The sequence below is a fragment of the Rousettus aegyptiacus genome, unplaced genomic scaffold (assembly GCF_014176215.1).
Source record: "Rousettus aegyptiacus isolate mRouAeg1 unplaced genomic scaffold, mRouAeg1.p scaffold_m13_p_10, whole genome shotgun sequence".
NCBI lineage: Eukaryota > Metazoa > Chordata > Mammalia > Chiroptera > Pteropodidae > Rousettus > Rousettus aegyptiacus.
This window is the reverse complement of record NW_023416285.1, coordinates 4,823,445-4,884,392: the sequence shown is the minus strand read 5'-3', so window position 1 is coordinate 4,884,392 and position 60,948 is coordinate 4,823,445. Positions and strand designations below refer to the sequence as shown.

At 40.4% G+C, this 60,948-nt stretch overlaps 1 long non-coding RNA gene and 1 pseudogene across 1 annotated transcript; both read right to left on the bottom strand.

The window, feature by feature from the left end:
* Positions 1-8,470: 8,470 nt before the first annotated feature.
* LOC118609232 lies at positions 8,471-8,586 on the bottom strand (annotated as a pseudogene).
* Positions 8,587-10,456: 1,870 nt separating this feature from the next.
* Positions 10,457-17,418, bottom strand: LOC107514847. The gene is made up of 3 exons (XR_001597892.2): positions 17,170-17,418; positions 16,585-16,720; positions 10,457-12,485 (listed from the first exon to the last, which is right to left on the bottom strand). It is a non-coding gene; the product is annotated as an uncharacterized LOC107514847 (long non-coding RNA).
* Between the last annotated feature and the right edge of the window lie 43,530 nt (positions 17,419-60,948).

Here is a 60,948-nt window from a genome sequence, read left to right as displayed (position 1 = left end):
GAAAAATTCCAGCACAACATCTCAACTCGAAGCAAAACACTGTTGAAACATTTTCATATTTTACATTTTTTTAGGTGATGATAAAATACCGAAGAGGATAGGGGCATTTTAGACAAATGTAAATTTACAAAGATGTATTTGAGATGGCTGGGTTGAAAGAAGATCTCGTTTGTTTTCGCCTTTCTTTTTTTAATTTTGGAAATAAAAAAATGAATACCAAACACAAAGAAGACTGATAACCAAAATATATACGAGGCTTTTCAAACAGTTATTCTCGGCTCCGAGAGAGCTTGCCCACAAGAAGACGCTCAAACAGCAATGACACAGTGTTTGAACTGAGAGTGTCCCAAGCCCCAGGAGTCTCTCACTCTGTTGGCCCTCGGTTGAGACACAATGAAGGTTCACTTCACGCTGCCGAGTGGACACACAGCGTGAAAACAGAAAAGCGGAAGGACAGCATTTGGACGAGCCTGCCAGTCGAAATTGCATTTTCTCACACAGGGTGTATAACAGCCATGGGAAATGTCTTCATCCACACTCTTGTACAAATAACAGATGACACCTCTCTTTCAGAGGTACAACCCTCTTGAAAGAATCATTTAATTATTATATAGGATTTTTTTAGTTTTTTTTTTTTTTTTAAGTGGAAGATATGGTTTCAAGATGTCTTTCGGAGAAAGGGGATCAGAACCTGTCAGTAACTAGAAGGCATTCAGAGAATTTCTTGGCAAATGTAACACTGTGACATCATGAATTGCATTTATGGGGAGAACTTAGAAGGGCCTCATCAGGCTCTTAAAGAGAACCACCCCCCCCCCACACACACACATGACTTATTTCTTATTTTGTGCCTTTTGTTGGGGGACTGACAGGGATGCCTGCTGTGTTTAGTAGCCACAGGGGCCCCACAGCCTTTGATGGGGGAGGGGGTCTATTCCTTTGTCTTAGTTGACCTGGAATTACTTCTGATACAGTTGAAAAGTTTGCAGGGGATGAGACGTGGGAGGCAGAAGAGCTTCGAGTCAACTCCACAATTCTGCAGGGAGGACAAACCTGTGGCTTAGAAAAGCTCAACGATGGATATTTGGTGTGGAAAGAAATTCTTCAGGCTAAGACCCAGATGGCCATGGCTTAAGATAAGAACTTGATTGCTTTGCATAAAAGCACAGGCTTTCTACAAGGGGTCAAGGAAGGAAGCAGTAAGGATTCTCAGAAATAAAGAGACACAAGAGTTTGTGGTAGACAGAAACGGTCAAGTTCAAGATAAGGGGCAGGGGCTCTGGAAGAATAAGGCATCCAAAAGATCAATCTTTGAGTGGGATTCTTTGAAGCTACCTGGTATTTAATTATTAGAAATTATTTGTTGATTATCTCTTTGCTGTTGTCTGGTTGACATCAATCCCCAAATTCAGCTAAATTCAATTTGAGACAAAGACCTCATCAATTTCCTTGGAAAGAAAAATAACAAATTTTTTAAAAATATTTTCATCACTATACAGTACATGAAAGAGGAGGATGGTAACGAGATGAGAGAAATATTAAGAATTGAGTAGAGGCAGAATATTAAATTAAGAAGGGGTTGCAAGAAATGCAAGCTCCTATAGGAATGTCCCAAAATATTGGGAAGTTGGTGAATAATACAGGTTGTTCACAATTTTGTATATGAAAATTGGATTCACTTTCAAATATCGTCATTCAGTAAATACACAAAATTTTGAAGGCTCGGGGACATCAAGATGCTGACACTTGAACGGCAATCTCAATATTTCAGTCTGGATTTAGCGCAGTGTTTCATTCAATTAGCTGTACTTCTTTGGATGTGGCGTACATCTGCAGAGGCTTCACATAAAATCCAGACTTCTAAGTGTGATATTTAAGGCCCGTGGCCCAACCTATTCCTCACTAACTTGTGCTTTGCCCTGTAAGAGTTTTTCAATAGACATATTTGCAGGAGAAAACTTGTCCCTAACTTGATCTGGGGGAGAAACGACTTATGAGAATAAGTTATGACATAGGTTATGCAGAAAAAGACCCACATCTTGATAATGAGAAATAATTTTTTGACTGCTGTAGTTCACAGCACCCCTTCTTCTGAGGAAAAATTACTATTCCTGACAAAATACCCAGCGATTTTCCGCTGAACTTTAACAGGATTCAGCCTTATTCTGGGACCTTCACCCACCCATTTGACTCAGCTAATTGTCAGTCAAGAATCCAATAACCTTTAAGGAGATTTTTTTTTTCTCTATGTATCTTACATAACTATCCGTATTTAATAGATAACCCAACAAGGTTACCTATTCTATCTCTTGTCCTATAAGATACTTGACAGTAAATCCTTGAATTGGTCCATTCATTAGGCATTATTTTTCATCTCTTATAGAAGATTGTAATAAAACTTTGACTCATCATTATAACCAAATTATGTGAAAAGTTCTTTTTAATACAAAAAGAATATTTTGATTGCCTTAAAGCAACCAAATATGGTGGCCCACATGGTGCTGGCAACTAGGATTATATTAGAACAAACAAATAACACAAAACATATATACAGATACACACATATGTACTTATATGTATAGATATAAAGGTAATACATGTAGTTTGGATAAATATATGTTAGAATTCCTTGTTGAAGTAAATTATAGATCTATGCTGCCAAATATGGTAGCTCTTTGGTATGTGTGGATGTTGAGCCCTTAAAATGTCACTTGTTCAAACTGAGATGTGTTGCAAGTATAAAATACACATTTGATGCTAAAGACTGTAAAAAAAAATGCAGAGTATCTAAAAATATTCATATTGATTATGATGTTGAAATAATATTTTAAATTAAGTTAAATATGTTAGTAAAATTTATTTTTTCTGGTTCTCTTTATTTCTTCTTTAATGTGATGTCAGGAAAACTTAATGATACACATACAGCTTGTATTGGTGGCACATATTTTATGGTCATGGGCCACATCGCGACGTTTTGGTCTGAACAGTGAACCATGTACATGATGGTGGTCCCATAATCTAACTTCAGAACCAGCTCAAAATTAGCTTAGGACCAGCTCCAAATGGTCCTGTTATGTTTGACAAGATACCGAGCTGCTTCTCAGAGAGAACAGAGCAAAACCAACAGTCACGCAGCAGAGCATGAGTAGAGGAGAGAACTTTGACCTCCAGCTGCTCCTGGAACCTACACCTCACCATCCCCCCACCCCCAACAGAATCAGAGGGCCGGACAAAACCTGAACTTGAACATGGGAGCTCTTTCAGAGGCCAATTCTGTGTCCAGAAGGATCTGGACACGCACACTTTGCCGTAAATGGCCAAGTTCCAACATCCTCCAATTAAAACTTGCCCGCCAACATTTCCACATACTTGCTCCCCCTAAACATTTCAAAACCCACCCCGAACCCAGGGTTGAGGTCGTTTGGGCTTTTCAGCATTGGCTTCCTCTTCTTCTGTGTGGTGCCATTTATAATAAAATAATCAGTCTTTCCCCACTGCAGTTCTAAGTGTTGAGTGTTTGGCTCTGCCAGCCCCTGGTGAATGAACTCTTTCTGTTCTGTAACATAAGATTATAATAGAGCTGATTTCCCTAGAAGAAATGGAAAGTATATGCTTCAGGATGATTTTTTTTTTTTTTTTTTTTTTGGTCACCGATGGAAGCGATATCTGTGGCACCTGGCCATCGGTTCCCTGTCGCTCACAGCACCTCAACTTTTGAGTGCACAGTTGACACCCCGATCGGTGGGCACTGACCTGCTCAGCACAGGGGAGCCTGTCCCCACAGCGCTACATATTCGGAGGGTGCTGCAGCCCCCAGACCTAGCTTGGTGGTCCTCACATCACCATGAGTTCTTTGTGAAGGGCCCAGAACCCTGCACAAGGACACAGGTCACAGGGGCCACATCAGCAAGCAGTAAGTGCCACTGCCACGTTAGCAAAAGCTTCCCGTGGTGGCGAGGGGCTGGCCGGTCCCTTCGCTGTGGAAATGTTCTCAGGTCGTAGCGATGGAAAGCACAGATGAGTTCCATTTCCTCCATCAGTTTGATGGCAGAGAGAGCCCTTTGTGCCTATAGAGTCAATGGAACCAAAACCAAATTTCCAAACTCGAAATATTAAGCCCTCAGGTCTACACTCTCTGTGTGGTCAACACTCTCCTGCTAACGATTACCAGAAAGTTCCTTCATCCAACAATGCTCCAACACCTGAAGGTTAAAACCACGCTGCCATGACAACGTTCAAGGCTACATTGGGTCCAGAGCTTTATGCTGGCTAAAAGTTCTGAATGTGTATCATTATTCTAAAAATGTGTTTTGTATTTTTTAACTACAGTTAACATACAACATCGTATTAGTTTCAGGTGTACAACATAGTGATTAGACATTCATAACAAAGTGATCATTCTGATCACCATACATAGTTATTTCTATATTGTCTACTATATTCCTTACACTACAAATTGGTAGTTACAAAAGAGTCATCGGGATGTAAACTGAATGTTTATTATGACATTAACCTAACCCGAAGTTATTTGATTATTCACCCGGAGTGGGTTTTTAATGCTGCAAAATGGTAGAAGGCTGGACTATTATCTAAGAGTCAGCAGCAAAGCTATAGGATATTTCTGAAATTTCAAACATAAATAGGAAGAGCATCATCCAGGGAGTAAATTTGAAGGAACAGTGGGAGGAAGAATAAAGCTAGGTTTTTGTTTACTTTTTCAAGCCCAGCTTGGACAATAAAACCAATTTCACACATCTTGTCATGCATACGCTTCTCACATTTGGACTCATTCCGATCTTAATTTTTTATCTTCTTGTCTTAAAAACTTAGTTCAATGTTGGATGCATACTGCTCACATGATACATTTTTAATAAATAAATAAATGCTTCTAGTGCGTGTGTGTGTGGTGTATGTAATCTAGTGCTTTGTGGGGAAAGTTGCTTAAAAAAATACACTGCCTGAGCCTGGAACAAGATAAACATATGAACTTACCAGCTGGGAAGTCGACAAGGTGATTTCTCACAGCTTAGCAGCGCTGATGAAGAGCTGACCCCAGGTAGAGTTCAGAGGTCTGAGCGAATGAAATCTCTTACACTTTATCAACACTGGCGAGAGGATATTTAACAGCCACACTGATCACAAAAGGTTTACATCATCAGAATTAATGAGGTATTAAACACTTGACTGAATCCAGGAAAATTTGTCAAAGCCGTCTGCCATGGGCTATGGATCCCTCAGCAGCTCATTAAGCACCTGGAGCAAACACCGGCGGCACAGGTGGGGCGGCCGATGAGAACTGCAGGAAAGGTCTCGGCCATCAGGCGTCGTCATGCCGTCCCTCCTTGCCCACCACGCCCCCACCCCAAGCTTCTTGTCGCACTTTTTCATTATTTCCTAGTCCTTCCTATCTCCTCAGAAGGTCCCCTAGTGATGGATGAAGTCTAATAAACAGAAGAGGTTTAGAAACTGTGTAACATGATGGCTTCTTTTCCTCTAAAGCTGTATTTGATCAGGGATCAAACTGTGCTTTCTATAAACCAGGCACTTATTATTTTTCTAGTTTGTCAATCTGAACCTCACACACCCCTATCTTCTAAAGCCAGGGTACATCATGACACATAAGGAAACTCACTCACAGTCACCCCGCCTCATAGCCATATAGCAAACAGTTGCTAACTGCACAATGCACGGCTTCTTTAAAATACCTAGAAATATGAAAGGAAGGAGAAAGTGAAATTTAAGCAAGATAGAACCTAAGTGTCATTTTAAAAGTTGATAAAATAAATCAAAATTGTTTAGTAATTTAAATAAATATGAAATACCTGGTTGACATCAAATTTTCTCGTTAAATAATGGTCATCGAAAAGTGCATGGAGGATTAGATAGATGATAAATGGTAGACAGGTAGATAAATAAATAGGTTTACATTTAAGTTAACTTTCTCCCTTTCTCCCAGATCATTCACCTATTTAACAATTTGTGTTTATCTCCACCCACGCCGTCAGGAAGGATGCCATGTAATTGAGGAAAGAAGACCAGTAGGAGACTGAGAGATCACCATCTTCGAGTGAACACGGAGTCACAACAGGTGAACCAAGCTTTGAGAGGGGTCCCCATTGCTCGCCAGGAATCTCAGTAGGAGCGACTTCTGTATATTGAAATCCTACCCACCAGTACATCAGGTGACTATCTTTGGAGACAGGGTCTTTATAGAGAGAATCAAGTTAAAATGAGTTCGATAGAGTGTTACATAACCCAATATGACTGGTGTCCTTATAGAAAGAGGAGATTAGGGCACCAAAACATGCAGAGGGAAGGATGATCACGTGAGAACATGGGAGAAGACGGCCATCTACACGCCAAGGAGCGGGGCCTTGAAGAGACCAATCTTGATGGCACTTGAGTTTGGACTTCGAGCTTCCATCTCTGTTGTTTGAACCCCCCACCCCCCACCCCGCCGCACCTCCCCATTTGTTTGTCACAGCAGCCCTAGCTGTGACGCAGAACCAACACGGAGGGGGCGTGCCATCGAAGGGTTGCCTACAGCTATGAGATTATCAAGGGAGACAGATTAGGGGAGAAAAAAAGTGCTTCGAGTACAGAGAATGGTCCATAAAACATCAGGGCAATTAGACGGGTGAGGGCTTTCAAGAATCTCTGGGCGTATCTCACTAGAGGATCAAAGGGGAGCAGAGGTGTGAGGATGAATCTGGGGCTCTAAGCAGGGCTCAGGTCTCGGCAGGTAGCAAGTGATTGGTTAATAAGACCCATTGACTTTGAAGCAAGAGAAGAAAGGGTCCTACACTGTTGAGGACAAGATGCTGTCAAAGTTGAATTTTACCCTCTCTGCTTCGTCCTTAGCCATTGTGATCATTCTCTGCTTTGTGACTCATCACTATTTTCTTTTGTAACAGGGAGTGCCACCTGACAGAACCCAGGAGGGAAGCTACCTTTACAGAAGGATATTCATTTATTGGCAGAGATTCCTAGGGAAGCGAGAATCGATTGATTACAACAGATGGAGATAAGGCATTTGAGGGAGTGAACAGCTGCATGGGTCTATGTTTTTTTCCCCATGATTTCAAATTTATAACAAAACAGATACAACTCATCACCACAGATTGAGCGCATTTCAAAAGCAATGAGCAACCACATGAGTGAAACATTTTACTATATATTTTTATATGTATAGTATAATTAACATATATAGTAAAATACTTATATAATTATAAATAGTAAAATGTTGTATATCTGTAGCTATATATATATATAACATATATACCTATAGAAACAAAGGTATTATTTAAAAAAAGAAACGTTCTTAAAACCACGGGGTCAGTGATTAGATAAGTCAATAGAATTCAGTCATTGACTAATATTATTCGATAGTACAATTGAAATTGTCGTGTTTTGTAAAGCAAGATTAGATCATATTAAGGAAGAAAGCCTAAGTCATATTTGAAAGAGGAAGCATTAAATAGGATTAAATGCATGGTTTACAGAACCATACTTCCTTGCTTGAAATCCTATCGATTAGCTGTTTAAACTTGGGGAAGTCACACAACCTCTCTGTGCCTCAGTTTCTTGGCGTCAAAATCACATTAAGAATAATGACAGCTTCTATTATGGGATGTGCCATCCACTATAACAAGTGCTTTATGTATATTGCCTTATTTAATAATCCTCAGAATAACTTTATTATGTAAGTATTACCGTTAACCCCATTTTGCTGAGGAAGAAACTGAGGCAGAGTCATTAAGTAACTAGCCCAAGGTCACAGAGCTAGTAAGTGATGCAGCTGAGATGTGAACCCAGGCCATCTTTATGTTGTCAGAAATATTGGACGCGCAAGCAACAGATGGCAAGGTGTACACGAGCATTAAGTTTTCTTACGTAAAACCTGCAGAAGCATCTAACCACCTACTAAGTGGATTTCCTTCATAAATTGATATCTCACCCCTTTAACTCCGTAACCTTCCACATGCCCCCTCATGCTTTATACTCCAATAGCAGATTACTTACTCTTCCCCCAAAAGCAACCACGTGTCTCTGCCTTTACGTAGTGTGTCCCTTACTCCTAGAATTCCCACCCATTCATTTCCCTACCTGGAAAGGTCCTGCTACACTGTATGAATCCAGCTTGAATAAAAACCTCTCCCCTAGCCTCCTCTGGGAACCCAGCCCCACAAGCCCCATCACAGCAGAACAGATGTCCCTTGTGTGCAACCACCGTGCCTTGAAAATACACCTAGTGGTTTGATTGTCCTGAGAAATTTACACTTTTATAATGACATTGTCACAGTTCTAGGTCTCACCTAGATTCTGAGTTCTTAGCCCATTCACTGAGTGCTGTTATGGCTAGCATAAACTCTTACTTATTGACAATCCGAGCTTTGAACATTTGAATGGACACAGGAGATGTGAATAACAATAAGAAAGAACATTTTATTGTTATTATTATTATTATTTATGCCTATAGCACCTGGTCTTCTTAGGTGGCCTCCCATCCAAGTACTAACCAGGTCGAACCCTGCTTAGCTTCTGAGATCAGACATCAGGCTTGTTCAAGGTGGCATGGCCATAGACCATAGACCTTAGCTCTACTGGGGCATGAACCCAGGACCTTCTGTGTGTAAAACAGACGTGCTAACTGCTACTCTATGGAACGTTTTCTTAAAGTACTCTCTGCTGAATCGCTACCAGAGATCACAGATAGAGAGGTCTTTCTATATTTTCATGTATTGGAGGCAAAGTTACTCAATTAGCAATTTTGTACCTTGAGTAATATTACGTAATAAGTACATATTTGAGGTTCATATAATTGGCGTCAATGTTCCCTCTGTAAAGCATGAATAACACCCTGAGTTTCCTTCTCCAGCACGCTGCAGCCACGTGCAGGCAGCAGTGAGGAGCAGGAAGAACGTGTGCTTCAGACCCGCGCTGCTCTGTGGCTGGATGAGCTCGGGGCAGCCATCTCCTCCCTCTGGGGCAGGTTTTCTCCACTTTTATATAAGTGGAGTTAATAACCTCGATTTGCAAGACTTTGTAAAAAAAAAAAAAAAAGGAGAATAGTCTGCATTAATGTGCAGAATAAAATAAGTACTAAATAAATAGAAAATATCACTATTATTGTGATTAGTTATTACTAAATATGAGAATAATATTGTAATACATGTAGTATATGGGGAGAGAGGGAGAGAGAGAGAGAGAGAGCGAGAGAGAGAGAGAGAGAGCGAGAGAGACTAGATACCAGATGGAAGACTAGGAGGAAATTTTTTACTTGAGGATGGATGATGTTTGTTAGATAGCGAATCAGTTAAATTAGAAAACTTAGTAAAACCAGATCAATGGACATTTATAAGAAACAGAGAAAATAAGGAGCAGGGGTTGCTCACTTTTCACTTCCATTCATGGGAAATAATATAGTTGAAGTGTAATAAAATAGTCCAACCGAGTCTTGGCCAAAGCTCATTGTCCTCATGATAATGTAAAATAACAATGCATCACAAGTAAATTTGGAAATAAACTAAGCAGAAATGAATTGCATACAGTCTACTTCTACCTTAAACAGAAACCTGGGAAGGAGCAAAGGAAAGATTTGTACAATAAACCGAGAATTCACTCTTTGTATTTGGGATTTTTTAAGTGCTTTGCGTGAGCAGGAAAGACTTCTTCCCTATTGCTTCTTTCCTTTTTGAGGGAGTTCAAATATTATCGCACCGTGGCCTCTTTCTGCCTCTTTAGCGGAGCACTGAGTGTAGTCGTCCCCTTCACGCCTTAACCTGTACTGAGTCTGCCTCCACGTAGGGTGGCCTATGGCTGGATCAGTGAGTGTGGCTAATTCGGATTCTAGTGCAAGTCCGACTGCCCACATATGCAAGCCTTGACCTCCACCTATTCTTTATCCTAAAGAGGGAATACTGTGGCTCCTACTCGTTATTGATTTCTCAGTTAGTTCATGACCCAGGTCACAGCAAAGAGAACTGTGGTTTATTTAGCCGCTTTCAAGTCACTCTGATGTGTGAGCTGTGGACCTTGAGCAATGAGCAAGGTGTGAAATTTTGTAGAACAAACTGTGCCTGGAATGGTCTGGGCTTTGGGCGTGGTGTGAAAGATGGCAGTGAGCTTCGGTGGCGATTTCCTGAGCATAGACCATTTGGTGTGTTTTTTTTTGTTGTTTTTTTTTGTTTGTTTTTAATTTTTGTGACTTATAGCCTGCATTGCACAATGCAACTAATTTTTCAGCTGTAGAATTGGCTTTATGACTATGTGGCTTGGGCAAGAGGCTCTGAACCTTTGCTACAGTTTGCCATTAGCTGGTTGCTGCTTATGTGGTGACAACGACTAGATCTCTGTGATGGTTTATCTGAAAGAATTCCACAGTAAAGTTTCTGGAATCTTCTCAAACCCCAACAAATGTGTGGCCTGCCATGGGGGGCAGGCTGCAGCACCTCGGTCTTGCCCTAGACTTAGTTTATGTGTATGAAGAGCAGAAACCATGGGTAGAAGATGCTGCCCTCATCCTCAGAGGCGTTGGAAAAAGAGGAAACAAAAAATTTTCAGACTCTGGTTTGCCAACTACAGAACTTTTGGGCATCAGCAGCTAAAGAATACGCGCTGTGTTTGACCCTAAGGAGAGTGAAATATGAATGGGTTACAGGGCACGACGAGAGTTCTAGATTTAAACTCTCACCCTGAGCCCTAGGTAGGAGCCTGGATGGGCCGCTTCCAATTTCAATGAGGATTCAAGGCCAAGGACGAAAATTTCAGGGCTAGAACTAGTAGTGGCTTTGCCACGGGGTCAAGCATCAAGCCACTCACCTGCGCCTCTTCCCACCGTCCGGTGTCAGGTTGGTTCTGTATTGCCTAATTACTTATAAAGAAGGAAATCCTCTCTAAGATTTCTTTTTTAAGTTTTAAGAATATTAAAGATACATAAAAGGGGAACAGTCTTCGTGTAGCAGGACTAAAAATGCCTTCTCATACAAGAGCGTGCTGGATTCCACGCTGCTTTGCAGAGATCCTGTTCAATTAAGCACTTTTGCCTGAACCATGAGGCTCGGTGAAGGGGTGGGGGAGCAAGAAAAACACTATTCTGGCCCATCAGGGAGTTTTCATAACTGGATGTTATGGGCGTAGTAAATAGTGTCAAAATTAACCTCTTGTTGAGAGGTTTCCAACAAGGTTTAAATAGCAAGCCTTAAACATCAGCATATTGGGACACTGTTATGCGTCCCCAGCAATGGCTCAACCAAGACAGCCGCCTTCTCGAAGGACTGTAATAATTCCCTGCTGCGGTCTTTGGTGACGCGAGGGCTGGGCTGGGAAGTAATTTCGTCTGAGTTAACTCTTTGAGCAGCAGGAATTGCTTTCGTCCGCTAGTTCTAGGGCTTTGATGCCGGCGCCATAATAATCTCGTCTTTCGTAGGAACAAGTGAGAAATGTAAAATAGTGAGGAATCTTAAAAGTAATGAGGAACGTCAGAAACTCGGTGTTAAACACTCTTCTGAGGCTGTGAAGGGAGAAATCTATTCCTTCCAATGAGAAAGGGTTTGAACTTCAAATGCTGAAAGAACATGGTCTCCACCCACGTGGTGAGAGTCCCGCCCAGGGAGCCTGACCCTACTAAAGAAAATTAAAAGTGGGGAGTACTTTATAGTCTCTGGAATTTTAACGCAAAAGCATAAGAAAAATGCTTGATTTGGGACCTAATTTTGTGGAAATTGAGTATATTTGGACTTCAATTTGCAAAAGAATTTAATCTCCCTATTTCAATAATCCCTCAGCAATGTTACAGTGGCACAGTGTTTATATTCTAATTCGGGCCAGCTCTCTATTGACATTTTGTTATTGGAATATAATTAGGTTATCAATCAAGCTCAAAACAGATTTCATAACAGGCTGTTTTGAGCTATGGTTGGGGGGAAAAATGTAGACTGGAAAATCAACTAGAGATTAAATTCTCAACCTTGGAGTCAATTCAACTAATGTGCTCTTCTGACCAGTTTCAGGGCTTTGCGGATGGGGGTGGTGTCGGGGAGGTCAGGGCTGCTCACCGGGGCCTCCCGAAGGGTCCTCCAAGAAGCAGTGTCAGCAGTGGGGGAGAGGCCCCCTGTGAGTAGGGAGAGGGCAGGCTTGTGAAAGGTTCTTCCCCCACCCCATGGGGAGCACACAACACAAGGAGGACATCATGTGGAGGGAGGGGGAAGGGAAGGGCTCCCTGCCTGTTCTTCCAGTACCCCCCATCCCTCTCCCACCCCCCGTGAAGCGAGGTCAGTTAGGGAAACACTCCCAGCTCCTCCATGTTCCAGAACTCACCACATCGTGGAGAAGTTAGTGACTAACCCCGGAGTAATTCGGGAGATAACGAATGGTACATACTTGGCACAACTCTAGAACAATCTGAGTTCTCTTCTGTTTCTGTATGTTATCCGTGGTGTAGTTTTCACTTCCGGGGGCAGAGGTTTGCAGGGGCCTGAAGATACCTACCGATGAAAGAGTAACTCTTTCTAATAGGAGGAGGGGTGTACCAGAGAGCCCGCCCTCCCGGACAAAGGGACTACATCCTCCCATCTGTGATCGGTCATTAATAAAGGTGGTATTTTGCTTCCATCTCATAATTACCTAGTTTATTTTTGAGAATTATTATTTTTTGCAGCAGTCTGCATAGATAAAGGGTGAAGAAATTTCAGTTCCTTTCGGGGAAGAAAAAGGGCAAAAAACGAGTGAGTCTCGTCATCGGGAATGGATGTCCCTTATTATAGGACCGCGAGGAGAGAGACCGGAGTGGGACCAGGCCGGGATTGCGTGGGATGCGCTCTTTCCGTCTGGAAATAGCTCCGAGTCAGCATCGGTTGTGCCTGTGTGTCAGGCTCAATTAACACAATGCTGGGAATGAAACTGAATTAATTTCATTTTTATGTGTGACATCACCTCAAGCTGCCTTTCAGTGAGAAGAAAATCCTGAGTCCATGTCATTGATATTCCCTATCCTTACATGCATGTCACTGTTGACCAGGCTCTGAGGGAAGCAGAGCAGGTCCCCACGAGCCAGTTCCTGGTAAGGTGTCCTCGTGACTGTATGACCTCATACATGCTTAGGAAAAAAACAGAAGTGCCCGAGCCATCTTCGTCAGTCAATGCCTTTCCGCCCACGTTCAAACTCACTCAAAGAAAGGACAAGCTTTTTCTACCTTTGAACACGTGAACTTCAGGGCCCAGGTGATATATTTTGAGAGTGAGACAAACAGAACCAAACCCGCCACCTCTCTCTACTGGTCCAGCCAGTGTGAAAGGAAGCCATGCTATCACCTTTTGATCTCTTGCAGTGTGAACATATTTCTCTGAATTCAGTCAAGCGTATCCCCCAAACCTCCTTGTATATCACAACACTGATCCACCCACTGTGTGCATGTAGCAGAAGGAGCATTGGGCCTGAAGGCTTCTGGAGTCTGGTGAAGGCTTAAACATACTATAGTATCTTCCTAGTATCTTTAAGCCTTGATTTTTTTTTTTTGTTTTGTTTTTCACATATAAGAAGCATCATTTTAGCCTCATCTTTGTTGTTGCAAGAGGTTAGACTATAGACTCTAAAGCCATACTAGTTGGGCTCAAAGCCTGGCTCTGCCTCTGATTAGCTCTGAGTCCTCATCCCAATTAAATAATGACTCCATGCCTCAGCGTTCTCATCAGTAAAATGAATATGACAAATGCATCTCTACATCGTAAGGTCGTTCCAATAATTAATAAACAGTGAATAAATGTAAAGTTCTTAAAATAGCGCCTGGCGTATGATTCGTGTCAAAAAAAGTGTAGTTATTAGTAATGACAAGATAAAATCCAAGCCTCTGTGTCTGTCACTGAAGACTCTTCACAATAATTAGTCTGCCTCTCGATGTCCGCCACACATCAACCCTGGGACCATGACCTTCTCTGGACATCATGAGAGCAGAGCCCTGTGTAATCCCTGTTCTACGTCATGGTATCTATGTACCATATATAGAGAGTTAGTGAACTAATTCAGCCCATACACACTCCGCCTTGTTCTCTGTCCTTGTCAGAGACATCCAGATTCTGTGTTTTTCACATTCATGAATAGTACTCTCTGGTGGGTCCTCTCTCCGTTATTTTCCAAGATTAATTTTACCTTTTTCTCAAAGTCTGTTTGAAAGGCTATCTGTTTCATGTAGTTGATAAGGTAACAAAATACTGTAGTCAGAATTGGCATCGTCGTTCTGATGTGAGAAAGATATGAGGATCGGAAATGTAGCAACTTTTTCCAGAAGTTTTGTTGAGGCGGAGCCTAGAAATTTAGAAAAGTAGCTACGGGGAGATGTGGGGTCTGTGGAGGAGGGAGGCTATGGAGTTTTTGCCATACCTTCAACTCTCCTTGAGCCCAGTTGGGAACTTTCTTTGACGTACTCCTGCTTTGATAGGAAGAACTGACAACTTCTTAATTATGAGTAGAGTTTGCAGAGAAACGTTTAGAATTCTTGCCTTTATTTTTATCTCTAACTCCCACTCTAAGTTATAACAATGTGCCTGATATGCAAATAGAGCTCCAACACAAGTTCCCTCCATCTCGGTCCAACGAGCTCCTCCCGTCAGGACATTCTGCAACCATCATTGCTTGAGGATGAGGAAAAAAGAAATCTTTGAACATGAGAGACCTGGCACCACGTTTATACATGCATTAAAACAGGAGAAAATATACGTTGTTCTCAATTATTCCTTTGACATAGGTGGGGAATGTACTAAAACCTCCTTGTAAAATAAATAGATAGATAGATGATAGATAGATAGATAGATAGATAGATAGCCCTCGCTGTGTGAATCGGAACGTGGCATCACAGAGGTTTCACACGTAAAAGAAAATATGACAAGTTGAGTGCAGGGCAACAAATTTGAAACCTGTTCTAATTATCACAACCTTAGTCTCTTATTAGCAGTGATATCTTACCGGTAATGGAAAAGAATCCGTGTGTTTTAATTTCAAGGCCAAGATAATTTAGATGAAAGCATTGCTTGTTCTCATTATTAATAACCACTCATGAATATTATGACAAGAATTAGTTTTTTTTGCCCTGCAGTTACAGCTGTGTTTCTATATCCAAGCTGGCCTTTAATTTCTTAAACCTTTTTTTGGCTGTGGGAAAAAAAGAATCAGGAAAAAATACATCTTTAGAAGAAAAAAAAGGTTTAATAATTATTGTATTAACCCACAAGAAAGCTTTGGGCATTAATCTGAAACTGGGCCTTTAGCCCATATATCCATAACATAAATATCTTTTCTATACGGATGAAAAGTTCAAGGAGCTGAAATCTGGAAAAGTCCATTTTTCCTAAGAACTCTCTAAAGGGGAGAGAAGCCAGAGCTGACACCAACTGCAAACTATTAGAAAAGCCAGAAATGGGAAATTTTTCCACTATTTAAGCTCGAGAGCAGGGCTCCCCAACCCCTGGGCCATGGATCAGCACTAGCCCGTGGCCTGTTAGGAACATGGCTGCACAGTCACGTGGGCCAGCGAGCGAAGCCTCATCTGTATCTGCAGCCGCGCCCCGGCACTGGCATCACCGCCTCAGCTCCGCCTCAGATCATCAGGCCTTAGATTCCCATAGAAGCACCTGCTCCTAGTGCCAAATAGTTTGGGGACGGCTGCTCCAGATAGCATCAGTGTGGCAACGTCTCTTTTGCATTCATTCACACACTGAGTACATAGTGTGTGCCAACTATTGTTTTAAATACTCAGTGTAGGATGCTCAATAGCTATATCTTTTTTAAATGATACGAATGCCACTGGCCGTATCGTCAGCACATGGGTGGACATCTGATCATCTGTCCTAAAAGATTTCCCAGGGATTTTCAAAATGGAACCAAGGACAGAGAATCAAGTAGTGATAGTGACATTGCCTGTGGCTTGGGCATTAGCAATCGTCCTATGTCCCAGTGCGTCTGGAAGGGAGCTGGCATGAAACAGACATGGAAACTCAGCAGAGGTGAGAGATGCATAGAGAGATCTCTGGTATTTCTGGAGTCCTAGATCACTTCCATCATGTTTCATTTTCTAATGAGTTTTGCCACGTTTAATTAAAATATCTAGTATTTATGCAGGAGTCCGGTGGGGTCAAAGGAGAAAATGCATTGTGTGATGTGGTCATTGAGATCACAAAGGGAATCCTAGGTGCCCTGGGAGCTTAGAAAATAATGTCCCAGCCCAGCACTGGGGAAGGCAGTATTAGCCAGAGAGAGGCGTCAGTTATTATTTGTGTTTTTAATTTAGTTTAATTTAATTTAATTTAATTTAATTTAATTTAATTTAATTGTTTTAGCTCTTTTTTGTGTGTGTATGGAGCAAGTCTGGAGATGTGGGTGGAGAAAGATGTAAGATAGTCATACTAGGGATTTTAAGAAGGGGTTACGAAGACGAGCAAGGACGAGAAAGTAGGAGACACAAGGAAGATAGAAATTAATGACAATGTTGGACAGTGGAAGGAAAGAAGCCTTCAAGACACAGCATCGAATCTTTTCTTTGTGAGCAATGTAGCTGGGTTAGTATATTGGATTAAGCAAAATAATTCACTTACTTGAAGTACCAGGGAACATAACTATGTTAAGCTGTCTTAATGGCCGATTTGTGAGGTTTCATACCAATTTTTCTCTGTAAGTGGATCCTGGCAGCCCCATGCTGGTCTACACTATCATGGAACATTGTCCACACATCTCGAGTGGAAAAAAAAAATATTATCAGGAAGAGTTGGAGTTTTAAATAAAATTGGTAAATTAAAAGGCAAGTCATTACATGAGTACAAACTCAACGGCTATAATTTTATGGCCTTAGTTTTTCCATCTCTGAAGTGTATAATAAAATTCTACCCTTGAATCTGTCTCATGGTTAAAGGCGTTTGCACACGAGATGTGACTGACAGACATTATGTTAGCCATCAGAAGTTGCCAGCCTTTTCCTTTCCGCCTGTCAATTTTGAAAAGGAAGGACGGTTCTACTCTTTTTGTGTGAATCTTAAGTGCCTAGACATCGTGCACATTTCATTTTGGGAGTGAATTGCCTTCAATTTGCTAAACTAAATTAAGACCATTTGGGGGAATGAACTTACAGTTGTGGCTGAGCGGCGACATTGGCAGCATAAGCGTGTACAAGGAAAAACGCTCACCTGGGTCCGCCCGTTTCTCACTTGGGGCGTTTTTATAGGGTCTCTTCTTGGAGTTCTCTCGTTTTCCTCTCTGGCAATGTTTTGCAAGTTTTTTTTTTTTTTTTTAAAGAAACGATTTATTTTCAGGACAGTCATTATTTCACGAAATTACTTCCTTAAATTCTTCTGACTTCCTGCGAACTGCATCTTCTAGGACACAGACTTCTGTTCTAGGGGCAGAAAAAACCAACAGTAACACGCACATCTGGATTTCACTACTGGTTCAAAAGGTGATCTTAGGTAAGATTTGACTCTTCGTGTTTTGTTCCTCTACCTGAAATGTGAGAGTTCAAAAGACCTGCCATCAATAATCTGGCTAGAGAAATATCAACTTGGTATCAAATTCTATTTTACTTAATTATAAAAAGAAAACAAGAAGCCCTTCCTTTAACATTCACCGAGCTTGCTCGTGCACGTGGAGATCCAATACGCAGAAGGAATGTTTGATGTATTAAATAGTCTAATTCACAAATTCTGATTTGAAAGTAACACTTCCTCTTTATATAGTGGTGCGTTTGATGTTTCAGAGACAGGAAAGGACGGAGAATCAAGTTTTACCCTGGGAAGTCACTAGTAAAATTTCAGTTACTCTACTTCTGATGACTAATCTTAGGAAAAAAAAAAAAAGAAAGTAAAATGTGCAAAGATCGTTTTTAGAAATGAAAAGATGGAAAAACATAAAAGTGGTGAAGTATTTAACTATAACCAAAGGACTTCACATTGACAGTGTATAAGAAGATATTACTGAACACAGCAGAAAATATTAGAATTCCCATTCGTGTACTTGTTTTTTCATAATCTTTATTCCTATCTTGCTTTGCTTTTACGTTAGATTATACTAAACATGATAGCCTATGTGTATAAATTATTAAAAAAGTGAAGAAATACATAACAAAATATTTTGGAATACATGATGTAAATTTAATAATTAAGTGTGATAAGTGAAAGAGTGGAGAATACTGGATTAAATTCAAAACACTGTTGAGAAAAAATAGATGTGAATGTTTATTGACTCACCTCAGGAGAGGGACGTCACCTAGGTCCTACTTCAAGGCCACCTTGCTTGCCATTCTTTCTTCCAGAGTCCTCCTAGCTCGCTCCCAAAGCCCTCTAGGTCTCTTCAAACATTACTTTTCTCCCGAGCCTTTCCTCTATATCCTCATCCCAATGTCAGATATATAACCTGCTACTCTATTTTTCTTCTTAGCACTAACCACTTCCTATTAACCTATTATCCTTTTTACTTATTTTTTACAGTGCGCTATAAGTAATGTACTCCCTGCTTCCCCACAAGAAAGTAAGCTCACAGGGGCAGGAAATTTGTATATTTAACTTATTGTTATAGCCCCAGCTTCTAGACTAAATATCTGGCATAGAATAGATGCTAATTTATATCAAATGGTATATTTTATTTATCCGTCACTATCAAGAATAGTATATAAGTATCTGTACTTTCAGCTGAATAAACTGAGTGTACAACAGTAGTAAATAACTTGCTCCAAATCTCAGAGCAAGAAAAAGGCTTCCACTGAGAGATAAAAAATGAAGGGCGTCCAAGGACCAGCTGGGTGACAATGGCCAAGTGCTTATATAAGATGAGGGAGCAGGGTGAGGTCACTGGCTAAAAACTAAGGGAGAGAAATTTGAAATCTTAGCATAGATGAATAGAATTAAAATGCAATGTCTTTGGAAAGAGAGTTTCTAAAAAATAGAGATATTCGAGAAAAATATGTATAATCAGGTTGCAGGGCTATGGCAACGATGATTCAAGTACTAGAAGGCGCATGGAATTACATGTTTTTCAAGCAATTTGCATGACTTTCAAACATACATTTTTTAATAAAGCATGGCTGCCAATAACATCAATTATTAAGCTTCTATGGAAAAAGAAATGCTGGAATGTTCAATAAAAATAACAAAAAGTCATCATTCTATTTTGAGTAGATTCATCATAGCTCTAAGAAGGAAAAAGCTTGGGGTGATGGGAATAACCTTTACAGAACACCAACTATACCAAACGCTGTGTGAGGCATATTTTCTATTTTTTTTCCCACTTTGCATTTTCAAACGAGGACACTAAAATTCAGAGAAGTCACATGACTCCTCAAAGTCAACACAGTGAGGGAGTCACACACATCCAGGGCTGTAAGGCCAGACTTCCAGACTCCTTACAAACCCTGTATTTTGCCAATTATATTATAGTTAGATGTTTTAAAGATCGGAAATAAGTTAGTTGAAAAATATGCATAAATAAATAGAGAAGGACCTAAATTAGTTTTATGGCTCAAATAAAGACATGAAACTTTGCTATTTAGCTTTGCTTATCCTAAAAGAACAACTTATAAAAACCACTTGTGACTATGAGTGCCAAAATTAAGGTAAGTGCATTGGAAACAAATTTGGCCAGGTGAAGCTGGATTGGCCATTTTTTTTTTCCCACTCCAAAAATTCTAAAAATTAATGGCTAAATGTTTCAGAATAATTTGCTATTCTAACTGCTTCAATCCACCTGGCTCATTCCCAAAGCTCTCTAGGTCTCTTCAAATCTCACTGTCAGTGCACTCAGAACCCACCACATTTAAGCAAGATTGGTAACTTGATTCATTCATTCATTCATCCATTCATTCATTACTCATAACTCTTTAGATACATCACTCTAATTTGTACGGTTTTATTTTTTGAACTATTTTCTGATTGTAAAAGAAAAATTCCCTCTTACAAACTTTGGAAAACAGAAAATTTTTCTTAAATCACTATTGTGAAAGCACTTTCTCTTTCTAGTCATGAAGTGTGTGATCTCAGGCATGTGAGCAGGAATTTATTGGTGAGCTTATACAATGGTTATACCATGTTTATTCTGTGGCTATGCTTTGCCTCCATACTCATTTAACCTTCATTACAAATACAATATGCTGATGGATTTCCATTTGATAGCAGTGCAGACTGAGACAAAAGGGGTATTATGTATCTTGACCTAATTTATATAACTAGTATAGTATTTAGCCCTGGACTAGGAATTTGGAATAATTAATAATGATATGCCAGATATATCACCTATCCTTAAAACTTTAAACTCTGAAATATCTGATTATTAGATGAATTAATAAATGAACTAACAAATGGGTAATCAATTGAGTAATTAATAAAAGAACTAAAGTACAATGCATGCTATATAATCAAATGCTGTCTTCACGGTTACCGAATTGAAATGCTTTGAAACCTGCAGAGGAAAAATATAGAGTGGAATTGGTATTTGAGCTTTAGGAAAGAGAAAGCAATCCAATTAATTCAGCACATATACATTACTCACATAATGCTTGAGAGCCATTAGACTAGATCCTAGGGACATATAAAAAATGTGATGTTTGCTGTCCTCAACATCCTTTCAGTGGGAGAGAAAGATTTGTAAACAAATAATTACAAAAAGGTTTGGTTTAGGCAATAATGGAATACAAATGAGATGGACAAGTGTTATGGAAGAGGACGACAAGGCTGAGTGTTTTTCTGAATGCTCACGGAAAATTCACAAGGATGTCATTTGCAATTTCATTTAAATTGCCACTCAGAGTAAAGGGCCCGGTGCCAGTGTCTTCATGCTCTACAATCGTTTGAATGTTTTTTTTTTTTTTAACTTCACCGTACATTACAACTGAATGCTGTACGTTACATCCCATAAATAAGAAATGGACCTTAGCTCGTTTTTCTGTTTTTCTGAAGCCAAATGCTGTTTATGGCATTAGAGTAAATTAGTGCTCTAGGATTATTTCTTTAACTGGAAAAATATGCAGATGTCAAATTTTTACATGGATATTATCAGCAGAAACTGCTGATCTCTTTTCGCAGTATGTAGTCATTTCAAGGACTCTACACCGCCTGCGCAAACAGGACGTCTGTTCTAAAATACGCATTTTTTGTAACCGCCCGTGTTTCTCCTTGCAGACCTGCCCACGTTTGAATATTATTCGTCCTCTAAGAGGGTGGGAGATTACTTGAAATGTAACATACAAAGTTGTGATGAGTCTGGAGGACCCAGAACAAATGTTAAATGTAACACAAGCTTAACGGCATAATTACTTGCTTAATGACTCAGAGTTCGTGTCCAGCAATGCGTGCTGTGATGGATGGGAGCGTTAACACTTATCGTGTACTTTTCGGATAATACCATTACCGCAGAAAGTACTTAGACAGGCCCAGAAATCACAAGGATTTTTACAAGTTGTCAAAAATTGCCGTGAAGATAGCTGAAATGAGGATGTACGAGGTCCAGGCATTAAAATGAAGATCAGCAAAGATGCTCTGACGGTGGAGTTGCCAGGGACAGGCCCCGAGCAGCACAGAAAAAAATTATCCCTGACCACTTGTCATGTCAAGTGCTGTGCTAGGATTACGCCTCTGTTTTTAGAATAATTCGGTCCTCCGTCGGATCCATGATGCTCATCTGGAAATCAGTTATGTACGTGCATTAGAGGTGGGGATACAGAAGGAAAATGACAAGTTCAAGCTACTACTAAGGATTCCAGGCTCTTGACAATACAATGAGTAGAATGTGGACGCTGCTTTCAAGAGAGAGTCAGTCCGAAGACATTGCTGTTTTATACACACATCACGTCCAATATCACCTACAACTTGTACATGTGGGTTAAGTTAACATAATGTAGCTAAGTGATACCAGACAAACTGTAATTATATTTACTTTGCTGAACAAATTCAGTGAGTGGACCTTGTTTCCTAGACACACTGAGTTTCTGATTAGCATGAGAAACAACCCATAAATAAATAAGACACTACAACAGTTAACTGAAAGTTTGCCTCTCTAGATAGCAGAACCAACCAGGAATTTTGTTTCATCTTCAAAGGATACACCATGTCTTGGGATATGTTGACTTCAACGTGTTGACTTCAGCTTTATTTATTCTGGATAGGGTCTGGAGCGAGGAGCTAGGATATAGCCTACCTATCATATTTTGGAAAGCCTTACTGTACCTGGTGACCATCAGTTCACTTAGTTTGGCTGCCTTCAGAATTACCTTTTTTTGAAACAAGGATTCAGAAGACCCACCTTTCAGAATGGTACCTAACTCACTGGTTGAACAGTCCCTTTTCAGCTGCTCTCTCTGATTCTGCTCCATCTAATTCCAAAGGCCTTATAACTCACACAACAACACAGAGAAGGCCCCCAGGGGTCTAAGCAAGGGCAGCCTCAGGAACCGGAAATGCTTATCGAGAGATAGAAGTTTATGAAAGTGTGTGATTCTACTAAGGCTTTGCTTATGAGTTCTTTCTGTCCTAAATGTGCTAGCTTATTAAGGGATAACTCTGACACAACCGTGGCCTACAGGCAAGCCTTCTCTTTTAATCCACCCACTCAGGACAAGTCGAACCTTAGCTGCTTTAATCTGTTCTGTCGTAACTAGTAGTTGCTTAAGATGCTAACCATATGATTCAATAAGTTTGCAGCATGTTCTCAAGTCCATAACCTGTGACATGTCACTCAATAATCTTAGGGCAACTCTAGATAACATCTTCATGCAAAGTCTGTGTGCTCTTCCTCAGAAAACAGAAAAGAGAAAAAGACCCGGAGGCAACAATTCACAGGCTTGCTTCTTAGAGAAGAATGAGATCCAAAACCCCCATTTCCACCAGGCGCATGTGATCACTCAGCGACATCTCCAGCATGTTGAGATCTTTCCAAGGAACTGGAACCCACAGCAATTTACCCCAACTCCCCCGCCCCATTCCCCTCTTGATTCTTGAAAACCACTAAATCAGTCCAGGCAGCGAGATGGATTTGAGGCATTTCTAAGTCTCCCATCTTCTTGGCTGGCACCTTCTCAACCAATACACCTTTCTTTGCTTCAGACTCTTGACATTTCAGACTTTGGTGCCGTGAAGCATGGGGCACGCTTAGTAGAGAGATCTTGGCAAATGACTGGGCCTCAAACCAGCAACTGCCGAACGTAGTCTACTGCAGGCTCAGTGTACTAGGTGACCTCTTTCTGATGTCCTTATACTCTTCACCTGTTGGACTGTCTTTTTTTTTTTTTTTTGTCTATATAAACATCTTTATTTACTTATATATCGAAGAGATAAAAAGTGGGTGGTGGGCAAGTCAACATACCATCCTCTTGATTGTTAAAGCTGAAATCTCACTAAATCAACCCCTTAGGAAATATAAAAGGAGTCCTACGCTAAACAAAATCTTTCTTTTGTCAATTTTCTTCAAACGTTTAAATGTTTGTCTTAAGACAGGCTGTTTGGATAATAATAGGATCATTACAGGACAATGTTTGTAATACGCCTTCATTTTCCAGACTTAGGATAAAGGGTGCTGCACTTTTTAAAAAGTTTGACAGTAATTTAAAGATCAACGTTTTTTCATGTCCTTAGGTGTTCTTTCTATAACTCAGAACCCAGGGTGCCTGACTGCAGCAGTAAGTACAATTCAAGAGTCAGAAAAGCTCAATTCTAATAAAAGTGTCTTGAAGGCTAATGTGTACATTCATTTAGCTTCATGCCAATTTAATTTCCTCCTATGTTTCAATTCATCTCTTTGCAGAGACACTCAAAGAGTCAAGTGAAGAATACAGAAAAAAATATCTACATTGTTCAAAAATGAAGCCCCCTTAGCTTGATTATCTGGGTGTATAAGATGTTTGCCCATAGTTTTTTTTTTTTTTTTTTTGAATGGGTACATTATCAAAATGATGTATGTTGGTAGTATATCTTCACTTAAATATTTTATATTTTTGAGAGAACCATTAAAGTCTGTTAAAATTCAAAGGCAGGTCAGAGATCTAGGTTTAAACACTAACCCTGATAAGGGGCACATGCTTTTGAGAAAGTCAGTTCACCTCTCTGGATGTCATATTCTTTTTCTTTACCTCCCCTTCCACCCAGGCCAAGTCTTCGAGCAACTCCTAATGATACGTCCAGAAAGAAAACTAGATCGGCTAGTGGGACGTAAGGAAGCTCCTTCCACTACTGATCACCAAGCAGAGTGTGGCCACTGTGCCTTGGACCCTCTCTGTTTTCCCTAGTGACTGTGGAAAAACTGTCCCCCTGTACCTAGGGGGTATCTTTTCCCTCTCCTTCACTCAGTCCCTTCCCCTCCCCCTCTCTCTTCCCTCACCTTCTCCCTCCCCCTCCTCCTCCCCTCTCCTTCTCCTTCTCCTTCTAGTACATTTAAAGACTTATACACATTCTTTGATACCATTTTAACTGCATATGGCAGATTTTGATAGGCTGTGTTTTCATTGTAATTCTGATAAATATATTTGCCATTTTGTCCTTATCTCATTAGATTTTTAAATAATATACTTTAATTTTCTTTTCATTCTTATTCAATTTTCATTATGTTTAGAGGACATGATCCATGGGATTTTTATTTTTAGAACATAAAAGAGGACTACTTTTCAGTGTAGTTTGTAACCCAAATTTATAAATATGCCTAAAGGACAAATATTCTTTGTTCTTTGTGTGAAAGTTTTAATTTTTTCTCTTTCTCTTTCTTCCTCTATGTCAAAATTAGCTCTAACTTTTGGATTTTATTATTTATTTACATTTTTCATATTCTTACTTTTCTTTTTCTGTTTGATCTAACCATTTTTGATTAAGTCATATTTATAAATTATGGTCCAGATCATGTTCTGGTGATCCTAGAAAAGATTCCTTTGTAACTTATTTGTACGTGTACTCACTTAATTTTTTCTTAGAATGAAAATATGACAAAAAGGGAAAATGCAATTTTATCTTACAGCACTATTTAAACTTTTAAAGTATCCTGTGTATCGAACACTGAATTCTTAGGTCTTCTCTAGTGTGATAAGGAAGATATAAGCTTTTGTTTTTATTTTAGGTTAAGAGGAAAAACTTTGGGGTCCAATATACCAGAGTTTGTCATATACCTCACCACTGGGCTTCCTAGTGTTTTCATCTGTAAAATGGGAAGGAAAATAATTGCCTCATACATTTGTTATAAAGATTAATAAATTAATTTATGAACAATTTCTAGTGTACTTGCTGGTCTATAATAAGTACCACTTAGATTACAGCTATTAATGTAATTTTAGTAATAGTTATAATCTAGAAATAAGTTACCAGCAATTTCATGGAATTGTGTTTTTACAGCTATTGTCCATTTTATTCCCACAGGAAATCTAGAGAAGTAGGAAGAACCACAATCTCTATCCCGATTCACAGATGAGAAGCCTGAGATGGTTCCAGGTGATGTGGTCCATTCAAGGTCAATTAAACAATCAGTGAACAGTCAGACCTTAGACTGGGATCATTGACTGCAAACAACATTTTTACTCCAACTTGGTGAATTTTAGTGCATTAGGGTACCTTGTCTGTCGCGTTAGTACCCTAAAGGTACTTGGAGGGGGAAAAAAAACACAAATGAAATATGTCAGAGCACTAAAAAAAGTAATTGAAAAGCTGAGGTCAAGAGGACACGCTCTAAAAAACAATACACTGATTCAGAGAAATGAAGGGGCAGGTCTAGTGACTCCTTGTGGAGGTGACCAAATAAAGACACAAAATGCAGGTGCAAGAGGTCGAGCTCGAAATAATAAATGCCCGTGTAGCTGATGATTCATTATTATCATTATTTAAGCAAAGACTCGCAGCTGTTGCCTGAACCTTTGGCCCAAACCACACATTTCTTTATATGTCTGTTATGAATTTTACTACAAAGGCAGCTGTTAACTAACATTGTTAAAGGAATAAGCGTGGGGAAAATGATACCGAATAGAGCTCAGATTTGTTCATAAGTCTGTTGGATTAACGACTCAATGTCTTCAGTTCCCTACATTCTTCCTCAAAGCATTGAAATGAAAAGGAACAACATCAAAAGAGAACTTGCTACAGATATGAAATATCAGCCCACAGTATTCTATTTTTCAAGGACCTCCCGCCATGTTCACTCAAAGAGAACTGATGTGAGTTGGGAAAGAAGAGGAAAGAAATTAGCTGTCATTTTTAACATCAGACCTTCTGTCAAGCACATTGCATATCTTAGTCAACGCGATTCTCAGAAGGACCTTGTGAAATACGTGATATTTTCCCTTGTAAAAGGTTGGTAAACTGTGGTCCATGGACCAAATCCAGCCTGACACCTCTCTTTATAAATAAAGTTTTATTAGAACACAGTCACGTTCATTCTCTTAAGTCTGATCTATGGTTACTTTTGAGCTGCTATGTCTGTGTTGAATAGTGGCAAAGAGAAGAAATAACCAGCAAAGCCTAGCACAGTAAGATTGCTGAGCCCTGAATAAGGAAACTGAGACTCAGTAAGAAGTAATGGCATATTCAAGGTCAAGTAGCCCTTCACCTTTTGAAGGTGGAGACTTATCTCAGATTTCTCTGGTTCACATGAGATGGAACCCAAAAACTTCTCTGGGGCAAGTAAAATGTTCTTCTCGGAAGGTACTATTTCATACACACTTGCCAACAATTTCATCTCAGAGAATACGGTACTAGAATGTGGTATAACATGAATAAGCTTGCAGTTCAGAATCTGAAGAAGTAATATGAGAATGAGTTTCTCTCATCCTTGCTAATACCCTTTAGCTTATGGAATGAAAATTAGCGAGGGAATGTTAGTAGTTATGTTCTGAGAACTAGGAAAGAAGCATAGATATGTGTTCGTAATACCATTCAGTGCCAAATCAAAGTTTTGTTTCCTTCCTAAAAAAAAAAAAATCATTTCCTCTCATAGAATTTCTTTTTAAATATGATGCCTCTCTGAGGATTTTTTTTTTCCACCTTTAATTTCCTATTGCCCTGTCCGGGCAGAAGGGGATGAAGAAAAGTCGCTGACTTCAGCCTTCAGGCCAGAGAGGAGGAAGAGGACATGGCAAACAAGAGGAAACATCTGGGCACAGAAATGCGAGTTTGTGAACTGAGAGTGAGTCTCCTGAAACGTTCCTGCTAATATTTGCCTGATAATCTCTGACTGGGTTAATGTTTTTTGGATTTTTACCCCATCAGATCATAAAGTCAAAAAGTCATGGGACTGTCAAGTTAAGAAAACAATATGATATAACGGGAAAAGCTCACTCATAAATGTACACTCAAAACCATGGATTCAAGCCCCACTGCCACACAGACCTCCATGTGACCGTTCGGCTACCAAATTCCAGTTTCTTTATTTGAACTTGGGGGAAAATTTGCCCCCACCTGCTCTACAGGATTACTATAAGGATCAACACAGATACAACATGTGAAAATGCTTTTAAACTATTAGAGGCTCTGTAGAGTAATAATGATCAGTCTCACAAAGACGATGATGATGCTGGCAGTGACGTCAACGATAATGGCAAAGATGACCAACTCAGGGTCTGTATTGAAAGAGAAAGAGGGTGCTGTTCAAATTCATGCTAAGACGACCCTTTAAACCAAGCGAACTGGGGAGACGGCCACAGATGCTCTTCCCAAGCTTCGACCTTCTGAGTGTGTTTCGTTTTCAAGCACGATACCTCAGTGAGTGATGGGGAGGGAGAATTTATACCATCCCAGCAATGTGACTGATATAAGAAAGTCATAACTTGGAAAGAAAGTGGAAGAAGAGACAAGTGGGGGATTCAACTCTAAAGCTCACCCACTAGTGCTCTATTAGAGTCATTTCTCTACCTGTGTGTCCCCCAGGCACCTCGAATCAACTGCCTCAAACCCAGCTTTTCTTTCCCCCAAACTCTTTCTTCTTTGAAATACCTCTTCTTTATTTAAGAAGTAATACCAAAGTATATATTTTCATTAATTGTTCCATATTTTTACATGGCAGAAAATGTGATGCTTTTATCATCTAAAGCTCATTCAAATCTGCTCCCACTTTTCCATGCCCACTTTCACTGATTCTATCTAGACGTTTTCATATCTGACTTATTGCAATAATCTTCACCTGGTGCCTCAGCTCCCAGCCTTCACCCTTCCATCTACCCCGTCTTCCATTAGTGCTTTCGAGCGTGATGATTCCCCATCACTTTTTACCTCATGCTGGCATAGGATGGTATAACGGGTGCTCATGCTGCAGCGTTTGAACTCCGTGTTCGTAACGGAATGTTCGCTGCACGGTCACACATTACACTAGACCACAGAAGCCATTCGAAACCAGTGCCGTGAATTGCACAGTACATGGCATGGAACACAGGTTCAGCAAGTTACACCCGAGCAGCAGGCTGAGAGCACACATATTTATAAGTGTTTACACTATAGCTCGCCAAGTGTAGACGCTTGCAAAAAAAATAATAATAATAACATTCTTTAGAGGCTCCTTTCCCTCCCCTCAAGTTTGTTACATCTCTTAAGTATCTTTATTCTTTGACTTTTCTAATTTATGCTTTTGGGAATGATCATATCTGATTGATTCACTAGGATGGTCCTGATTTCAGAAAATATATTGCAGTCTATAAACCACAACTGCTGTGGGAGGTCTTCTATATCGTCTTCAGTGGCTCACGAACTCGTCTAGGAGATAACGCTCCTGGAAATCAGAGTCTCCACAGGACTCTGCTTTAATTATTTTACCATATATTTAAATTAATCCTATAGAAAAACAAGTGTTTACTATCAGAAAATGTGATTTTAACACATGAATGCAACGTGAAAGTCATATTGTTAAAACGAGATGTAGGGAGAAAGTAGGTGGACAGTTTTCAATGGAGGTTTTACTATTTTGGGGGTTCTCCTCTGTTGTTGTTGTCTGCTTACTTACTCTCTATGCATCGAGTTTGTCTTTTGTTGATACTTCACAGGAGCTAAGTTTATTAGAAAGAAATTAGGGGAAAAGATCTAAAAATAGAGAAAATTCTAAACATTAACTTAGCTTTCTCCATGAACTTGAGATATATATGACTGAATACTTTGCTCCCCAAGAATATTATCCATGATTTGTTTGGACCAAGATTTTTATTTTAAAAGATGAATAACTATTTAAAAGTAAGATTCATTTCATGATCATCACACACTAAGAAGTAAGAATTAAATTCTATGTCACACTTAGAGCAAAAGTCTTGCTTCCCCCCCCCCTACACATTTTAAGACCAAAGATGACAGACATGTTAGGAAAATTAGCAATAACAATGCTACCCAGATACAAATAGCATTGCCAGCCAGCCACACAGAACAGCACTAGAAACAGAGCGAGCTAGGTTGTTGGCATAAGAGGACAAAGGTTCCTAGAGGACGTGGCCCAGGGAGGGGCTCTGCACTTCCGGAAGTGTATTTAGTGTGAAAAGAAAAAGTACAAGGAAGGTCACGGATGGGTTACCTTGTACTGTGGTCCAACCTTGACATGGGACACGGGGTCAGAAGAGGTGGGGTCAAACTCCAACCCTTCTGCTTCTGAGCTGAGTAACATCAGGCAAGCCACTTACGTCCTCATCACCACCAGCGTCAGTGTTAACTTGTTTCAGTGAGGATAATTAATAACCATGATAATAGTTTTTAATATACATGTATATACATAATTTTAAGGATTGAATGTATAAAAATTGCTTTGAGCTAAAAATGTTGATAACTACTTAAATGTTGACACTAACAGGCATAGGAACTACAGAGTGGTGGATTATATCATATGATGGATCTTGGATACGGGCTTTTCATGCTGATGTTCTACACATAAAATTATGTAAGCAGGTGAGCGCTTAAATATTTGAGAAGCCGTTGAAGACATCAGACCCTAGGTGGTGTAAACTAGACCAGATCTAAACACAGGGGATTCTAGGTATGTCCTTTGGATGGGGAAGGGATACAAGGAGAGCTGTCGCTTTCATTAGGGCTACATCTTCATTTTAGGTCCATTATACACTAGTCTTTTCTGTAAGGAGTTGGAAAATCCTTTTATTGAAAGTGAGGTCGATAGAGCTATTGTGTTTACTTCCAGCGTCCTTCTTTCTGAGAGCTCTTCAAATAGCCACCAGCTCAGGAAATCCTCCAACTACGGACAGCGCTTGCCAAAGTGTCTGCTGCCCTTTGAAGGTTTTGTATCTGTCATCTGCGTTGTTTCAAGTTAAATGTTCTCCTTTCGCAGTGGATGGCTGTCCCGCATCAAATGTACGTATTAAAGAGGAAAGAAAGAGTTATATTCTCTGATCTAATTATGTGGTGTTTTTATTGCGTTTTCTCTTCCACAGGTTTAAAGATACCCAATGAAGAAAGAATAAACATTCTTGAGGGTTCTATTCCCCTGAATAAAAAGGAAAAAATGGATTTTTCCCCTAGGAAGGAGGTACTGGGTTTTCAAAATTACGTTTGTAGAAGCAGTTGGCATGCAGTAATGAGCAAAGGTTTGAAAGACACGAGACCTGACCTCACATCTTAGTTCCAACTTGCGTAAGGCTCATCGCTCTGCCCAAGTGACTTGAACTCTGTGAACTGTACCTATCGTTAGTAATAGCTACTTCAGCTACTTTGTAGGTAGGTGTGCAAGATTAAAACGTTCCCTAAACCACCAAACACTATGCAAACATTGGTTATTATTGTTATGATTTTTTTTATTATTTCTATAAGGAAAAGAGTGCTGGAAGTTATAACTAAGAATTTTAGTTTCTTTACAATTCCATAAATAATATTATAGAAACCCTTAAATGCTGATTAATAGACATACATATTCAGAAGGGTTTATATCTATATTCCTATACAAAAATGTATGTTTTTACTCAGAGCAAATAATATGCTCACAAAAATTGACCACAATTTTAAGCACAATGACCATTAGTGCTATAAAGCACACATCACCCTAATATGTTAAAAACTATATTGAATATAATCTTTCTAGCTACATAATATCTAGAGTATTGTGTATATGCAGACACACACACACACGCGCGCGCACGCATATACACACACACACACAGGAAATAGCATTAAAAAGAAAAGGAAGTTAAGATACTGATGAGTTCAGCTGAAGGAGACGTCTCTCCTAACACAAGGAGACAGGTCAAGCAGCAGGGACCCTGGGGGCTTCTATAGTCTTCAGTCCCAAGGCCTGGTGTATCCTCAGAGGGTCCTGGAGAAGTTTAAGTGCAGTAGACTAGACTCCGCGTCTGCATTTTACTCTGTGGTTGAAACATTTCAGATCAGTCTGTTCTCCCTTCTTTTTCCCCAGTGTGGCTAACAACCTTTGTTTCTGAATTCCCCCAAGGCCCCAGTTAACCTGGCTGGGGGTCCCCGTGTGCAGTGTGGCCCCAGCCATACAGCGACACCTGCCTCCGCATCGCGGATGCTGAGGTCTAACGTGCCAGGAAGTGTGTGACCGGCCCATGTAGTGTTTGCTACGTGAAGAGTTCTGTGTATGGAGGGTCGTTTAGCTTTTCTTTCTTCCACTGTCAAATTCTAGAATTATTTTTTTCCTTTTTTATAAAAATACAAAAAGGTCTTCACATGTTTCCCAATATTTTCTAGGAAGGAATTGCCACCCGTGCTGAGAACCTCTGGACTTTGAGACAGTTGTCGCTGAGGTTGGATTTTTAAGAAGACTCTGAGAACCCCTTACTCACCTCTGAACTGACTGTATACCCTTCGACCTAGATGAAAAAATAAGGCTTCCATGGTCGAAAGATGAAAAGCCGTGTGGGGGACAGCTGGCGTTTTAGTGGCCACTCAGATCCCAACGCCCCTGGCTATGTGACATCATCCCCGCCTGTCACGACAGGCTACGAGGGGCTCAGACTTAGTTTTGCAGACTCCCAGGTTAAGTGAGGGTGCAGGTCAGCAAATTCGCTCGTCAGCCCAGAAACGTGTATCTGGGGTTGGTGGCGGGAGTGCAGATTTTTATTTTCTGGTGGGCAGCAGGTTGAGGAGGACCATCAGATTGCCCAGGTGGCCCACAACGCAGGGGACGTCCTGCTTGTGGTGCTGGCCACAGGGCCTTCTGCCCCCGGCTTCCCCTGCACTAGTTTGACAGCCCTGCCCGCCCCGTGGTTCCGGCTGAGGCATCGCCCCTCATTTCTACTATCTTCTGAGTCTGGTTCTCCAGGCTTCCTGAAAACCTATGAATCATTCCCTATGTTTTCAGTAAACATTTTGTTTGTTTGTTTGTTTAAATGTGGGCTGGTTGGTTTGTGCTGGGACCACATGCCCCCCAGTGAAATTCATATGTTGAAGCCCTGACCTCCGATTAGGAGGGGTGGCCTTTGAGAGAAGGTCAGGGCCTGAGGGAGGAGCCCTCATAGTGGGATTCCTGCCTTTCTAAGAGGAGACGCCAGACCCTTTGCTGTCTCTGTTCTCAGCCTTGTGAGGATACAACTAAGAGCCATCTGCACACTAGGCAGAGAGTCCTCACCTGACACCAGACCTATTGGTGCCTTGGCCTTGAACTTTCCAGAACTGTGAGAAATAAATGTTTGCGGTTTCATCCTAAATCGTGGTGTTGTGTTGTAGCCAAGATGCTCTGTACAGTTCCAATCGAGATCCCTGAGCGATGCGACAGGTGACTACGTCTAAACCACAGATGGGGGTTCGGCACGGTATCCGGTACATGTTGGACCACACGTGCTGGGGGCGAGTAGGGTTTTTCCCATGGAATTAGTTCTTCTGATTATTTAGGAAGCATTGGCTATGCAACGATATGCGCCGGATGCTGTGCTGGGTGTTGGGAACGCAAAAGTCATCGGATCCAGTTCGTGTCGGGGAGCTCACAGGTCTCCTAAAGGGGGCGGGGATAACAAGCGAACGTTCACTCACCTGCTAGTGCTAAGACAGGGACAGAATTTCCATAAATTGCAGATCTTAGTCTTTCGTTGACTGTACGTATTGCGAATATACTTTTCTAGGTTATGGCCCTCTTTTCACTTCCTTCTGGTGCCTTTGGTATAAATTTTATGATTTTTTCATTTATTATTTTTATCATTTCATTTATTATTTCATTAATTATTTATTATTCTTTATTTGTGTTTCCATGTAGTGTGCAAAATATTTTACTCCTGAAATCCAGAATTGTTAAATGCTTATTTATATATATTTCTTCTCAAGTTTTTATATTTTCTGCTAGTTTTTCTTTTTTTCAATTAATTAATGAACATTTTTCTGTATCTGTTGAAGAGATTTTATGGTGCATCTCCATTAATGAGTTAATGAGGTAAATTATTTTAAAGTATTTCCTAATAGTAAGACGTACCGCATTCTTGAAATACCCAAACCAGTTTTGATTTTCTCTATATAGCACTGAAATAAATTTGCTAATATTTTGTTTTAAATTTTTACATCTACGTTCATCAGAGATTAGCGCATAATTTTTATTTATCATTTCACTTTAACTCTTACCTTGATTATTTGCTGGAACTTACCTGTCAAATTTTCTGAGTAAAGTACAATTTTTGGTGGATGGATTTAACTATTTCTTTCTCGAGAATCATTGTACCATAATAGTGGTGCATTTTGAATTTAAAAAATGCATTAATTAAATCATTCATTTTTTTACATGCTGCCTATGCATCATCATTCTAATTCTTCTCTTAATATTCCTTCATTTTTGTGCCCTTTTTAGGCACATCTGTTTTTACATAACTGTCTGAAACTGATCCTGTGCCAGTTTGCTTTCTTAAAGTAGTTTTAAGGACCCTAGAGAATGGAGCATACCAGCGTTCAAGAAATAGCCTTCAACACCCCAGGGCACTGAATGCCAGTCCTACTAAAACACTGCCACCAAATTCCTCACTCCCCCGGGGGGCACATAAACTCTCTCCTGCAAAATCCGTTGCCAGGCATTGCAAGGTCACTCACTGTGCACCAGGCTGAGCACCAGGAGTGGGGAAGTTAAACAAGGTTCCCGCTCTCTGCCCTCCTGCACGGAGGTGTCAGTCTTTTTAGGAGGTGGACATTCTCTGTGCAAACACTTAGAGCAATGAGATCAATGTGGAGATAAGAACCAAGGATCGCCACCGAGGCGTTAGCTAAATGCTCAGGGACAAGAGGCAGTCACCGCGGAGCCAGCTCACCTTTCTAGATCTCAGAGAAATAACTGTCTGCCCAGGCATTTATCCCGCTTTTACCACTAAGGCTTCAGACTCGGGAATTCTCAGTCCCTGGAAGTCCCCGTGGGTGGGCCACCCCAGCTAGAACTCAAGTGCCCAGCACACTACCCGGACAGAGTGAGAATCAAAAGCGTATGTTTAGTTAATCAGCCTACGAGCTGAAGAAGCACCGGCAGTAGATGACTGTCAGGCAGAGGGGGTAGAGATGGCAGGGCGGGCCGGAGGGAGGACACGCATGGATGCAGGAGAAGGCAGGGCTGAGGTTCGGAGGGTCCCACCCATGCAGGGAAGGGGTGGGACAGGAGATTGCTGCAGTACATCAGGGCCCGAGGGTAAACATCCTGCTGAAGAAAGTAGGCTTCGTTTCACCTTCAATCAACATGAAATGATCAATAAGGAGGTGTTAAGAGAAATGGTTCTGACATACTACAAGCGCCACAGAGAAGAAGCCAAATTGTTCCACAGCCTCGTGTACACAACACTTTACTATTTGGCCGTTGTCTGCATCTTTATTACCAGGATCCAGCATCCAGCAGAAGAGAGAGCCTCAGACTCGGAGATTCTCATCAGAGTGGGCTGAGCGTTCCCTGTGTGACCGCGGGCGAGCGTCAAAAATTCTCCCAGTCTTGAATCTTCCTCTTAAAAATGAAACAGTGATACTGATTCAATTGCTTTTGGTGGGAACCAGGCAGAAAATGCCTGTGGGTGGGCTCAAGAAAATGTCAGGCAACCAGCAGATCTAGGTTTGGAATTTATAGTTGGCATGATCGGATGGCTAATGATGTAAGACAAAACTAACTAAAGAGAAAAAAGGATACCTGAACTCATTAGAGATTAAAGTTATCCCTGAGGTTCACGCAGCTTCAGCAAGGCTCTCTAATAGGCCTTAGACTTGACATAACTCAGCAATCACATAGCCTGGCAGAGTTCATGATAACTGTATGTAATTCACATGTGAAATGGATCGGCCTGTGATGTCAATGTGAAGATGAGTTATGTTTAATCTCACATAGACCTGGAGGTGGTTTACAAAAGAGTTAACCACCACAAGGCTGAGATGGCCTTTTTTAAATTAAATGGCACCTGCCAAGACTTTTCTCGGTTAATTCCAGCAAGAGACTGAACAGCCCCATCTATGAGCCCGAATCCCCCTGACTGCCAGCTCTGAGCACTTCCAGGGTTTCTGTTGGTTTTGAGATTCCACCTTGTTGGTCCCCAGGGGCCGCCGGTGACATTCCCACCCACCTTTCCTCTCCTACCTTTTCTCCTCTGCCACAAAAGCGTATGGATCCACTGAGTTCTAGAACATGTGCCAGGCTCTTTCCAAGCCTTGCGGTACTTCACGCTCTTCCTCATGCCCAGACTTCTCTGCTCTACCTCTACCAGCAAACTACAATTTACTCTAAGAGCTTGACGTCCTTGCCAGCCTCAGAGAGAGATGCATCACCACATCTCCGTAAGTACCCGCCATGCCTCGGGAGGTGAGGGGTGGGGGGATGGAATCTGTTTAGATGTGAGTGCTCTCAGGGCAGAAAAGGCACAGTCTCTTATCTCTGGCACCCACCACAGTACTTGGAAACAGAGGGCACATTCTACATGCATTTAGTGCAAGAACAGAAGAGCATGTCCCAGGTGTAGCATAGGAGATGTTTATGGCGGGGGAGGCGTTTCCCTTGGGTCTCTGCGCGGTGATCCCTATGGCGAAGAAGGTCAAAAAGAATAATTTGAACTTTCCAAATTTGCCAAGCTTTCGAGACCTTATTTCCTATGCAACTTGAACTCTGCGGGATGGAATTGGATTTTATCATATAGGAATCTGTCACTCGTATAATACGTGGAGGTTGGTGATTGATGTGGCATCTCAGAAAATCACTCTAACTTGTCAGAAGGACAAAGGGATTAGTGAGAATTATTATTTATCGTTCATAGTTGTGGCTTCGCCTTAGACCGGCCAAATCAAAAGCTTTGAAAAAGGGAAGCTACCTCACACCTGACCCCTTTCCTGACTAAGCGTTACTGCCAGTAAGGCCGGCATAGTCAAAACAGCTCGATTGTGTGGAATTTCAAGCCATTACATGTGTTTCCTTTGATTAATACTTTAGAGCTTTTTTTTTTTTTTTTTTTTTACTTTACTCGTTTCTGAAAAATGTGGCCTTGAATGTTACGAAGATTTTACATCACTAGGAATAAAAATTCCCAACAAAATAAATATATTTTTCCCCAGTCTATTTTTTTAAGGTTTTTTTTTTTTTTTTAAATCTACGTTACTGTTGTGTCCTGGATTCCCTTCCCAGTTTATATGGTAAAGTACTAACACCCCAACGTGACTGTATCTGGAGATGGGACTTCTAAGGAGGTAACCGAGGTTAAATGAGGTCATAGGGCGGGGCCCTGATCCCATAGGGCCGGTGTCCCAATAAGAAGAGAAAGAGATGCGGACTCAGTCTCTGCGTGCACACAGAGCACACGGGGAGAAGACAGAGATCTGCAAACAGGAAGAGAGCTCTCGCCAGAAACCAGCTCTGATCTTGGGCTTCCAGCCTTCAGAAAAGTGAAACTGATTTCTGTCGTTTAAGCTATGGTCTGGTATTCTGCTCGGCAGCCTGGGCAGACTAATACAATTCCACACAGCGACACACGCAAGGCTTAAGTGGACATCACTACGTGTTTTCAAATACGCGTGTGCTCCCGTAACCCCTCCCTCCCCGGTCAGGATGGAGGACATTTGCAGCAACCCAGAACGTTCCCCTCTGCCATCTCTCAGGGACATCCGACCTGATTCCTACCTCCATAAATTAAATTTTGCTATAGTGGAATGAAATCTTACAATATGTGCTCTTTCTTTTTGGGTTGAAGTCTTTACCTTGACACCATGTTTTCTGATATTCATTCATGTCATTTCTTGTGTCAGTATTTTGTTTATATATATTGCTGAGTAATATTTTGTTGTGTAAATGTATTGCAATTTATGTATACATCCTCCTGGTAATGGATAGGAGAGTTATAGTTTAGTTTTTTTTGTTTTTCTGTCGTGAATAAAGTGGCCCTGATGATCCTTTTAAAGGTCTTATTGTGGCGTATATTTTTTCTCTCTCTCTTGGAGTGGAATACTTCAATCATTGGATACTTGTGTATATAACTTTGCAAAAAGCTTTGTGGAAAATGTTTGCGGAGCGGCCGCATTGCTATTTTACACTCTCAGATGCACCGTGTAAGAATTCTGATTGATCTGCGTCGTCACCGATACCAGTGGAGTGGGGTTTAAATTTTCATTTCTTTGATGACTAATGATGTTTGACACCTTAAAAAAGCTTAAATGTGCTTATTGATCATACATATCTCTCTCTTGATTTTTTTTTTTAGTTGTAAACATTTTTTATTCTGGAAAAAAAAATCCTTTCTCAGATATGTATAAATGATGTTCTCTCTCAGTGTACGACTTGCCTTTTTCACTTAATTAAGAGAGTCCTTTGATGAGCTGATAAGTTCAATTTTTATAAAATTCAGTTTGTTATTTTTACTATATCCTGGGTCTGTCCTCAGAGACATCTTTTCCTGCTCCTCACTCGCAAAAAGATGTCCATCCTTCCTATATTTTCTTCTAGAAACTTTATAATATTAGCTTTTACTTCAGGTGTCTGCTGCATAAAAATTAATTTTTGCATATAGCGTAGAGTTTGAGACTCATTTTATTCCATACACATAGTTCATTGTTTTTGCGTAATGCATTTAAAATAATTAATTTTCTTCATTGAATTGATTTGTTGCCTTTTGTTGAGAATTAATTGACTTGATAATTATGGGTATATTTGTGGAAACTGTAATTTGTTACAATGATCTGTTTATCTTTATGCAAAGTTCACACATTCTTGATTACTGAAGACTTATATTGAATTCAACTGTATTCTTTTCCAAAATCATTTTGGTAATTCTAAGTGTTGACAATTTTAAGTTTTGACATGAAAATTTGGCTTACAAATTACTGCAACAAAATCTCTTATTATTTGTTTAATGTTTTATGTAAATTATTGATCAAATTGAGAAACTGAGAAGAACTGATACTGGACAAAATACCAACTCGCCAAAAGTGTGAATGTGGTATATGGCTACATTTAGATTTTAAAATTTGTTTCAGCAATGTTTTAGTTTTCACCGAAGTCTTACAAATTTGCTAAGTTTATTCCTAAGTGTTTTATTTATTACACCATTGCAAATGTATGTATGCCATTTTGTTGTTGTTGTTTGTTTGTTTGTTTATTGTCTTCTTGCACTGGCCAGGCACTCCAGTACATAGGTGAGTGCAGGTGACATGAATGGGCATCCTTGTCTTGGTTTTGATTGTTTTCACCACTATTAAATATGATGTTAACTATAGATGATTCACAGATGGCCTTTATTAGCTTGTAGGTGTTCCATTATTCTACATTTGCTGAGAGTATGTATCAAATTTTTTTTTGCTTACATTGAGATGATTATGTAGATATTTTTTTCTTTATCTGTCAATAATGGTGAAGTAATGTAAACCAACCTTGCTTGCTTTGGATAAATCTGACTTAATCACAATGTTTATTGTTTTAAAGTGTTATCAGAAATAATTTCTAAATAATTATTTTGTTAAGGGTTTTATGTCTTTTCATTAGAGAGATCAGTCTTGCGATTTTGTTTTTTGCGATGTGATTTTCTGTTTTTTAGTGTCTTAATAATGACACCCCATGTAATGAGTTGGAAAGTGTTTTCTTGTCCTCTATATTCTGAAAGAATTTGTACTGTATTTTTAGTATTTGCCACTTTTGCCTGACATTTCCTTTGTGGAATGCTACTTAAATACAAATTAACTTTCTCTACTAGCCATAGGGCTATTTCGGATCTTCTTTTTCTTCTTGAGACAGTTTTGGTAATACGTGTCTTGAATGGAATCTTCCATTTTATTTTAACTGAAAGGTTTATTAGCATATAGAGTTTCAAAATTATCTCTCAGGAGTCTTTAATATCGCTCAGATTCTTACTGATGTCCTCTCCTTCACTCCTGACATAGTAGTTTATATTTTAACTTCTTTCCTTCTTTCTTGATTAGTCTAATTAGGGATATATTAATCTTATCACTCTTTTCAATGAATCATTTTGCTTTTGTTAACTTTATGGTTTTTTTGGGGGGGTTGCGTTTCTTTTTTTATCAGTATTATTTTCTTCCCCCTACTTTATTTGCATTTACTCTTATTTTTCTAGCTTCTTAATGTTTAATCTTACATTATTAATTTTAAACCCATTCTTCTCTAATAGAATCACTTGAAACTATAGATTTCTCTCTAACCAGCTCATAGTTATATCCCACGATTTTTGTCTTTTTTATAATAAACAATCTTTACATATTATTAACAACTATTTTGTATTTATTACTTTAAATTTATTTTTACCTTTTATTGGTTTGTATTTATTAATAATTTAATAGTGAATAATAATAAATATTACAAATTCTTTTTTTGGTCCATGGGTTATTTCAAAGACTTTTCATTTAATTACTAAATATTTGACTATTTTTTTAGATATTTAAATTGGTTTCCATTACAATTTCATTATGGACAGACTTGCTGTAATTTACTTCGTCAAAATTTTGTTGAGTTGTTTTATGATTCAGAGTATGGATTGCTCTGATGAATTTTTATAACACTTGAAAACACTATGCATGCCCTTTTTGAGTATTTTATAAATATCAATTATGTCAAATTAGTTGACAATGTTTTTTTCAGTTTTATATCTTTACTGATATTTTATCTATTCTTTCTATCCATTTCTGAGAGAGAAATGTTAAAATCTCAAACTGTAATTTATGTGTCTTTAGTTCTATTTTCAAGCTCTATCATTAGATGCGTTTAAGATTTCTTATATCTCCTTGAAAAATTGCCACTTTTATCATTACCGCTGGTCAAAGTCGTTGTTTTGTTTTTTTATTTTTATTTTTTTTACTATAAATTTATAGTCCTTGTTTTAAAGTTTACATTGTCTGATATTACTGTAGTCACTCTACTTTTCTTGTAATTAAATTTTCTTATGATTAGTATTTGCAAAGTACACCTTTTTCCATCCATTTCCTTTTCTATTTAAAGTTCATTTCATGTAAGCAGCTCACTATTGTTGTTTATTTATCCAGCTTGTTAATTTTTGCCTTTCATTGGCATTTTAGTGCATTTACATATAATGTAGATATTAATATGACTAGGTTTGACTCTATCCTGTTGCTTTTTGTTTATTATCTGCCTCATCTGTTTTGTTTCTTTGTCATGTTTAATGCACTTGTGGACTCCAGCCCTGTGATGTCTGTTGCCAAGGCCTGAAAACATTTTGGTATATTTTATCCAGTTTCTGTCATTGTTGTTACTTTTCCAGGAAAAGAAAAAGCCCAACATCCATTATCTATCATAACCAAAATGGAAGTGCTTTCCTATTTGTTCTGAAATTTAATACTAAATCATCAACCTTTCCAGCAACTAACAAGTGCCGCATAATCTTTGGGCTCTTACCCCAGGAAGAGATGCACTTCACATGCTGAGTTATCAGCTGTGTGAGCGGATGTGGAAAGACACTCGGATGATGAAGTAGCTCTAGAGAAAGTGGCCCCGAGGGAGCGCGGGTCACTGGTCAGATAGCCGACTGACGTACCAGCGCCAGGACCAAGAACTATGATCGATAGTGAAAAACGCACAACGGCCAATTCAAGGCACTTTTATTAGCAGAGGAGTCAGGGAAGCTGGCATGAAAGTGACATCTGGCTGAGATTAAGGTCCCTCAACTACACGTTTCCCAGGCAGAAATCTCGTCAAGTGTGTTTGAAAATGTATTAGTTATCCGTGGCTTTGTAACAGATGATGCCCAAAACGTACCAGCTTATGACAACAAATGTTTGTTATTCCATTCTGTTTCTGTGGGTCAGGAATCCAGGACTGGCCCATCTGGGAGAGTCTGGCTCCTCGTCTCCCAGGAGATGACTTCAGGCTCTTGGCCAGGGCTGCGGTCCTCTGAGTCGTTGGCAGGCCTGGGAGTCTCCCTGGCAGCTGGCCGGAGACCTCAGATCCTCACCCCCTAGGCCACTCCCTAGTCTACTAAGTGTTTTTATGACATGGCAGCTGGCTCCCCCTGAAGCGAGCGTTACAGACAGAGGGAGAGAAGGTGATGCCACATGCTTTTTATGACCTCCTGCCTGCCTCACACACGTCACTTTGGCCTTACTCGGCTTGTGAGAAGTGAGTCACCAAGTCCAGCCTGCACTCAATACAGCAGGTTTACACGAGGACAGTACTACCAGCAGACAAGGGACTGACCATGAAGGTCACCTTCGAGGCTGGCATCCAGAGGAGCTGTGATGTTAGTATTTCAGGGCTCCTGATTTTTTCCTGGTTAGGGGTAGGGTTGGCTGAGAGAATAGCAACTAATGGAAGAAAGTGTTCTAACTGCGTGCAGGTTCCAGACACTTAGCTATTTTATGTCAACATCTATTTTTATCAACTGAATGCAGGGTATTCCAACCACTGAGACTGTAGTTTAAGAAATAATCCTTTTTGTAATTTCATAGAAACTATATATTATGTTTTCACTGAAAGGAAATGTATGCATCACTTAAAAAAGAGAAAGGAAGTAAAAGTCCTTTTAAATCACCCAGAGATAACCACTATTTATGTTTTGAGGAGCATTTCAGACATTTTTATATCCACATAAACACATAAACTATGTATTACGTAATTTAAATAATTTTACAATAACATTGCACCTGCTTCTCAGTAACTGCATTTTCCAAGTGGTAATATGCTATGAGCAATTTTCCATGTCAATAAATATAGCTCTAAGCCACCCTTTTTTTGTGACTGTAGTGTGTCCCACTGTATGGATGCTCTATAATTTACTCCACCAGTCACTTATTATTAAGGTCGTTTCATATTTGTGTTTTAAGAGAGACTAAATGTGTAGCTATGGGCATGCCCAGCTTAACCCAAACCCAAAATACAGGGCATTCATTATCCTGGTTACATATTTCTTTTCCATACATTTTTAGATTTTAGTGAAAATGTTCGATAATTATTTGTGGGAGATGTAAAATTTTTGTTAAAGATTTCAGGAGGCCAGAGGTTGCAAAGAAATGCGTGACTCAGGAGGGCTTTCCTATTTTCTGGGCAAAGTTAACTTTAGTGATTTTACAAGAAGGTCCATGACTCACTCCCTTTCCATTCATTCTTAACATGACACGTGGAAGACAGAGAGAGATGTTAATTGGAGTCTTTGGTGAGATGAGCCCGAAGGGGAAAGTTTTAGTGTGAAACACACGAAGCAAGAACCACGCACCTAAGTCATGAGTGCACCGCTACTGCCCCACGCTCGTTTAATTCTCCCCATAAAAGCAAAAGAATGGTGCCCCTAGATCATGTAACTAAGGCAACCATTTCATCTGTAGCACAAATGGGAACTTAAGGGAGTGAAATAAGATATTTTAAACAATTACCTGACAATTCACCTAAACCAAAACAGTCCCAGACTCATGGTCGACGCAAACAGTAAGATACAGATTGCTGAAATGGCTATCAGCATCCACAGCTGGTGAATTAGCTGGGAATCAAAACCAGTCCTCTCCTGTACCAGAGCCTTTGCTTTCTCTTAGATTTGCAGATCCCAGAATATATTTGCATGCTTGTTTTCTGGTGGGTGCCACTTCTCTGGAGGTGAGAGCTAATAAACACAATTTTTGATTTGTTGGAACTGCTTACTTGGAAATACATTTCTACAGTATCGAGGTATTTATTCTTACCAAGATTCAACAATTGTTACATACTTGTTTAGGGCCTGGGTATCTTTGTGCATTATCTGATTCCTTACGATTTAGGAAACTGCGGAGGGGTAGTTTGTAGGTCCACCACTAGAGAGAGTGCTGCCCAAGATTTTGGGTCTAGAGTCTGCAAGTTCAGTGCTTTGTGCAGAAACGAGAGGGGAATTTGCTCCCTTATGAGAATGGATGCTTTTTTATGCAACCATAAAATCCCATCCCCAACTTCTGACTTTATTTTTTTACTGTTCTTGTTTGTTTGTTTTAGTTTTTATTTAATTTTAACATCAGAAACTTTACTTTTCCACCTGTGGCTTTCCCTGCCCGGAACCTAACACCCTCTTTTCCCATAACTCCCATGTTTACTTATATCACTTAACTCATCATATTGTATTTTAATTACTTATTAATGTTTCCGGGTGCTCACCCTTACCTATCTTATGAAGGACAGGAACCACCTTATTAATTTTCTCTTTCCAGCAGAATGTTGGTACTTGGTTAATATTAAATGAATCGGTGAAGGAATGAATGAATAAATGAACAAAAGGATATGATATGATCCAAGAGAAATCTATATTTTAGAATGGCAGTCTTGAAATAGGGATGCTTCTAATTGAGATATTAAATTCGGATTTAAAAAAGTCAGGGAAGGGAGGTCTAGCAAGAGAAAATATAGCAAACAGCTGACTTCTTAAGCTGATTTCTAACTTTTAATTAAAAGAAAGAGAAGGCGACTATCCAATGTTCTTTAAGAAGAGAAATCATCAGTGTGAGCCCAAAACCAGGAAATTGGGGCAGATAATAGTCTACAAATTAATGAGAAGTATACATAGGTCTAATGATCACTTATGTATTTCTCAGACATCTGAAAGATAAATAAGATTCATTAGAGTTAGGAGGCCTAATAAGACCTCGTGAATTCTTATCTATAATTTAAAAACCATTAGACATGAAATTTATCTTTCTTCCTTTCTTCCTTCCTTCCTTCCCGCTTTTATCTTTTGTATAAATATAAGACATTGTCAGGATCTTAGAGAATCTCTATTTGGCATTCAGGATAGTTAACAACACTCCCTGTTGTATGTCATTCACGACTATCCATGTATCTGTAATCAGATCAGTGTGTAATGAAAATGTTGGATAAAACAAGGTAAAAAACAGATGCATTACTAAGGAACTCTGTCGAGTTTGACATTGATTCATTCAGTTTTTATTTGTGATTTATGCAATCACCTGTGAAATAAATTATTATGCTGTCATATAACCCACATTTCTGTATCTTGATCATGATGGGACCATGAGATTTTTGCCAAATGCCAAATTCAGGTAAGAAATATGTATCTATTTCTGAGTCTACCAACCAACGCTGCCAAAAATGGTAATAAATTTAGTTTGCTCTGACTCACTTTCCGTGAACCAGTGCTGTTTTTTTTTAAAAATCAGTTCTTGCCTTTTACTTAAGTACCAATTCATTTAGTCATTCAACAATTTTTTTTTTTTCTGGTGAATTCTCTGTGATAAGCATTATGCCAAATACTTGTGTCAAATCACTAGCTTTTAATATTTTCCATTTACCTTTTATCTTTTTTTAAATATTTGCTTGACTCTAGTCGTCACGGTTCTGGTTTCTTCCCCCAGAATTCCAAGTTAATCATTGACGATGCTATTCTGATAGCAACTTCAAGATTTCTTTCTTTTTTTTTTTTTTTAAATCATTATCAGGTATGTAATTTTTCTGATTCAGGCTAGACAACTGAACTCAAGATCATCTAAAACAATTCTCTGTTTTTCTTCTCATCTGATGAGTTTCTCCTCCTTGGGACCTCGTTTTGTCTGTACCATCTCCACTGAGGAGCATCTATTAATCTTCAAGTCCTTCTGTGACCTACCACATTCCTTCTGTAGCATGTCCTCAGTTTTATGCTCCAGGTTCTTTCTTTTATTCTGTAACCTGTGCTCGACATTTGGCATTCTTGGAAATGGGGAAAGGGAAGAAAATCTTAACCCCTTTGGTACGGTCACATTTTTATATTCCTCACAGTCTGTAACATTGTGCCCCGCTCTACAATTTTTCATGAGAAGTGTCATCTCTGTTCATTATGTTATATGGAAAACAATATATTTAACGAGCTATAGAAATTGGTGTTTTCTGTATCTCGACCCTGTATCCTACTCCTAGTTACAGTTGTCTTAGCTACTTGTGGTGTCTTATTTCATGTCTATTGTGTTTATATTAATGGACCTGCTGTAGTAGAAGATGATAGCATCATAAATATATTTAGGGATGAGACTACCTATATGAATCTTCAAAAGCATTGGGTCATTTAATCTTAAAATAGATCCAAATAATCATCAGAAATCATATGCATTTCTACAACTCCACACCCCATCATTTATAGTTCTTTCTGTATGATTTTTGCCAACATTCCTAAGTGAAATGATCTCTTTGCTCCCAAATCTCGCCTTTAGTTACATGACAATGACTTATTTTTAAAAAATAATTTGCAAAATTACTGTGCAAGAAAGCCTTGGAGCCACATGCTCTGTAGTGAATATTGATTGAGTGCCTGCTTTGTAAAAAGCTGTGTCTTTTCCCAGAAAACTTACTATGAAAAAATAGAAATAAAATCAACAACAATTAAGACATAAAACAGATCCAAGAATGAGGACATATCTCAATGCCCTAAAGTTATTTTGTTTTGTGTTATTTTCTCCCCTTATTTTTCTTTTCGTTTCTCTCCTAGGGACCTTGTCGCCCCAGGAGAAAAAGTTCTCATTGTTCCAAGGTCTCTGGAAGATTTGCAGAAGAAATGAGCTCTTTTTGTTTTCACTCTTCATTCATCTTCTTTCCTTTTGCCAAAACAAACACATTTGCATTCTGAAATCCAGGGCTTCAGTCCACAGTGCTTGCCATAGACTCACCTTTTGGTGGATTTTATGGGAAACTGAAAAGTCTAAGCTATTCATTGGCCTTCATCCCACTTGGAAGTGCTTGAGAATTTATGTTGCTGGAGTTAATGAATGTTGGTTAGTCTCTTTTGGTTTAATGGCTTTGTGTTCATTTTATCAGTGGTTGAATACATCTTAGTCTTTTAAGTGAGACTTGGCCATTAAGGGAGGAACATGCTTCTTGCACCTAAGCCTTTCAGTGGATTCACCTACCCATAAGGCAGTAATTTAAAGATTGGGCAAATAGCCTAGGGCAATCCAATCAGGCTGAGAATTTCCAACTCTCAAATTATTTTTATTTGAGCTTTATGGCAAGCAGACTTTTTTTTTTCATTCCCATTTCCCAGATGTTTCATTGACAAATCTACCAAACATTTAGAAAATTAGTACTATTGATTCTATTCTGTTAAAGGTATCTTACAAAAAAGCTACAGCTAATACAATTCTTAATGGTGAAAGACTGAATGTTTTCCCTATAAGAATGAAACAAGGCAAGTACGTCTGTTCCCTCGATTCCATTTTAACATCTTACAGGTTTTCCTACCAAATGCAAGACATCGGAAAAATAAAATAGAAGCCATACCAATTGGAAAAGAATTACTAAATCTTTCTCTTCGCATGCAACGTAACTATCTACTTGGAAAATATCAAAGAATCTGCAAAAAACTATTTGAACTAATGAATGGTTTTCGTAAGGTCATAGGATACAAGAGACAGTCCTCAACTTGTCATGGTTCCACTGAAGGTTTCACAACTTCACCATGGTGTGAAAGCGATACACATTCAGCAGAAACCATACTTTGAATTTTGACCTTTTCCTGGCCTACTGACATGTGGCACGATCCCATCTCGCGGTGCTCTGCAGTGTCAGTGGGCTGCAGCTCCCCGTCAGCCACGCCGTCGTGAGGGTAAAGAATGGTACCTACAGTGAGCCGTGTTCCCAGTATTCGGGGGTATTGGATTTTGTGTTTTTGCATCCATCTCATCATGTCTACGAAATATCCATCTGTGGCTCCTGCTCCTGGTAAGAAGAAGAGGAAGACAGTCGCTTGCGAGGTGAAACTCAGGATAATCGCTCAACTTGGGGCTCGAGTGTTCTGATGACCTGTAAGGTGGGCTAGGCTAAGGTGTGATGCTCGGCAGGCGAGGTGTAGTAAATGTATTTTCAACTTAACGCTATTTTAAACTTACATATAAATATTTATATATTAGAAATATAAATATCTTCATAGATATATACTATATGCATTACATATTATAAATATTATAATATTTATAGATATACAGCAATAGCATTTACGATAGTATGAGAGCATAAGAAAATATTATGTTAGAATTTATGAAAATATGTGCAAGAGTCACGTATTGCAGAGAGTCACCAATGCACATCCAAGAAATAGAGAAATATGCCATGGTTATGGGTTGGAAGCCTCAATATTCTTAGGATGGCAATCCTACCCGAGCCAATCACCAGACAGTAAGTGGTTTAGGCTTTGTGGGCTGTAAGTTCTGTCGCAGCTGCCAGCGCCACCACTGTGGTATGAAGGCGGCCATAAATCATGGCCACGGCCATGTTCCCATAAAACTTTATGGAAACTGAAATTTGAATTTCATACAATTTTCATGTGCACAAAATGTTATTCTTTTATTCTTTTAACCATTAAAAATGTAAAAGTCATTCTTAATTCATGAGTTGTATAAAAATAGGCAATGAGCCAGATGTTGCTGAGCTGTAGGTTAAAAGACATATGACCAATGGACTTGAAAAAGACCAACTTATAGAGGGTCGATTTATTTTCAAGAAGTATGAGGCAATTAAATGGAGAATTGTTAGTTTTCATAACAAATGTTATTGGAGCGACTCTACATTAACAAGAAAAAAAAACATTCTCATACCTCGCTCCATATACAGAAACTAATTTAAAATTAATCGTATATAAATATATAACTTAAAACTATAAAACTTTTCAAAGAAAACACAGAAGAAATTCTTTGTAACCTTAGGTTGCCACTGCACCACAAGCCGTACCAAATGCTGGCAAAAATACAGAGCCACGTGCGCTCTTAGTCATGGCTGGCGGGAATAAGAAATGGTACAGTGACTTTGAAAAGCAGCTTGGCAATTTCTTCACACTTATAATATGACACAGTAATCTTACTTATAGGTATTTACTCAGCGTAAATGAAAACATATGCACAAGAAAAGACTTGTATGTAGATGTTTATTCATAGTTGCCCCAAACTGGGAATCATCCAAATATCTATCAGCTGGTGCAGGGATGAACTATGGCAAATACAATTTAACACATCTTAGTGATGAAACCCACGCGTGCACGGCATGGACACATCTCAAGTTCACTTTCCTAAATAGAAGAAGCCCGACACAAAAGGTTACATATCCGTTGATATAGGCATCCTTGAGAAGGAAAGGTATATATACAAAAGATCTAGCAGATCCTCCCCAGGGCTTGGAGAAATGAAGAAGGTTGATGACAAATGGGCATTTGTGAAGGTTTTCGGACAATAGAAATCTTCCGATCTATCATAGCAGTGGTTACGTGAACATACGCGTTCGTCACATTTCACAGACACGGACACCAGGAAAGGGGGAGTTGTACTGCGTGCAGATTATATCACAATAAATCTGATGGGAACGAGGGAGAGAGAGACGAGAGAGAGAAACAAAAAGAGAAAGATGCTGGTTTAATTCTCTAAGTGTTTCGAGACCGGAGAGATAAGAAAGAACTAGTAGAGGCGAGTGAGGAGGGGAAGCGAGTGAAAAAGCAGAGCCGAGGGGGGAAACTTGAAGATCATATAAAAAAATTAGTCTACGACGGATCATTGTGTTTTGCCTCTGATGGCGCTTGCGAGGAGAGAACTGAGTTCCGCTGATGGACTTGGCGAGAGCGAGGTCACTGAGTGGAGACCAACAAGAATGTTTTCATGGTCTGCTGGGTTAATAGTGGATTCAAGGGACAAAAAAGAAGTGAAAATGGCGAGCGAGTAAAAACAACAGTTTTAAAGACTTTTACTGTAAATAAACACAGTGAAATGGGACGGTAGCCAGAAGTTAAAGGATCAAAGATTTTTGTCTAATTTCTTTAGTATAGTTACTGCATGCTTGTGTGTGGACGACAGCGACCTGATAGAGAGGAAAAACAGTGTTGGCGCAGGAAAGGCAAACATTCCTAAAGCCACGTCCTCACGTAAGTGCGAGGAGATGGGACCAGGGTAGAGTTACAGTCGAGAATCTGAAAAAGGTTCAAATCAGGGAGTCCGCTTGTCAAGGGTAGGCTGGCTCCTGCTAGAAGTGGTCTGTCTAATTTGGATGATGGTTCCTTACCTAAGGGATGCCAGGGTCTACCAGACAGGGTGCGAATCCAGAAAAATTGGGAAAATGAGACCCAGATTGGAGGTTTGAATCATAGCCAAGTTTATATTCAGCAAAACTTGAAAGGTAAGTCAGAACTACCACGAACTCCTAAAAATAGAAGTAACACAATCCAGCAATTCCAGTTCTGCGTGTTTATCCCAATGAAACAAAATGTCGAAGAGATATCTGCACTCCTATGTTCATTGTGACATTATTTACACAAGCCAAGATGTGGAAATAACATAAGTGTCCATCAGTGGACGAGTGGATAAAGAAACGTGACATGTAGATATACAACGAAATATTCAGAGCCATAAGAAATAAGAAAATCTTGCAATTTGCTACAACGTGAATGGACCTTGAGGGCATTATGCTAAGTGTAATAAGTCAGACAGATGTTTCGTGATCTCACTTACATGTGAAATCTAAAAAAAAAAGCAAACTCATGTAGAAACGGAACAGATTGGTAGTTGTGAGAGGCGGGGAGGAGGGATGGGAGAGATGGGTGGAGGCGGTCAAAGGGCACAAGCTTCCAGCTATAAGATAAATTAGTCCTGGAGACGTGATGGACAGTACAGTGTGGTGACTGCAGCTGACATTACTCCGTTGTCTAACTGAAAGCTGCTAAAAGAATAGAGCTTAAAATTTCTCCTCACAGGAAAAAATGTATAAATATATATATAACTAACTTATTATAGTAATGAGTTCATAATATATACATATGTCAAATCATTATATTGTATACCTCAAACTAGTACAATATTATATAGAAATTATATCTCAATAAAACTAGAAAAAAAAGAAAGATCAATTAAGAGATCCAAGGGACAGGGACAATGCATTTGGAGGGGACTGGGGATATGGGCTCAGGAAGGTAGGACCTACTCCAGGTGTTAGGGGCAAAATTATAAACATTTACACCACATTTCTGTATTTAGGTTGGATGATTTCAAACCCCACCTGGTGCAGGCGCCCATGATAACCCCAGGCTTCGCCCAGACCGACTCAGGAATCGGGAGGTTTGATGGGTAAGTGTGACCACAGTTGAGGCTTAGTTGGCCGCAGCCCTAAAAAGTAACTTTTATTGACTTGGTTGTATTTGTTTTGATAGGTATTTAAAATATGCACAAAGTGCAAGTGGATTGACTCTGAATGTGATTAGTTTTTGGTTAAAGTCCTGAGGGAGAATAGCAAACGTATGAACTATTGAACTATAACTGAATCCAGAACCATATTTTTAACTATAAGCCCTGTGCTATTATATCTACATCCCTGTGACTATTTTGTGACTACAAATTTGTGCTTCTTCATCCTTTACCGTTTCCACCCATCCTCCCGACCCCTCTCCTCTCCACAACCAGTTTATTCTCTGTATCTGTGAGTCTGTCGAACCATTGTTAAATTTTATTCGTATTTCATATTTAAGCCAAGGTTTTTTGTTTTTCTCTTTTTGAACACTTCGGTGGAAATGGTGGAACTTACTGGGGGAAAAAATGTGATCCCAATAAGTGAAAGTTCACCCTAAATCTGATCGTTCGGGAATCCTGATAGCTATCATTTGTATTTTATTACAGGTTGTAAAATGCTTTTAGAAATTTGATCTCATGTTATCCTTACAATGAAATGATTTTTTGTTCTCATTTTACAAACGCCGATCCAAGACCTGGAGAAATTAACTGCGTTGCTTAAAAACACACAGCTAACGACAGAACCAGAGCGAAAATCTGGGCTTTCTGATTTCAAGTCTACTGATCATTTTGTTGTCAGGGTATCGCACCCTTCACCAACCATCTTTGGTGCGTGGGCAGAAAAGCCCCATTCCTAGGCCTCTTCTCCATAAATTCGGATTTGTTTGCGTGGGCCCGAGAGGTCTATTTTTAACCTCTTGGCTGCCCTGAAGATTCCTCTCTATCGTAAGGGTTTACCAAGCTTTATACTGAGACGCCCCAAGGTCATTCAAGCGTCCATCAGGGAATACTTAATGCAGACTGTGCAGAATCATAGGGCCCCCAGGGAGCAGCACCAGGCTTGCAACAAAGAAGCATGGATCCTGATGGCCCCTTCCGCTCAGTCGCCTTCGGTAAAATAAGTCACTTCTATGCGCCTCAGCTTTGTAATCTCCATGAAACTGAGTTAACCTATGGAAATGCTACAAAGATGAGAACATGTCATGCTCAATCAATGCTATTTCTTACAATGACTAAAATCAAGTTTAGGAAAGTCAAGTTTGGTAAATAACAACAACAACAACAACAACAACAACAACAACAACCCCAAAGTATTTCAGGTAAAAAAAAAATCACAAAAAGTCACCAACAGAAGGAATGTGAGGAAAAGCAAACCAGCCCTGCTGTTCATCTCTAAGTTTTTTTGGTTTAAAGTTTCATTGTAATTTGGGCACAAAATTAGCAATCCATCAAAAATATTCTGAAATAACTCATATTCAGAGTTATTAAGATGGTTGATTCTCTCTCTCCCTCTCTCTCTCTCACACACACACACACTCCTGCAAGTTGTGTTTTTTTAACAGACCTAAACGTAAACTTCTAGAACCCAAAATAAACTCCAAGTTGCTTATATCTAAAATTAACCCAAGTATGTAACCGTCTGCAAAAGACGCTGGGAGAGTCTGTTCCAAGGATAATGTTAGTTACTCAAATCCAGCCTGGAAGCGAGGCCTTCTGTGGGAGACAGAAGCTGACGGTAATACGGGGTGCCGTCCTGACAATACGAAGCTGGGGTGTCACTCCAACTCCAGCTCATTAATTAACTCTCTTTGCCTCCAAGCCGGAACCCGATCGAAGTCTCTCCCATGCAGCTTTATCCTGGAGGCTCCATGCCACTTCTCTGCGGGGAGTTCTTACTTGCTCAGGACACTTGCATTTTGCAAGTTGCTAGGAGGCACCTGCTAATGAATCATTCAGTATACACAGGTGGCCGGGGCTGGGCCTGGCAGGCGGACTCATGGAAGGCGGGGTGGGCACTGGCGAGGATTCTATATGCAGAGCGGGAGCCAGCCTCTTGCTTAGTCAATTATGCTGTCAGTCACACTGTGCGGCGAGCGTCCGTCCTCATGGATGTCGTGAACGGGAATCAACAAGGCTGTTCTTTTGCTTCGGGGGAGCCTCTCACTCTGGCGGAAGCAGCGGGACCGGCAGAGGCCGCCGTAGCCCGCTCCTTCTCTCGCAAAGAGAACATGCTCCTCAGCGAGGCTGTAATAAGCTCTCCGTGATCCACCCTTTTCTGTCTCTCTAAACACATTTTCTGCAACTTAGTCATGTGCATTGGGCGCCTCGACCATTCTGGATGACTGTTATGCATTGAATTGCGTCCCTGTCAAATTCATATGTTGAACTGCTAACCTCCATAGTCTAGAATGAAACTGTATTTGAAAACAGGATCATTACGGATGCAATTAGTTAAGATGAGGTTGTATTGGAATAAGGCAATGTGACTGATGTCCTTTAAAAAAGGGAAAAAATCAGACACACACACACACACACACACACACACACACAGAAGGCCAAGTGAAGACGAAGGCAGAGATTCGGGTAATGCGTACACAAGCCAAGGAACTCCAAAAATTGCCAGCAACCCACCAGAAGCCAAGGGACAGGCATGGCCCAGACTCTCCCTCTTGGTTGTGCAAAGCCACCAACCCTGCCAACTCCAGGAGCACAGAGGTCCCCCCTCCGGAACTGCGAGACGACACACGTCTGGTGTTTTAGCTACCAATTTGTAATACTTTGTTACGACAGATGTAGCAAAGTAATTGCATGATCTCCAAAAGGATTGTGTGTGTGTGTGTGTGTGTGTGTGTGTGTGTGTGTGTGTGTGTGTTTAAATTCTGGCCTCTGCTGATACATTTCCAGGACAGTAGAGGAATGAAGGGCTCAAGGTCAGGAACCAGACAGAACTAGGTATGATTTCCAGCTTGACCACCTCCTCAACTGTTTGCGTCTAAACAAAACACAACTGGAGGCTCCTATTGGAAGGTTTGAATCTCAGTGGAAATAAAATGGCCCTGGACTTCCTTCCAATAGATTAGGTGACGAATCCCGGCCATGCACCAGCTGAGTGATCAGGCAAAGTCACTCGGTATAAATTCACCTCTGTTCTGTTTCCTGCAAACCATGAACACAACACTATTTCACAGTGAGAATTCAGCATCGTGGTGCATGGAAAACCCCTACCTGCTGCCAAGGTGTAGTCACGACGCATAAGGAGGCAGCAGGAATTTGTTCTCCTGGGGGCCGTTCGCCTAGTTTTATCTGGACTGTTATTCTCTGTCTCCTGCAGATTCCACAGATGGGTGGCCTTCTTGGGAAAGCCTTACCCGCTTGGTTAGCTGTGTCCTATAATTTCATAAAAGCTTGTTCTTAAGAAGTGCACGCACCCACGCCCACACCCACCCACAAACACACATATTAAACTATTCTGAAGTTGCTCATTTACATGCAGACCATGTCCCTACTAAACTACATCCTCTGAGACAGAGATCTTGTTTTTATCTAATTCCACATCTCTAGTTCTTCAGAGGATAGGTTTTAAGTAAATATAAAATTAATAAATGGATGGATGGATGGATGGATGGATGGATGGCCAGGTAGGCTCCAAAGGGGTTCTGTCCTTCCTTCCTAGTGACAGTGGAGATATAGCTGTGGCTTCTTATTCCTCAGAGTTCCAAGTCCCAGCCTCAGGTGACAGAGGACACCTTATGTGGCTTGCCCCTTACTCACGCTTAGATCTTTTCCTTTTTAATACCTCACACTTAGAAAACAGACTCAGGCATGCCATCGTACTTAGAAATCACATCGCTCTGTGAGCTAGCACAAGAGACTTTGTCTTCTCAGGTAACAAAGAGGAAACTGAGGCAGATGAATTTCCGAGGATCACATCAGCTGATCAGAGAGAGAACTGGGACAAGACCACCATCTTAGGTGACCTGGTGTTTAGCTCTTCTCACTACTAAGCCTTGATAGTTTGACTTCATGGAGCTGCCTCCTGAAATAAGGACTTAAGTTTCTGACCGAAAACTATTCCAGGGACATTTCGGTAAGAGTCAGCATGTGTGGGATCTATGGGCTGGTTTGCCTCGGGACAGATATCTAAGCATAACCGTCAAATGGAGGGTGCAAGCTCCAGGACTGAGAGCAACAGTTAGAGCAGAGTGTCAGACAGCGCGTGAAAATACTTCCAGAAATTCTGAGCATGGAATCAGTTCTGATCATTACTAATTGGTTCAAGATTCTCTTATTTCTCTGAACCTCACTAGTCTCATCTTCAAAATAGAAATGAGATTATCTGCTCTAATTCAGAATTCATGACAATCTGTTGTATTTTTAAACACGAAAGCTACCCAAAAGTTCGTAGCAGCCATGCAGAACAGGCTATTACCCTGGTGTTAGTAACAGCTGGTTCTGAAGTTAACACTTAAGATTAAAATTAAATCCAAATCCTTCTCCAAAATCTTTTGGGGAAGTCTTTGGTTAAAGACTAACATTATTATCTCTCCTTCATCTAACAATCTCGCTTTCTCTCCAGTGTACACACAGGTTGCTTCTCTTCTTTTCCCGAGCGCAGAGGACATCGCTTCTAAGAAACATGGGGTGAGAAAAAGATGAATATTTAAAGGAAGAATCAGACCCAGCTGAGGCACCAGAGCATTCCTGTCTCCCATGTCACAAATAATCAGGGGAAATAGTCAGAGGAGAGGTGACATGGGGGTAGAGCTATCTGAACTCTTCCCATTGTCCCAGTCCATGTCCATCCTTCTTTCATCATTGCTGTTACCAACGCCATCATTATCATGTTGTCACTATTTACCGGCATGCGTGGTTGAAACATGCACATCAAATATGTGTATAACGTCATGCCTCGGTGTTTAGATACCAGAGATTCAAAGACCGTGGTTGTAATCGGAGCAGTAAGCCACGTGGTGAGCCATCCGGTTGCTTAGAATCAGGTCACTTGGCACTTCACACCTTCGATTACACAGCCCAGCCCTCTCTCTGAGCTCAATCCTCAGATCTCTGGCTTCCTGCTGTGCATCAGCTTCCCGAGAAGTCTGACTCAGTTCCTGTCCTTCCCTTATCCCATCCTGCTGCAGACTTCCAAAGGCTATTAGGGAAAAGGACGCACAGGATGCTCAGAGGGCGGAATAGGATCCGGGAACTGGCAGGAGCAGCCAGCGCCGGCTTCGGCTGCGTTCGTCCTCCCATCGGCTCCCTGTGTAACTTACAATGTCCGAGGACTTGCGCGTCGAGAGGGCGTGTGCCCGTGTGTTTCCCCGCCACACCCTAGTCTTATCCGTAGTGACCTGAAGGTGAAGAGTCAGTGAGTATCTGAACCTAGTTCCTCTGGCCAAGCAAAGACTCAAGGTGACTTGCATTTTTGTTTAATTCAAAATTAGATTATAATCAGTTTTTTTTTTCTCTGTACCCCACCCACCTTGGGGTGTTAGAGCTTTGGTGGGGGACATGCTAATCAGGGGCCCCACCAAGAAAGCCACCAGGCCCTATTCACAAGCCATAGGAAGCTGGTCTCTCCCTCCTCCCTCTTCCCAGGACCTCTGCTTCCTGCTGCAGTTACTATGACTCTTAGAGACAGGGGCTGCAGGTTCTAGAATCTTCTCTCCTTGCTTTTTTTAGTCTCAGCATACTAGAATTCATCCCCTACATGGTAGCCATAGGCGGCTTTTCAATTGTAAACCGGACAAAGTAGTTTACTGCCTAAAAGGTGTCAGTGGCTGCCAGTCACCTTTCACGACAGCATATAAAATCCCAAGAAAAGGCTCTCGCTTTACCTCTGACCACACCCTCCCAGGGTGTCTCGAGATTAATTTCGGGACAAAGGGCAGGAGAAAAATAGCACATAGAAAATATACGCAACAATTTTCTTGGCATTCTCTGACCCTGTGGAGCTCATGCATAACCCGTGCAAACACAGTGCGTCTCCACCACTGCCCTATTACGTAAGAAAACCCTCAACGTTTGGCTTTGCACACGACCATCTGCATGTAAAGACGGCAGAGACACTGAGGGGTTTTGTTTGTATTTGATAAATCTCTGCACCTGCTCAGCTTTGGTGGGTCCAGCTTTTTAAACATGTAAAGATGACCCTGCAACTTTCTTCTTTTCGTTCTTCCTCTGTATCCTTTGAAAACCCCGTGTTAGGCTCAGCAAGCACGGAATGAATCTGGGGCTTGTGTGTCTACACAGCGCCGGCGCTGGAGCGGATTCTGTGGGACATCCCGGGCGCTGGGGGGTGCTGCTCCGTGGTGCAGCCTCTGTCTCTTTCCTGCAAAAGGCAATGTGCTTTCAGCTTAAACTCCATCTGGCAAGTGCATGGCCAATAAGAGAGAGCGGCCTTGAACCTCACTCTCAAAGAGCATCGAGCACAGACGGAAAACACACAGGGAGGACCGACGGCTACAGTACACAAGACCGTGTTGGTGGACTAACCGCAGACATGCAGCCGGCCAAGCGTGCTCTCGTAAAGAGAACTACAGTGACCGAATAAGCAGAAATGGACACTTTTCTGTAAACAGTATCATTAAGGCCCTGGGATAAGCAGGCGACCATCTCAAGTGCAGAGGAGCCCAGAGCACACGGGCATGAATAAAAATACTTGGAACGATGAAAGGAGGAATTCTTATTCAAAGTAGAGGAAATGGAATCCCTAATGCCACACCGAGCTAAGGAAGAAAACGCAGGTGGATATTGGACTCTCGCAATATGTTACATAAAATGAGCTGAGAATCATGATCTCAAACTAAACACGTAGTGTACGGCTCTCTCTCAACAGTTAAGGCATTCTCGGTTCCTCTCTGGCGATGTCTTCATAAAATCTTACATATTGTAATAGATATCTGTACTTTGTGGGATGATATAAAAGTATATTTCCGAATCCAGATTCTGAAAACTGTAGTATACAGCAGCACCTCTACTTTTGCATATATCCTGAGATAAATGTGCATTTCATTCATCTGGCAAATGTGTATTGAATTGATAATATAGGGCAAGCACATGCCTAACTGCCGAGGAGGTACAACTAGGCAAATCAGAAAATAAATAAATTCCTATCATAACGGAGCTGACAGATAATTAGGAGGCAAAGATATAAAAGAACAAGATATTTCGGATTGTGATAAATATTACAAAGACGATGAAGCAAAGCATATCGAAGAAAGCTGTGACAGCTCATTTCGATAGAAGGGTCAGGACAGGACAACTCATGAAACAGCACACCAGGAGCCACGGAGTGACGACGACTGCTTGCGATGTCAAGGCCAAGGGGCCCCACACACTCCTCTCCGGCTCCAAATGAGAAGGACTGACTACGATTTCTCAAGAAAGGAACAGGAGATAGCTAAGAGAACAGAGCCGGCAGACTCGAGAAAAAGGCAATGATGACGACTCACTTAGCATCTCCACGGTGCGGTAGAGGCTTTAAGGAAAACCCACAGGTCTGTTTTAATTCCTTAGCTTCCCCGCACACCGGTAGTGTCCAGAGGCTGCAGCTAGTGTTCCTGTTCTATAGATAAGGGAAATAAAGCTCAGAGCTGCCATGTGACTCACCTTTGGGTCCCACAAGTAACCATTAGAAACGCAGGATGAGAATAACAATGAGAAAATGACAACCTGAGGCCTGAATCCAGGTGGCCCCCGGCTGGCTTTCGTTCCTAAAGTTCGCAGGGCACGAAGCCCGCTCATTCATTTACATGCTGCCCGTGGCTGTTCTCACACCATGGGAGTTAAAACAGACACGGCGCAGCTGCAAAGCCTAAAATATTTACTCTCTGACGCATTACAGAGAAAAAAAAATGCCAACCTATGACCTAGAAAAAGTTTCCTAATTCTGAGTGCAATTCACCTTCCCGTACCTGGCATCATTTAAACCTATGACATGTTGTTTATCTGGATCCCTTAATAGAAGATAGAGTTATCGAAGGAGGAACCATATTTTAAGTGTTGTGTCCTGAAACAGGAAATGCAGACGGCACCCATTGTCCTTTGTCACTTTAAAATGAAAAGAAAAAAACGGAAATGAGCCATGTAAATTATTTATGTAACTATTCACCTAATGGTTATTCCCCCCAATCCAGCTATTCAGTCCTTTATTTGTTTCCTACGGCATCCAAATTACATTACCCACATCAGAAAAGGGAGAGCCGGTCTATTTCGTCATGGTGATAATGACAGGTAAAATTCTGAATCAGTGCTTCGTCTCGTGATGAGTCCTACTTCTCAATGTTGTAGTAGAAAGGAGATTTAAATGGAAAACTAAAGAAAGTAACTTAACTCTGTGATGGAAAAATAGTTTCTTGAACTCTTGAGTACTGTAATTCTTCAAATATCTAAACACGCTACAAAATATAATTAGGAATAAAAAAGATCCTGAGTTCATCATTAATTATTTCATTCTTTCATGAAACATTATTAAGTGTTATTCCAACTATCAACTTTAATAAATGTCTTCAAAACTTAAGGCTTAAAACAACAACAACCTTATTATTATTATTATTATTATTATTATTATTATTATTATCTCTCAGAATACTGGGGATTTAACTAGGCTCAGTTAGGTGGTTTGTGGTTCTCATGTGGTTACAGCTGGGCAGCGGGTAGGATGGGAGTTATGCCAAAGGCTTCCTCATGCACATGTCTGGTGGTCGATGTTGGCCCATGGCTGAGGCTATCTACTGGATCACCTGCCCATTACCTTGCTGTGTAACCTAGGTTCCCTCACAGCCTACTCCTGGGTTCTTGGAGCCACCATCCCCAAAGCAGGAAGTGGCAGTGACCAGCTCCTTACAAGCAAGACCTGAAAACTGCCCAAGTATTCCTTTTCTTGTCATCTATTAGAAGAACAGCGGCAGAGCTGAGTTCAAGGGGAAGAGTCATTGGCCCCACCTGTCAATGGGAAGAGCATTAACGAATGCCAGAGTCTTTTATAAAAACCTCCACGGTCTGGTACCCAACCTCAATTACGGACATTACTCCAAAATTCAAAATCCGCTCATTCATTACCAAAATTTCACGAGAATTTATACTATTGTGGCTCAGCTTCAACTATTATGGGTCCCTCAGAATTCTGCAGATTCACTGAACTCAGCTGTACATACATTATACAGGATTCTCTGTGTTGATGGAAATTTTTACTAGGGATCTCTCAGTAAGTGTAGACAGTGGCTAACTTTCAAGACATTGCAAAGGACTCCACACCCACATGTCTAGCAGGTGACACTGGCTGTCAGCTGGGACTTCAGCCGGAGCTGGTAGCTGGACCAGCCATACGTGGTCTTGCCATGCAGCTTGGGCTCCCTCGCGGTATGGCTGGGTTCTAAGAGCAAATGTCCCAAGGAACAGGAAGTAGAAGGTGTCTTTTCCTCAGGGACTGAGCCCGGAAGCTTGGCCCAGTGTTGCTTGTGTCACACTCTATTGGTGTCCCAGATTTAAGCAGAGGGTACATAAGCATCTTCTGTGTACTCTCCATATGTACCCTATGTATATCAAATTTTGGGGGGATAATTTTTTTTTTAACTTTCACAAGTTTCTACTGTGTCCCAGACACAGGGTGATACACTTTACACTGTTACTAAAATGAATAAGACATGTAGCCTCTCCCTGGGGAGATCACAGTCTGAGATGGCTCTATATAGCATCAACTTAGTTAAGTTTGACCTTCACAGAATTCTCTTTCCTATAATGAATCCAGGTCAGGGTTCGACACAAGAAAAGTGGATTGTGATTTGGAATGTGGAAGCGAAACCTCGGTTATTATTTTCTAATGTTGGTTTGAGGTGACAAAGACCAGTGCAACTTTGGCGCTACTTCGGTTGATGTGTTGACTTAATCCCTACCATGGGACAAAGGCAGGTGCTTAATTCTGCACTGAAATTGCAACGGCTTCACTTCCTGCTGGATTTCCTCTTTCAGTGGCCATCTAACCTTGCGATGAAAGATGTTAGTTTCTTCTGCAGGCCGCCTGCATAGTTGAGGTCGGGGCCATTGATAAGTGTTTCAATTGGTCCTGGTTTCTCTGACAGTTCCAGTTTGTCCCTGCTGTCCTCTGTTTTACTTCTAGCTGTTTCCTCCAGCTTGCTGGCTTTGCTGACCGTCAGCACCCTTAGGTCTACTGCCAACATTGAGGCGAGAATCTCCCATAGTCATCGTCACCATCCCCCATAATTATATAGCGCTGGAATAAACTGTTTTCTTCACATCGCTCGAGTGAGCCTGCTTCTCTGACAGAATCAAAGCAAATACAGAACATGATTCGTTCATTGTATTTCTAATACGGAATACTATGCACTGTCATGCAAAGATACGTGAAGAGGTAACTAACTAGGGAATGAGTAAAACTTTCACAGAAGTGACTTTTACCCTGTTCTTTCATTAATAGATGCATTTTTCTCAATGCAGAAAAGGCCATAATCACACTTAAGACAGAGCAAGCAGTACCGATTGACCTTGAAGTATCTGACTTTGAATAAATCATCCTACCGACCATGGCCATGATTGATTCCTGCCATTCACACACCTTGGTGGCCACTGGCCTTCTCTGTCTACCCCGTTCATGACCTTCCTGTGCAGTTAGGATTCATGACACCTCACTCGGGGTCAGTCTTCTGACTG